Source organism: Dunckerocampus dactyliophorus, chromosome 21 (assembly GCF_027744805.1).
Source record: "Dunckerocampus dactyliophorus isolate RoL2022-P2 chromosome 21, RoL_Ddac_1.1, whole genome shotgun sequence".
NCBI lineage: Eukaryota > Metazoa > Chordata > Actinopteri > Syngnathiformes > Syngnathidae > Dunckerocampus > Dunckerocampus dactyliophorus.
This window is the reverse complement of record NC_072839.1, coordinates 2,711,034-2,783,122: the sequence shown is the minus strand read 5'-3', so window position 1 is coordinate 2,783,122 and position 72,089 is coordinate 2,711,034. Positions and strand designations below refer to the sequence as shown.

Sequence of the window (72,089 nt, the reverse complement as noted above, 5' to 3'; positions counted from 1 at the left end):
TCGCTTTCTTCTAAGTAATATTCATCGTCGGTCGTTGTGCTCGAGCTGCTGTCTGAGGACTCTTCAAAGGTGCTAAGGCTGGAGATGTAACCCCGGGACGGCAAATGACCCCTGGGGGACTGGTTGTCCAGTGGTTCTGCTGGTGGGCTGGGAAAATTTGGCGAGGAAACACTGGGACGTTTGGACATGCGTCTGGTATGTGGCGACAAAGGAGGTGTTGGAGGAGGAGTTGGGGGGCTCACTGTATCCCAGTCAAAGTGACAAATGTTCATGTTGGGGCTCCAAAGATGGGGCGACATTGAACCTGTGGAGGCAGCAGAGGGACAAAAGGGGAGCCCTGAACTCTGTTGAGCCAGACGCCTGGTCAGCGACCGAGGGAGAGACCTTGATCTGACTTTACCTGCTTCACTGGGGAAACAGGACTGCATTTTGTTGTCGGATATTGGTCCATGATCGCATTTCGTTGGAAGCCATTGATTAAAATCCTCATCAGCTGCCCCATAAGTTGGTTCAGGTTCAGATAGGTCACCCACACTCATGAACTTGGGCCCGGTGGAGATTCGTCCAGGCCTTGATGAGCGACTGGAGAGGACTGAGCTCACAGAGAACGACCTCCCGGGCTCAATGCCATACTTCAAGTCAGCATAGCAAGATGACAATTGTTCTTGGCTCTGTATTGGACCTATACTTGGTGGACCTGTGGATGCCCGGCTTCTCCTTGAACTCGCTAGGCTGATTCCCTCCCCAGGCTCACATGGTGAGGAGGACTCCCTCCGGCGCTGCAGCTTTGGACTGTAGAAGACATTATCGTCTGCTAGATCGGAATATGGCGAGAGTGTGGAAAGAGAGGAAAAGGGGGAGAAAGGACTCTTGGAACTAGATGTAGACTTCCGGAACGTTGTCGTGTGGCTCTGACTAGGACTGGTATCTGTGCACAGAAGGTACTGGTTTGTTGGTCTAACATCAAACAGGTCTGACATATGTTTTGGTTTGTCTTGGTTAACTTTAGGACTTGACTGATCTGGCCAAATGAAGAATTCATTTTCTGTTGTGGAATTTTGCACAGATACAGTTGGTATCATGGTGTATCTGTTCTGTTCCCGCTCTTCACCGTCTTTTCTCCTCTCGTTGTCCCTCATCATGACCTCTTGCTGATTCTCCTCTAAAGTTCTGGTACTCTCAATAGTGGCATCACTGGTATCACTCAATTCACTGAATGAGGGCGTTTCTGAAGCTCGTCTCCATTTCCACGGAAACGAGGGATCATCTTCAGAGCGTCTAGTGCTGAATGTTTGCTTCAGTTTGTTAATAACCTGGTCTATTTTCTTGTTATTCTTGTGGACTTTCTCTGATTCTGACATTGACGGATTGGAGTGTGGTGTGCTGATACTTCTCTTCATAACAAAACGACGTCTCTTTGGGCTCTGCTCATTGTTGCTCTCCGATGAAAAAAGTCTGAATTTACTCATCACATTGTCCTTCACTCTTTTGTTACAGACTTCATCACTCACAGACCGGCCCTCTGTTGAGATGCTGCCGCTTGAGCTGTGATTTGAATGACTCACAGTTCCGTGAGGCTGATCACTTGGAGTCTTTGAGAAACGTGGCAATGGTTCTATCCTTGTGTTCTTTGGAGCAGCTGGATCCATTTTGGAGCATTGATGCTTTTCACCCTGCAGAGACTGAGGGATGACGCTAACTCTGCTCTCTTGGCCATTCTGCTGATTACAGCTAATATTCTTGCAGTTGTTATTGTTGATATCATCCGCCTGTGAAACACTACTCAAGGAACTCTCTTGTGATGGAATTTTATTCTGAAGAGGAGAAGGTTTGGGTGGTTTCCTATGTGGTGGTTTTGACATAGGTAAGGTTGCATCTGCAACTGGATGAGAAAGTAAGGCATGATGTGAGCTATAATTTGAACTGGAGTTTTGGAAGAGTGGTGACCTTGGAGTCAACGTCTTAGTTTCACCACGGGTAGAGATGAGAGTAGAGTAAGGTGGGGGGCTGTAACGAATCTTGTACCCGCTTGAAAAGTCAGGAGGTGGGGAGGGGTCACTTGGCAGGAATGAAACAGCCTGCAATGACAGCGTCCTTTGCAGTCTGCGTGGGGCTGGGACAGGTCTGTCTTGATTAATGTTCACTGCATTACCGGTGCTTTGCTTGGATTGATTAGACTGGTTCCCCGCTTTCGATATTTCACCAACAGAGTCAAATGATGAGGACCGATACTTTTCTCCTTTCCCGACCTGTAAGTTGGAAGTCTTGGGTGATGTTGGAGTGTTTTTTGTGTTTGGACTGCTTGATCTTAAAAAGGAGAAGATGGACGGAGATCTAATGAGTCGCTGGGACCTTGAGCGAGGTAGTGGAGAAGGAGCAAGAGTCTCAGTGGGTTCCGAATTCTCAGAGTCCTCCCACATGACATGCTTCACTCTCTTTCCATGTCCTGGGAGGCTCAATCTTTTTCTCTCCTTTTCTGAGTGGTTGGTTAATATGCCTCCTACTTTGGGGCTTTTTGGTTCAGTGTCAATCGTGCTCGGACGGGTCGGGGCGGCAGCGGGTTTAGAAGTATGAAGGGTTGGTCTTGGAGTAGCTGAAGTTGTGATGTATTCTGGACTACAGTTATTTGCTGCAGGAACAAGGCAGGGCACAGACTTTGGCTGGAGAGGCTTTGGGTTGGAGGAATAACTTCTTACAAAACCAAGAGGTGTGGTGGTGGTTGGTGTTTGGGACGTAGAACCATGGAATGATGAAGTATTTCTGGTGATCTGAAAAGCGGAACAAGCATTTTGGTCATTGCGTGGGAGACCGCTGGAGCGCGATGGAGAGTTCTGGCATTGAGAAGTAGTGGGTGTTTTGTTAATGGTGAGGGAGCATAGATTATTTTTGTTCTCAGAGGGCCTTGGTGACAATTCACTCCCATGTGCTTTTAATGGCCCACTACTTGGGAGAGAAGCTTGCCTATCAGAAAAAAATGGAGACTTTTGTGGTTGTACTTTCTTTAAACTGGACTCAAACAGTTGTTTGGCAAGCTTTACTTTGTCAGTTGTATAGTCAGAATGTTTCTCATTGACACTCTGAGTTCCTCCTCTCCGTGGCTTCGTCATAAGGTTACCATTGCAAACAGACACTGCTGTGCTGTTGCTACAATTAGTGGAGATTTTATGGTTAAGACTTTTGTTATTATTAGTTGGGATGAGAACTGCTGGGTCACAATTGTTACAAAGAGGAATTAAGGGTGTGTTAGGCTTGTTCTGGAAGTTGGGTGTGTCCGTGAGAACTGGAGTGGCACTGCCCTGTTGGCCAGTTTGTTGCCACCCAGAGGATGAGGCCACGGGCGTGCTTGAGTCATACTGGGGAGGTTTAGGTGAAGACACGTGACTGTCTGACATCAGGTTTAGTCCTCTGCCTGAACCCCTCCAATTGTGTTCCCTTTCTGATGCTCGTCTACTGAGCAATGAAATATTTGGCTGTGTTCTGTTCGTTGTTTGTGGTGGGTTGGGAAAGGGTGTGTCATCTGTGACTTTGTTTCTGGGTAAAGACGAAAGGAATATTGTTTTGCCTCTTGCACTGTGATTAGACAGTGATGCGGAACCGACTGGTTCAGTTTCAGGTGCCCTAGGAGAAATGGAGGCAGAAGAGGGAAATGATTTAATCAGTTCTTGCCCAGGTTTGGCAAAAGGTTGAGAAAAATGTGTTGAGAAAAGTTTAGCATCTTGATCACTCTTCAGTGGTACCTCAGAAGGAGCAGGGTTTGTACTAGAGCTAGTTTTCTGACTGTTTAATCTTCTTAATGACAGAAGAAGACTGCTCGTTGTTGGTTTGGATCTCATAGACGAGACTCTGACGTGAGGACCAGCTTGCGGAGTTCTGTTTTGTGCATTTGCATCCATGTTAGTACTTGTTTCTGCTTTCTTGATGTCTGTCCCTTTTACATCCAACGATACTCTTTGAACAAGCTTACTCTTCCATTCATAGCCCACATTTGGAGGACCACTGTTAGCGGACCGGCCCGTTGAATTTTGCCTCGTACACTGAAATGGAGCTCTTGACGGGGCTTGCGATATGTTGAACATCCTCTCTACACCTCTTTGAGCCTCTTGAGAGCGGTCCTGTGAACGCGAGTCGGGTCCACCTTGTAGATTTTCCAGGGTTTCCAAACTCCCAGTTGACGCAAACCTTTTGGACTGTCGAAGTCGGCCAGTCCAATTTGGGGCCAGAACTGTCACCATAGCAGACGACAACATGGCTCCAGTGGGGTCAGACTGCTCCTCAACATCAGTTTGGTCCTTGATCGTTCGCTCCAAATCAGTGTATCTGCAGACGGTCAATCTCGGCTGCGATGGACTTCTGGACTCATGGAAAACTGCAAAAATCTCTTGGTCTTGCTTGACCAAAAACGGTATCTTCTCTGGTAATGGAGAATCACTGGTTACATCCAATGACGTGTCCGGCAGTGAAGTTGGTTCAATCACCTGTCAAAACAAGAATTATTCAAAGGTAATCCAAAGGTTTTCTTTGTGTTTTTTTTGTGTTAAATTTGGATTTCAATACAGGAAACACAGAAAACACACACCACAATGTCCCCTCACATTTCAGCAAGCATTTTGTTAGATCTCACTTTGCGCTTCTCTAACTGCTTTCCACTTAACTGCTTCCCCACAGATGTTCAAATGTGTTTAGGTGTGGAGACACAGCAGCAGGTTAGGACTCATTATCATGTTGGAAAAATGCCATGCGGCCCAGTTTCCCGAAAGGGGGTGGTGGGGGTGGATCTTGCTCTGCTTCGGAATGTCACAGGACATGTTGGAATTCATGTTTCCCTCAATGAACTTCCCAGTGCCCGCAGACGCTACGACCACCATCTTGGTATTGATGTGGTGTGTTGTGTTCTTTTCAGTGGACGTTGGTACACAGTGGTCGCCAACCTAACCTAAGATCGCTGGTCTCGTCCGTGACCAGGCAAACACACAAACACACCGGAGCGGTCCGGTCAGAGAGCCAGATGCAATGGAACTGTTGATGGGCTTTATTTTCCTCCAGCTGGCTGATTTGACATTGATATAATGTCTGATGCACTGTCATGTATCTACTGTATTATCACCAATACAGACAGACATAAACATATAGGCGCATTTCAACAGCAGCTGCCCGGATGGCCTGAATGTGCCATTGGTCCTAAAAAGGATCCTTAGCTGCCCCGCAATGTGCCTGGCATAAACAATATGAAGTCTGCCCTGAACAGTGCCTGCATGTATACGTATAATTAGGAGATTTGCAACAACGATCAACCGGTCAATCGCGATCGACGGCTTGGGCACCCCTGCTCTAAAGTATATCCAAGTTGAATGCGCCTTGAGAAGATATACTGTAAGAAAAATGGTTGCAAAAATGTGAGAGGGTGTTCTCACATTTGTGAGAAGTTTTTCATTTCTTACTTCCATCTATTGTGTCCGTCTGTTCCCAAGGTGTACCTCACTAAAATATTCAAACCTTGACAAACTGGTTGCCTCAAGGTGCATACACACCCTGTACTTTCTTTCTTATTCTTAAAACAACAATCCATCTGAGATGGTTTTAAGACTACACAATTCATGTGTTGGCATGTTAGCATCAATACAATCAGACCGCGTCCAATTCTTTTCGAAAATGTCATTATGTGACTGTTATTATTCAGAAATGTGTTTGTTTTACGTACAGTGTACAGTATGTTAGATTCTAGAAATAAAATAACAAATCTAAGCACATTATTCCGATACCTGATACGATGCTTACCTGAGATCTGCTGCCCACAGCTTTACTCCTCTGTGACTCATTTGAACTGGAAGAACAGGAGAAAGCAGACTGTTACATAAAGATATAATAGGAGGTTATAAAAGTAATTCAGTAATAGTAATAAAACCTGTGTAGATTACACAAGCGCAATTTTAGTCCAGAGAGAGTTTGTACAACACGGGACTTCTGTACTGGAATGTGAACGTTTTTGGGTGATTGGATGTCAAACATTTAGCGCTGCAATGCCGAACAACACGATGGCCAGCATTCCTCTCCTTTGGCCTTCTTCCTCGCCACTAAACAGTTTTCGCACACTTAAGTCGCACCTCGTTCCCATTTGAAAAAAAAGCACTTAGAAGGAATGTGTGTGTGTGTGTGTGTGTGTGTGTGTGACATAGTTGCACAAAGATCACACTGTGCTACAGAGGATCTCTCTCTCTCGCTCTCTCTCACACACACACACACACACACACACGCACACGCACGCACACGCACACACACGCAGTGCCAGATGTCTAAATAAGGACATGATCCATGATATAAGAAGAAGTGCGGGTGGCAAACATTCACTTTAAGGGTGTGTCGCTTCTCTTCCATGGGTAATTAATATCCATTGTGATTTCTCTCTCTCTCTCTCTCTCTCTCTCTCTCTCTCTCTCTCTCTCTCTCTCTCTCTCTCTCTCTCTCTCTCTCTCTCTCTCTCTCTCTCTCTCACGCACACAAATGCAATTACCTCAAAGACAAAATGTGCTGCAAGCAACAAATACAAAACGCAACAATGGCAGGCCTTTAGCTACAATTACCTTCCGTCTTCCGAACAATATTTAAAAAACAATTTGCTTATGTTTACGACCCATTAACTATGTTCTCATGAAGGGCGCTGCCGTTTCTTATTATAGTTGACGATCCATACTGCAGGATGCCCGGGAGTGATTAGTAATTAACGTGTGGGAGGTTTGGTTTTATTCTGAATGTTGTTATTGCTAAATGATTCTATACATTTGAAAAACACGGTTTAATTTATTGTTATAATATACATACAGTATGATATAATATGTATAATATATTAATAATATTATATAATATTGTGATATAATATATAATAATGATAAATATAATTATTGAAGTACGACAAATTCAAACTGTAGTACAAACAAGTCTAATAAATAATATTATATCCGTATGATTTGGTTCTCGTCTAAAATTTTCACCAAATTTCGTGGTGGTTTTCGTACAATATCTCATGTAGCAAACAAGTCTGTTTGCCCTGTACTGTTTCCTTCTGCAAAATCGAGTGGCCAAACAAAGCACGCTTCGCGTTGCTGACTCACCATTCGTGCATGTTTTCCTTGTGTGCGAGCGCGAGTGCCCGCAATTTGATTAAGAATGTGAGAATTTGATCTCGCCAGGGCGTATGGGAAGTCTGCATCCAAAATAACTTCCATCTATTCCTCATTTAAAATTATTTTGCATTGTTTTGTGCATGCAAAACTAAAGTTATTCTTTATAAAATGGATTTTTGGTCATATTTTTGGGTGTTTAGAACAGATGAATTGGATTTACATTACTTCCTATGGGAAAAATTGCCTCGGTTTAAACAGGTCTTCCATGCTCTAACTATGAAAATATTCCACTGCTAAGTCAGGAATCCTACTTCATTTACCACGCTCAGGTCTGAAACGGATTAACCGCGATAAAGGAGGGGTTACGGTGCAGTGGCACCAACACTGACAATTTCCTGCCTCAAGATGTTTCTCATATCCTTTAAGTTGTATCGAAAATATCAGCATCCTTGGCATTCTTTGCATACTGTTTTGTGCACTTACAAACCAAAATCAAAGCATTTTACAAAAGCTGACTGCCCTACTGACACACAACCATGCAAAAACGCCGCAAGGTGCAGGAAAGAGAATGCCTTCCGCGTATGACATAACATTCCACGCTCACCTTCGTAGACAGGAGTCTTGCTTCCTCTTGAGTCCCAGCTCGGATTTGTTCAGGTCCAGGTTGTTGGAGAGTTTTAACAGGACAAAGGAGGTGTATCTGGGCCCACGATTGACATCCACCTCTTGTCTTGGTCTGTCTGCTGTAATTATTTGGTCTGTAATAGATTGAGAGGAATTGCTTGGTTAACTATTGAGCGCAAAGGCACTGCCCAAAAAATAAAAAGCAACACAACCATTTGCCTGTCCTCATCCCTCCTGGTTGATCCCTGGCCACCACATTACCTTATTATGCTATATCATGAATACATTTCAGTTGCAGTTCAGCAGTGTCGATCCTTGTTGTGCGGTCTTAAATGTTGGCAGGAAGAATCAGAAGTGTTCATTTCACCTTTGGCTGTTCCCTCCTGCGTGATGGTAAGATGACAAGAGTGCTGCAGAGGCGGAGTTTCAAGCCCATTCTCCTGTCTGCAAAGTCAAATCAATTATAATATTCATTAATCTTTAAAATGATCAGAGCTGTACAAAAACAATGATGGCTTTACCAGATAATAATGCTCACTTTTGACATTGGTATTCATTAGGACCCGAGCACCAAGCGATAGAGGTGCGAAGACCCTCTTGAAACTATGCTTATTATTATATACTGTGACTTTCCTCCCATTTTTGAAGGCCTTAACATGCACAAAAACTCGCCAACATATAAGGCCTGCCAAAAAATGTTAGATTTCAGGGGTTTCGAACACGAGCCCTGAAAGTTCAGTCAGCAGCGCCCCCTTTAATTAGCCCCAGCCACCTTTTTCACAGATCGTATTTTTAAAATGTATTTTTAATTTAGCCTATTAGTATTTAAACTTTTTTTACATGCATTTTTATTTGTTTTTATCTATTGTTTTTAACATTAAATTTATTTATTTGTATTTTTTTTATACATTTTGTAACTTTTACAGTTTTATTATTTTTATTTTATTTTATTTTTTAAATTTCTTAAATTCATGAAAATCAAAAAATTTGGTGAGGAAGTCTATCATGAATGGACGAAGTAAAAACTTTTGTTTTGGCACCCACGTTCCAAAACAAACAGGAAGCCAGCCATCTTTATCTAAAGCGGCCATTTTGGCTGAAAACCAGGGGTCGTACTAAGACGAACTAGTCTTAGGGACCAATGAGCCCAAATGTAAATCACAGATACTAGACAGCTTGGCGATGATATATCGAGAACCAATTTAGCCTATGCCAGAGGATGTAGGCACCACAAGGTCAAATCTTCATCAGTTTGTTCATTGGTTCGATATGATGAAGACGACCCCCTGAAGCTATGTGTAGGGTCACTTCCTGAATTCGTCACAGTGGCAACAGGAAATGACCATTTTAAACAACAAATTTCCTTTGAAGTGGGGAGACTGGCGTGGAATCCCGCGTACCCACCCACTCATGTGAACCCTGAGTTGTGTGGGGATGTAAGGGCCCGTTCAACGCTGCTCTTTGTTCTGCTGTGGTGTAGCGCTGCTAAGAGGTGTTCCTTGGTGATAATATAGCACAAAACACACCCCTTCTCATTCAAAGCTTGTCTTCTTTGAACAATAATTAGTCACATGCCATGAAGAACAAACCCAAAATGCTGGATTCCCTCCATCGCTGATGTTTGTTTACTGTGTCAGGTTCCTGTTCATTGTTCAGCTTATTGGCAGGTTACACTGTCACGTTATGTACATTGCGTTACCGCATTCTGCGGTGTAATTACTCACTCTCCCACGGTGTCAGTCTTTTTGTCATTCCTTGTTGTTGCATCCCTTCTTGCGTTCTCGTTTCCTTCAATCTCAGCGCTGTATCAGCTTCCCGCGTGCAATCAGTTGGACTGATCAGCAGCGATTATGTAATCAAAATGTGCTCACGCCACACTTTCTTTTACACACGGCAAGAGCAGCTCACACGCACACACACACACACACACACACACCCACACTCAGCACACATATGCTGGACCCACACTAACTACACTAAGTGAGCATGACAACACAACAAAGATAAGGTATTAACACAAACGAGAACCGACATGCAACTTGTGGTCCTTAAACACACCGGAGCAGGCTGATACAGCCGTGTTTTTAATAGTTCAATTCAGTCGTTCGTGTGAGGACATAAAACAGGACGGGATTACAGAGATTACAGCTGCTCTTTACCCTCCCTCGTTACAATATATCCATGTCATGCTGTGCAAATGCGACTGGCATGACCTGACACGAGGCATATCATCATGCAGCTCCGGTGCCAAACTCAGGGCACCTTTCATGCAGGTGTTCTGGATCCTGACACTCCTGCAGACCATTTGCAGCAATCAAAACACATTACACAAACCTTCGGGTTTAACAGGCGAGCAATGGGGCCAAGACAGTAGACAAGCTCGGTTTACATAACGTCTGCATGTGTTTCAATTTTCCATTTTTGCTGTTTGTTTTGTTTTTATTCTTTTTAATGTCACAATATTATATATATATATATATATATATATATATATATATATATATATATATATATATATATATATATATATATATATATATATATATATATTTTTTTTTTACAAATGCTAACATTTTTATTTATCTTGTTTTTATTTCTACAATATGCCATGGGCCAATAAAACAAATGAAACATAAAATATAAACATAAAACATGAAAAAAAAGTTTACATTTTTTAAAATTTAATAAAATTTTATTTTATTTTTATTTTTTTATTACTACAATGTGCTGTGGGCCAATAAAATAATGAAATAAGTATATGAATATATAAAATTAAAAATAAAAGATTTTTAAATTGTTTCAAATTTCGTAACATTTTAAAAAATAATTTTTTTTGTTTACATTTCTACAATTTGCCGTGGGCAAATAAAATAATGAGCTGTGGGCTGCTAGTGGCCCCTAGGCCACACTTTGGACCTCCCCTGCAGTACATGGTTATTCCTCAATTGACAACAAAAATGCATTTTCCTCTTCCATGTGCAACTCCTTACAAGCTTACTTGAGATGAAATGTTTCCAATTATACGATTTATCGATAAACGTTTACCGTTTTTAGCAACGTCATACTTACGTCATTTATTTTTCTGCAGCACACCAAGATATTTTTATGCCTATAAAAGAGGACTACGGGTATTTTCATCACGTCTGAGTAAAATAAATCTATTGTGATGTTGATACTTGTAATCATTTCTGTCACAATACCAGTGCACATTTTCTTCTCGGCTTTCATTATTAATTTGTTCCAAAAGGCAAAACCCGACGTCTCCAAGTCACGCAAGAACGCAAATGATACTTGTGATGTGTTGTAAGTTTACTCATGGAAATATTGCACCAGAACCTGGAATCTGGGTCTGATGACATGATTATTCATCAATGTGATGACGGCCTGAGATCACCAAATTGCTATGCACCATTGATTATACTCCTGCAGTATATTCATTCTTCACTTGTTGACCAAAACATAAATAAAGTACAATGTAACACGCGCGTTATCGGGACTGTGTGAACTATGTCACCGTTTGTTTTGATGGCTTCCAGACTGGTGACAAATTGTTTTCTTTCACAGGCTCGTTTGGCTGAAACACTGTGTGTGTGAGGTATGTCGGCTCACGGCTTGAGGTCCACTTGTGGGTGTGTGCCGTTTTCTGGCAAGCAGCACTTACATAACCACAAGGATCCCGCCTGAACTCAGAGTGTGGGTGTGTACTCAACACGGTCAAACACATAACGAGATGTTCCAATGCTTTACACCCTAAATGTCTCTTCTGGATGCATCCAAATAGATTTTAATGGCCTTGAAATGATTTGCAACGTGAAAAAAGGGCGGCAAGAGCAGAACCAGACTTGTTTTTTAAGCAGCCACGCCTTTACTTTGTCACACTTAAAGCAAACTGTAAATCCTTCAGCCTGGAAATACAGCCAGTAGCTATGTGTATCCATGGTGATAGCTCTGTTGCACATCTGAATGTGCATGCAGTGGTACCCACACAACAACAAATTCAACCTCAATCAAATGTACTGTATCCTCCTTGCACCACAAGGTAATAAAAACTGCACAGAATATATGCAGTATGTATCATATGTAATTCATTTCGTAATTCACTGAGACATGCATTTCATTTTGATTTAAAACCAGTCAAATTAAACAAAACACAATAAAAGGCATAAGTTATCATTTCAAATGACATAACACCATATTCCTTTATAATAATGCCCATTTAAAGATCACACGTCAAGCACAATTTCAATGCGTCTATGCTTATAAGTTGGTCAGCAACAAGCTCCAAACCCAAACTGTAATGCCAAATAACTCTGCAGTCTTAACGCCGAATTGCTTGCAATAACGGTCTCGATCGTGTCAAAGAGTGTTTGACGAGATACTGAATATGTCTGAGCGCTGCAGCGTAGTTGAACATTCAACCACGCTGTCTTTAAACGCAATTCAGCGCCGCTAGCAGCCTCGTGGTTCCAGTTCCTCGACAAGAAAATATAACACACAAGAAAAATAACACACAAAATAAATGAGATAAATAAGTGAAATGAGTGTCTGAATGTATTTATATTAGAGTAAAAATAACATAAACAAGTGAAATAAGTATTTTGGACCCACCGTGCCGTCGCTGCTTGTGTTTCTCCTCCAAGTGTCAGCTCCAAGTGTCCTGCGTCACTTGTTGACATTCTACTTGAACCGGTTCAGTTCCTCTCCGCGATCCAGATTGACTAGACAGTGCATCTTCAACATGGAGTGTGGAATTCCTGTCGGCAGTGTGAACACAAAGCGTATCCGTCAATGCCAACCACCCAGCAGGTCAAAGTTTCGCACCTGCTGGTCAAGTGAGGGTGGCCGATACTGCGAATTGTGGCATCGATTCGATAACAAGTAAATACAGGTCCTGTACAATATTGCCAACACCGATATTTTTTTGTATACAGTTGTATGAGCCAAATTAAAATTAAGAGTGCAAAAATAATTAAACACAAAGTAACAACATGAACAACAAAACAAAAAAGTATATGGTATAAATTAGAGGATCTATGGATGACAGGTATATGTCAAATCGAGATGATATTTTCACAAATATCTGTTTTATGTTGTGTTTACATTGTTGTTACATTGCTGATATTGTTACATTTATATATATTGCTATATCGTTTGCAGATAAGTTTGTTGGTTTTTGGTGTTGTTTTATTCTAATTAGAATAAAAATCACAAACTCATTAAATGATCTAAAAATATAGTTAGTTGATATCAGTCTATATCTGAAGCCAATGTCGATTCTGCATTTTTACTCTTTTCAGATTTTACGTGGCAATTCTGATCATAGTGACCATTGTGATTATAGTCACCAACACTGTACAGTATGTGGCTGAACAGCGCCCTCTAATGGACAGATAACAAATTACATTTACAATGCAAACCAAAATAAAAGTCCAGTACTGCGGTGTGAAATAGGGGTGAGCGATACTGCAAATTTTGGTGTCGATCCTGCAGTGCTGTATTACTCGTACAAATACTATAACTAATACTTTTTACTTGAAATTTTTTAAGAATGAATGATTTTTTCTGATATATTTTTTGTCACTGATTTTGACTTTTTAAGGTTAAGATACTTGTTCATTGGCTACAAAATTAATACTTCAAAAATGGATTTGTAATGTGTAGCATTGTAATTAAATTCGCCTAAAATGGAAAAGCTGCAGAAAAACCGACACATTTGTTTCTAACGTCAAAAAAATGTCTAATTGAAAACCACGGAAATGACTTTTTTGATGACACATTACTGTAATCTGAACATAAACGAATGAAATCCTTTACGAGTCCACCAGATGGCATATTTTCCACCATTGAAAACGGGTTTTTACAATGGCGTCTTGCTACTGCACTTCTAACGTTTACTACGTATTTATTTACTTTTTAAAATCCTCCATAATAAATAAAATCAGTCGAGTTGAGTAAAAGGCTGGCCTTTGAAGTTTAAAGTCATACTTAAAATATAATTAACTCTTAATATCTACATATCAGGCAGAATTTGTTTTAAAAGACTGACTATTTTAAAAGGGAATTAAATATTCACAGACAGTGTAGCTAATGTGTCGACAGCAGTTTTTGTTAAGCTAACACATATTGTGTGAGTTTTTGTTTGAAATTTGACACTGTAGAAAAAAATAACCATGTTCAAAATCAATCCATACTCTTTGAATTTTATTTGATGGAAACTATTATTTTACCATTAAAACGGTAAAAATGTCAAAATACTGGCCTTTAAATGGTTAAAAAATAAAATATAATTCGTATTTATTATTTTATATTAACATTATATTTTTTACGGTGGTTTTGGGAAGCTGGCATTTTAAGGAGTGAATTGTAAGGATTAAAGTTAATACAAGAAAAACAATTTGACTCATAATGATCGTGCAGTAGCAAGTAATGGCCACATGATGTCAGTATTGTCACGTTTGTGTTTGAGACAAAGTCACAGCTGTAATAGCAGTACAGTAATACTAAAAACATAATACAACCGGATAACAGAAAGACAAAGTCAATACTGACATATAATACATTCAATTAAACTGCAGTTACTTCATTTCAGTTGCTTCATGTGTTGCACTACTCCTCCTCCTCCTCTTCTTCCGCCTCCTCCTCCTCAGCAGGATGCAGGACTGACTGTGTGGTACTGAGCTCAGACTCCTCACCACAGTCTGGATGACCATCACCAGGACGCAGAGGAATCTTTGTTTTGTGTGTGACTCGCCTCCTTCTAATCCGTCACTCGTGCGTCTTGGTTTTCGTTTTGGCAGCATGACGGAACTTGGACTTGTCTTTTGGGGGTAACAATGGTCCGCTTCAAATGTCCATTTTTACCAAGCCGGAGCTGAGCTTTCATTCCGAGTCCAAGTGGATCCACACAGCGGGATGGATACAAATGAGTGTGCGGTGATGAAACTTTTTGTTGTGGGGTTTTTAGGTGAGTGTTTTCATTTTGAGAAACAAAACACTGTCGTCATTTTATTAAAAGCACGCTCCGTTTTTTTTTTTTTTTTTATTGCATCTCTCTTCATATATAACCATGGTTTATGTCTGTATTCATGAATGGCAAATGCATGACACACATGACATATCAAATATATATCATTTTAAAAACATTTTTTTACATTTTTAAAAATATAATCACCCTGGTGTTCCAGACCATTATAATTTTTATTTTTATTAATACTACTTTCCGGTAATGGATGTCATTAGACTGTGTAGGCCAGTGACTCCCAAACAGTGTGTCGTGGCACATGAGTGTGCCCTGCACCCACTATACCAGAGGTGTCCAAAGTGTGGCACGGGAGCCATTTGAGGCCCGCAGCTTGTTTTTTGTTGGCCCTCGGCACCTTGAAGAAATAAGATTAAACCAAAAAACCCAGCAAAAATGGGAAAAATAGACCAAAAAGGCAAAATGTAATTTTTTTGTGCCTTTTTACAAAATTTAAAAATACACAAATATCAAAGTACCCCCCCGATCCTTTGATAAACAAAATTAAACCAAAAAACCCAGCAAAAATGAGAATAGAGCAAAATGACAATATGTAAAGAGAAGATGAAATGTTGATACTGATAGCTGATAATGAAACAAAGCGTTGTCCTTAAATATTTAATATTTTATTTGTTTTTGCCTTTTTATAAAATTAAAAAATACATAAAAATATCAAAGTGCCCCCGCATCCTATGAGAAACAAAATTAAACCAAAAAACAAGTAAGAAAAATGGAGCAAAAAGACAAAATGCAAAAAGAAGAAGCTGAAATGTTGATAATGTTGAAATGTTTTTTTTTTTTTGCCTTTTTACAAAATTAAAAAAAATAGTATAATTAACCTAAAAAGTCAGTTCTTTTTAAACATTGAATTTATTATTATTTTTATTTTTTTAAAGGACAAAAATATTTATATATAAATATAATATTATTATAAATATTGTAATAATGTACTAATATTTTTTCCTTAAAGCAGCGTGTTATCAGTTATGAGTATCAACATTTTAGCCTTTTCTCTTGATATTGTGTCTTATCCCAATTTTAGCTGTTTTTTGGTTACATTTTATTCTGCCGCATGGTGCCCTCGTGGTTAGCATGTCGGCCTCACTGTCAGGAGTCTGTCAGCGTCTGAATTTCCATCTCGATGTGGAGTTAGCAGTGGGTGGGAGTGCCCCACGCCGCATCAAGGTAGCATCAAACGTATCAAGAACAAGCACACCATGACTACGGCTGAGAGGCGGGGCGGGGACGGGACTATACCGTATCACGCCCCATTGGACAGAGCTGACCTATATCACGGCCAATGGGACTTTCTGGATCTGGCTCATTAGCCGGTGCTGAAGGGATTAAATCATGTATGAAAGTATGTTGCGACTCATGAGTTTATGTACACGCTTTGATTTGGTTGGCGTGCTGGTGTGCGCGTTGTTGGGTGGTCTGCAGCCACCACCGCCATGTGTGGGCACCACCACACTACAGTATTATTATTGTAGAGGCTCGTATTTATGCCATGACAGCTGATTATGTGTTCTATATTTCATACAGACGAGAGGTTCTTCTTCTAGTATTGATGAATTTCCCATTGTGGGACGATTTTGCTAGGATGGCCATACTTTCTTGGCAAAACTGCATCTTCTATCCATGTTTGCCACAGTAGATTCATGTCATATGTAAGTACAGCATGTCGTGTTATCGTAACATGTGATAAATTTTAGTAAGTTGTGACTTCTGAGGATATTTCTAATTTGTCTTGATGGAAATTAGAGGCGGACCGTTCAATCCAAATGTCAACATTATTGATACCAGGGTAGTTTCGGTGTCAAATTGATACTAGTGTGATGATATTGACATTTTTTCCGTTCTCTTCTGAGTTTATTGTCACAAATGAATGTGTTTTTGTTGTGTTGTTCAAGTACCCTGCCGGGCAAAAGTTTGGAGACACATTCTCATGTAACAATATGGTAAAGTGTCTCCAAACTTTTGATTGGTAGTGTGTGTTGTTATATTCATATTTGTTTAGAAACTCCAGGAAATCATTGCACACAGGAGGACTTTGGGGGGAAATTTTTTTTTTAGAATTGAGCATTAATCATTTTGCTTGTGTTGAGTTATTTTGCACTATTGATCTTATTTTGCTCAAACAATTGTGGAATTATTTTCTAGTTTTATCTTTTTAAATTTGATCATACAATTCGAATTTATTATACAAGAATAAAATTATAACGAATATTTTTAATTTTATTGTTATATCATATGAAATTATTAATTTGATTATATTATTTATATGCCCTGCGATTGGCTGGCGACCAGTCCAGGGTGTACCCCGCCTGTCGCCCGAAGTCAGCTGGGATAGGCTCCAGCATGCCCCCGCGACCCTAATGAGGAAGAAGCGGTATAGAAAATGGATGGATGGATGGATGGATATTATTTATATTATAAGACTAGTCATAATATGTTTAAATAATTATGTTATTATTTTGTCAATATTTTTGCATTGTCTTTAATATTGTAAAATTGTTCACAAATATAAAAAATATAATAATATTTATTTTATTATATAATAAGATTTTGGAAATATTTTTTTGCTTTCCTAAGCTGTTTGTCTTGTTTTTTTTTTATTTATTCAGATTGTAAACATGATCAACAAATGAAAGTAAAAAAATTAAAGGGAAAAAAAAAAATCACAAAATTATTCAGTGATCTTGAAAAAATGTCCAAGTAAAAAGTATCGGCAATACTGGCCCTGTAACAACTTGGTATTAGACTGATACCAAAATGTGTAGTCCCGCCCAGGAAACGCTAGGGTACAGTATACTGTATATGTCCAGACAGTTGGATGATTGAGCCTTTTAAATTCTGCCTAGCAACAAGTGGCTGATTTGACCAGGAAAAATAATCCGATCAATCCTGTTGCTGCGTCTGCAATACGGTTAGGAATAAATGGGATTTTTCAACCTCCAAAGTTGACACAGTACATTTTGTGTCACTGGTTGACATTTCCAAACAATACAGAGCGAAGGAATGCCTTCCAGCCTGTAAATATAATCACTGTAGATAAAAAAAAGAGAGTAAAGCTGAAGGCACCGAAGAGACAGGACAACGGGAAAGTGGCATTTTACAGTTATTGCTGCTGTCATTGTAACCATTTCCAGTTCTATGGTTATCATCGCGCTTACGTCGCCACACTGGTGTTTGTAGAGGTTCCGCGGAACGATGATTCATAAATGGTGTGTCACCGGACTGCAAAAGAGCACATGAGTGAGTAAGCGGGGGACGCCGTAGTGGCGCCACCAGGGGAATAGAAGCGGCTGATAGCGATGAAGAGGAGGGGGCAGGCACGTACTGTAACAGCACCAAGTCGCTATCAGGAACTGATTACGTCGTTGTCGAGCTAATATTCTGCCTTGGCGCCGCAACGCCCGACGCTGACTGACACACTTGACATGTGGCACCAGCTTCAGCGTCCCAATTCTCTTTCGATGTTTCCTCCTGGCCAAGTGGACAAAAGTGCGATTAATCTGCAGCCACGAGTTTTTGCATCCATTCAGCAGGGATTTCCCCGCGGTCGCCGCGGTCTAGACGGGAAGACTTTCCCATCAAGCATCCCCGTTGGGAGGAAGAAAGTCGGAGAGCAGTTTTTTTTTTGAAGACGCACAACCCACCAGAATCACACTGAGTCAGTGTGATTTGTTGCTTTCATGCTGTGGCCTCGGTATAACATCTCCATCTGTACCGCAGAACTAGACGGGTTCCCACTGAGTGCAAAGCATCTGCTCGGCCCAATAAACAGCTCTTCATTCACTGTCAGTGACGGAACACGCCTCGGGCCTCTTCTGTTCCACTGCCATGTGAAAGAAAGGTAAAGTTTGGCGTCTTACTTAACACGCTGGGAATTTTGATCTGTTAAAAATGCACGTGGCGCACCTTTGCCGTTTTAAAGCACAGGGTTTGTAGCACGTGTGCTGTGTTTCACTGATTATCTTGACTGTCCTTGTTGGAAATTCCCAAGTATGAAGTCTACAAAGTGCGGCCCATGGCTGTTTTTTTATTGGCCCACTGCACATTTGAAAAACACAGTTAAACAACAAAACAACAGCAAAAATGGAAAAAACAACAGTAAAAAAAAAAACCCAAACCCCCCAAAATATTAGGAGAATAAAGTAATAATATAATAATATTACAATATTACAATATTAATAAAGTAATAATATTCCAAAAAATATTATTAAAATATTATATAAAATTTTCATTTTATAGGGAAAAAAGCACCGCTCGGTGACAGTGGTTTTTAGAAGCATAAAGTTAATATTAGTCAAATAAAGTCATAATATTACCAAAAAAAAAGTTTTTATTTTACGAGAATAAAGTCAAAATATTAGGAGAATAAAATCATAATATGAAGAAAAAATAAATTGTCATTGTAAGGGAAAAAAGTCCTAATTTTACAAGAATAAAGTCATGATATTATGAGGGAAAAATGTGTCATTTTTAGAAGCATAAATTTGAAATATCAAAGAAAACATATATAATTTTCTAATGGGGTAATATTATGAGAAACAAAACAAAAACAAAACAAAGAATGAAGTTGCAGATTTTGGAAATGCATGTTTGGAAAAAGTTACAATATTAGGGAAATAAAATCTTAACATTACGAGAGAAAATGTGTCATCTTACGGGAAAAAAGTTGTCATCGTACCCAATATAGTAAACCTAATAACAGAAAATAAGCTACTTAAGACATAAATCCGACGTCTACTGGCGTGTGTTGCAGACAGGAAGTGATGTCGGCGGTTCAGAGTTGAGTTTTAGCTTGGCTTGTGTCACAGCCGCATCGGTAGCCCGAGTTAGGGATTATTGTGCCTGTTGTGAGAGCATTCAAACCTGCAGTAAAAGCCTGTTGTTCCGGCGATCGAGTTTGGTGCATTACAGTGACATTGCTGACACCTAGTGACCAGTGTAAAATACTACATATCATCACTACGTCTTTGAATGTGTCTTCTGAATGCCTTATATTTGTATTTTAATCCATTTAGCCACTTTAATGCTTAATTTAGGCAAAATGCGTAACATTTGCTTAAATGTGCATATTATTTGACTACTAACAGGCCGTATTCAACCACGAAACAGCATGATTTATTCATATATTTTTGAAAAACTGATTGTGTGGAGAGTGGATCACTGGAGGTGCATTGTTATCCTTTCAAGCTCATGACACAATCTAAATATCACAAATTCTACGATATTGCCAAGTAGCGAAAGTGTTGTAAGAGCATTATTAACCTTTCAGGAGGTCGTTAATGTTTCATCCGACAGGGGAGGCTAAAATGCAGTCTTTTTTTTTTACTCTGCAGACGTCATTACCTGTCCATATCCCCCACAAACACCGACTGTAGCGTTGAAAAAACAAAAAGAGCCAGTCTGCACTACAAAGCAGTGTGGAAGCAGGATGCCAGTCAGGTGTCTATTAATAATGAGAATAAAGAGGCTCTGACAAAGGGATGGGTCGCAGCCAAAAGCCACACATACTGGCTGATACTTTTCTCTACTGTCCTGTCACGGAAGAGAAAAGGCTGCATTGACTGCATTAACGCTGATGGTGAATCTAGCTGGAACTCGCTTAATGAGTTTTTATTCAGAGAAGAGAAACCCTCCCCGACTGAATGATGACAGTTTACCTCAGAGTATGTCAACATTGCAAAGAGGTTCTTAATGTGGAGAGTCCCATTTCCATTTTATTTATGATTTTACATTCAATGTATTTATTATGATGTTGTTAAAAGATGAGCATGTGGATGTTCTTCACAAAAATCATTACGGTCACTTTAACTCAAGTCATCCGTCCGTTTGTGACTGACTTCACTGTCTACATTTCTTCCACTCTGGAAGTATCTGCTCACATAATGGCCTGCTTAATGATAATATACTGCATATCATTTTCCCATCATCATTATCTTGCAGTGCATTGCTCTCATGCAGGGGTGTCCAAACTTTTTCCAGTGAGGGCCGCATACTGAAAAATGAACGGATGCAACTTTGCCACTCTGCTATTTTGTAAAGCAACACGTGTAGAAATGCTAAAAAGTTATTTATATATATTTTAAGAAACAGCTGCATCTCAGCTTTGCTCTTTGTACCCCCAACCCTCATTTTTGCTGTTGCTTTTAAAAAAAAAAATCTGAATATTTCAACACTGTACTTACATAATCTTTGTAAATATTCTTCTTGGAATATTTTGACTTTATTCATTAAAAAAAAATCATATACAATTTTTCTATTTAGTTTTTTAATAATACAAAAAGCATATTTTTTCTTTAATATTTCAACTTGATGCTACTACAATGACTAACTGTCTTCATGTTATGATGCTATACTCGTAAGATTGCAATGTTCTCCTCATTAGATTACATATTGCATTATTATTACTGCAATGTTTTGATATATTTGATATATTTTTACAATATTTGGACTTGATTCTTGTAAAATTACCAATGATTTTTCCATTTTTGCTGTTATTTTTTAATGTCTCACTCGCCAATAAAAAAACAGCTCCAAATGGCATCCGGGCTGCACTTGGGACACGTGATGGAGTCCAAAGTAATGTCGTGGCGGAGGCTTTGTCTGCGATCCAACAGACCGGGAGGTCTTTTTGTCCTGTTTTCTGCCGGATTGCGCAAAAACTGCTGGGCAAAGTCAGAATAATTCCACTTATTAATGCGAAATAACTATTTTTAAACGGGCTTTTGGTAAATGTGATATGTTCATGGAGCCAAAACAGCCAGCAGACGTCAACTTTATCATAAAAAGTGGATTAAATGTCAATGCGTTCTATTTTGTCCAAGCGATGGTCTAACTCACACTCTTCATTGTCATGCAAATACAAAGCAAAGTTAATCATTGTATAATGACACTTAATGAAAGTAAAATAAAGTAAAACTCCTCTGCCAACAGGAAAGTGTTTTTTTTAGAGTGGTACTGTCACCTAGTGGTGCTTTATAGGTATAGCAGGCATGAATAAATCAACTAAACAAAAGTCCTGGCCAGGACGAGATGTGAAAACATTTGTGGCATTGTGCTGTGTGATAAAACTGCACCTTTTGTTGGAATGGCCTTCTACTGTGGCCAGCCTAAAGCACAATAATCATGCGGTCTAGTCAGCATGTGGATACCTGTGAGACGGACGCGTGGATCATCTCGACAAAGACGACGCGCTCACTAGCAATGCGATTTTGTGTACAAGCTGATGAAAGACGGGAGCAAAAACAAAAATGTTGCATTGCGTGTTTATTTAACTTCTGGCGCAGTTTTTAGTGACTCTGTGATTCATGTTAGTGATGAGCTGTTTGAGCGGTAATGCATTCCGCTGCTGTGTTTTGGCATTTATTGCACAGTCCGTGTGTGTCAGCTTGACTTTCTTTATGCACGACAACAGACAAGGTGGGGAGGACAATGTCACTCCCAAAGATGAAGTGATGTTGTGTCTTTAAACAAGTTCCACTGCCGTGACCGTTTGTGTCAAATTGGTGATGTCTTGACATTTATCTTCGGAGCCACGCAACTCTTACGACTGTCTGAGGTGTTAAGTCTGTCATGATGACGTCATATCAAACAAATGTTGGATTAGGAAACGCCTGTGTCTGGCCTTATGTGTTTTTAAAGTGGCACACTTGAGGAAACGGAGTCTGCATAGCGTCGTTACTGATTTTCCAGTAGATTACCCGCGCTGATGATACGCAACTGTGGATTCACAAAGTCCGCTCTTGCCGACAAGTCGCTTTGGCGCCGTTGCATCGCTGTTCCTTATCTGTCGTCAGCAGCTTTGCAGAAGCAAATGCCAAAAGTGGAAGTTGCTGCATTTGAATTTTCCAAGCTGGGATGTTCTTCTTCACATGCGAAATGAACTGCAGTATTTGGGAGTTTGACAACTGGCGGTTTGCACATCTGACGGCTGGCGGTTGTATTGCTTTAAAACAGTTTTGAAGCATGTTGAGCATTTGAACTACACAGGCTTTTTGGGCTAAAGTTGAAATCATCACCGTTTGTTGTACATTTATTTATTCGTTGCAGTCTATGGTTCGTACTTGAAGTGAAGTGAAGTCCACCCACATTCTTTTGCTCCACCAGCTGTGAAATAATGCTAAAAGTCTCAAGTAAAGTTGACAAGAGTAGTACAAGCCATTGCAATGCCAGCACTGGAGAGATCGGTCAGACCACCAGCTAAGGTCTAGCAAGATCCAAGCCGTCTCTAAAGTGAAACTGAGTTCCTCTTTCTCATAAGCTTGGTGTGGAAGTGGTCATAATGATCAGAAAACTTCCTGTTAACAGTTTATTGGTGTATTGGTCTGATCTGGTTTCAACCATACCTTAGCTAGGGGGCTGGGCGACTTGTTAGGGCTGTCCCTTTTGCTTGGCACTGCCCACCCGGATTCTTTTGTTGTAACTGCTGTCGGAATAAGGCTATGAGACTGAAGTCAAGTTTAACAGTTTCATATTAAAAAGGAATAGATCCAAGCAATTGCCATGCCAGCGCTGGAGAGAACGGGCAGTCCACCAAAAGAGGTAATGGGAGTTCCTCTTCTTCATAGGCCTGTTTTGGAGGCAGTCCCAGGAAACTTCCTGTTAACCGTTTGTTGTTCTTGGATAGAGGGCTGAAAGATGACTCCTCATAAATCTATGTGCATGTGTGTGAACTTAATTAAGTCATTCAATCCCAGCCATTTTTCAAAAGACAACCCCTTCAGTACGGGCCGTGTTAGATGATTTTGACTGATCTTTCAAGGCACACCGAATGTTGTGTTCTACCGGACGTGTTCTATTAACATGGAACCTACCGAAGGAAACATTCGTCTCCCGTCTTTCACCAGAAAAAATATCAGTTCCCAACTAGAAAAGGGAGAAAACCAGCTTTTCCTAAAGAAAGACATTTCAAGCATAACTTTCACTTTGACACAAATATGTTTTGCTTTTGTGACAGCTCAAATGTCTAAACTATACCAACATCAACACAAAAAAGGCATTCTTTTACAGCAAAATAACAATTTGCTTACAAATATAACCTCATGAACTATTTACAATTTTCACATTTGGAACTGAAATGGGTGTGCACGCGTGTGCACGTGCGTGTGCGCGTGTGCTTGCGTGAAAATTTCCCTGCAATGCGTAACCTTCTGCACGTGACACTCCTCCATGCTCTCTCACTTCCTCCTTCCTGTCATGTGTGATTTGTCCTGTTATCAAATGCACTTCTGCCACCTTTTTATGGCTTAAAAGTGCTCTGAAGTGTTCATGCATTAGCGGAGAGTTGCATCATCACCTCTTTTTGCTTCTTGTGCAAGAAAAACATAAAAGACGTATAAATACATTGTTGGGATCGGGCGTTCGGGATTCTAAAAACGTGTAAATACGTCTTTGGTATTGAATGCGCTAAAGAAGAAGAGGGTGCTTTGGATCCAGGAGAAACGTCTTGGCGTGTGTTCTCTTTGCTGCAGATAAGGCTTGCTTGCAGCTCTACTCCTACAACACAGTGGAAAGGTCTTGGTGAAGGCGTTATCTCTCTATAGTCGATAAGCACATACATGCTGTAGTACACATCTAGAACAGGGTGGAAAATATTCCATTCCTAACACGACCGCAAATAAAAGTTGGACTGCCACAGATAGATTAATAACCCATAGTACCTCACTCAAACACATTATAAACTTCCAGAAATGTTTCCTTATTCTCCTGATTGCAAATTACCTGATGATATCATCTAGCCCCGCCCCCAAGCACCCACAGCCACAGGTAGATTACAGCCCTGTGGGAAACACTGATCATACCCAGTATCCTAGTTTGCTCCTGTCGCTCAATCTGCCTTTCCTGACATCAACCAGGCACCAGCAGCTATCTGCCTTGCTGACCTCAAACCAATAACCGCTTTGTTTGAGCAGCTGTGATTCCGTTGGAAGCACGAAGAAGGTATGCCAAATTAGGACGGGAGGCATTCTTGTGGAAAAAAAAAAAATCACGTCCGTGACTTATTAGTGTCAGAATTAATGCATTCGTGCCCCAAGTTTCCCAATTGATGTTAAAGAAAGTATCTAATCTCTTCCTGCACCGCTGCGCTAGAAACAAAGCAAAACACTTCCTCCTCATTGATCTCCTCGCCACCGCGGTTCCTCTGCAGATGGTCGACGGGACTTGAAAAGTATCTTCAAAGAGCAGAGAGGGAAGTCAGGAGTCGTATTCATGAATGCTCGCTTGTGTTTGCACTAAATGTATTCATGCATGCTGATCCCCCCCCCCCCCAAGCCCCCCACCGCACCCCACCCCGACTCACCTCACGTGTCCCGCCTCACTGGCGTTGGGATTATGTAAGACGACAACAAAAAAAGGTTCCAAAGACAGACAGATAAACAACAGTGGCAAAGACCATTAAGTAGGGAAAATTATCTTCATATTTGTTTGCATTTTCATTTTTCTCAGTGGTCCTCGCACTTGTTTGCTTGTGTAAAAATTTCAAGTTCAGGGTTTTTGTTATGTCACAAACAAAACCCTTCCTGTCTCATGGGCATGATACCGGCAAAAAAAAAAGAAGGAAAAAAAAGAAGCAGGCTTCACTACGCATCTTAAAATGCAACCAACCAACCATCGCGTGGTAGTAAGTCTTATGGTTTTGTTTTTCTTCTGCAAATAGGCTAACCTAGCACCATGTTGCTGTTAAAACGTGAGTGCAATGTTAGCGCTGTAGCTCACATAGCTACGCCAGTGTCGCTAACGCTCGTGTTCTCGCCCATTCCTTGTTGTTATGCTGTTGTATGTGATATATGGCATCTGTAAAGTGTAGCACTGCAGTGTATGTGTAAAAAGTGCACAATAGTGCTTCTTGGAGACAAACACAGCTTAATAGCATTAAAGCTACAGACTTACCATAGCATTTTTTAGACATAATTTCATGCTGAAACGTCATAGAATAATAATTTGTATGCAAAATGAACGTGTTTTCATGTTCAGTTTATTAAAATACGGAATGAAAAAATTCAGTTTGCTAAAATACTGCGCTTTAAAATTCAGTTACCGTAAAAAAAAAAAAAAAATTCAGTGAAAAATAAATGAAATGTCGCAAAATTCACAACTGATCGGGTTGCAGAGCCAGCCAGCCAGGTACAAAGTGCATAGTCCCGTCACACCGCTCGCACAACAAAACAGAAGTGCATGTGTGAACATGGAAATTATTTGCCCTGATATTAACTGAATTTTTAAAACACACACATTTTGCTTATGAATTTTTAGTCAGCATAATTTTGAGCATAACGTGATGTAAAAAAACAAAATTGAAACGCAAAAAATTCCGTTACATAAATTCCGAGTCTAAATTGTAGATTGGCCAGATTTTGGGCAACACATTTCGAATACACTATTGTGAGACCTCTGAAACGTATGGAAAATAGTTAAAACATCGTAAAACTGGAACAATACAAGGTGACATTACATTTATTTGGCTTGTACCGACCGTCCACGTCATTGGTTTAAATGCATGGAGCCTTGGCATGACGCTAACGGCTGCCTCATGGTCTGTGCAGGCGGTTGGATTCACAGTGGGTGGGTGTCTCGTTTGGGTAGATTCACGTGTTCAGACGTCATTGATCGCCACATTTCGTGTGTTCTGAATATGTCAATTGGGCCAAAAGGTAGCGAAAAATCTGAATGGTTGCGTAAACCCAGCCCCAAGTCACCATTGCAAGAGGTGAACGTATTAGTTTTCTGAATGGTGGAACAAATAAAGCATTCCTGGAAAAAAAAAAGCAATTAAGAAAGAAATTGGCGTGGATGTCACTTTCTAGAAACACAACAGAGTTGGGTCTTTGATTGCTGAAGGCTGTGCACATGGTGAGGCACACCTGTATGCAATCTATCCCTCACACACACACACACACACACACACACACACACATGCACACATTTTGGAAGCATCTTAATTGGGTTTTGTTTACGCGTTGCTTGTTACTGTTGTCTCAGCCTGTAAAATAAAAGATAAAGCCCAAAGCATTATTATCTTTATGTCTGAATATTTGCAGCCTCATCCAATCAGGATTATTTTGGAAGTCCAGTGTGCATCTTCTTCCTCTCCTAATTAACTAAAAACACAGCACATGGCTTTAGGCATAAATACACACGACTTAATATCCTGTTTGGGGGTGTATTGTTTTGCTTTACACGTGTTTGGAGGGATCACATGCTTCTACCGTCTCATATGACACTCCAGGTACCAAATATGGTTCCCTGTTTGATAAAGGGCGATGACAATGGAATGATATCGTCAGATTGTTGACAGTATAAGCTTCCCGTCTCGATGCCTGCGACGGGGCAGACTGATAAAGCAACACCTGCTTGGCTTGGACTTCAATTCTCTTTGTAGACTTCCATCTCATTTCCTCATTTCTTTCACGCGGGGGCTAACAAACGTCGGATGACAGCAGTGTCAGCGCCGTCATCCACCCTTGCGTGGAAGAAGCACCATTCTGGTTATTGATGTTTTTAAAATCCCTGCATTTTTAAAGCATGGTGGTGTGTTAATAATGGACATATGACACGGAGATCGTTTAAAATTGTCACCAATTAGCCTCGCTGTGGTTGTTGTTCTTCCTCCCAAATCCAGCTGGCACATTTGATAATATTTTGTATGATGCAATGTACAGAGAAATGTGCATCACAGCACTCACTGTCTTATAACCGTCAAAATCTGTACTTCCATGCTGCTGAAAATAGCACAAAATCACACTTTTGATGGTAAAGTTGCTATTTAGGATGTCAGATGACAAATGAGTGAGAAGGGAAGCTGAAATAAACGACATCTGAAGATGTTCCAAATAAATTTCACATACGATGTGATATCGCCAGTGGATTGGGTTCTGATGTAGTTTACTTTCCATTGGCACTGTATGCTTTCATTTATTATTGTGATTATTACTGTGTTTGTAGGCCTCAGCGGTGTCAGGAGAGGCATAATAATGTTGATTAGGATTTCTGTTCAAATCATTGTTGAAGCAATTGAGTCACAGCGGTGTGCGCTACTTGACAACCACCAGCAGAGGCGCTGTTGACGCTAGCATGGGGAAAAGTTCAGAGCATTCAGACAGATTTTCCTGTCACGTTATCAATATAAAAAACATCAAGGTTAATTTTTAGCATTGTCCAAGTGGATTTAGTGAAATGGCAATCCTTTTGTTTGTCTTGTTACTGGATAATTGTTCTTGTTTGACTCGCAGTCTTTATGATATGACAAAACTGAACAGGAGCTTCTGTCACCCGTGTGGCTGGCGTCCATGCGCCTCTTTTCCACATGGCCACAAATGTGATTCCAGCTCAGGTCTAAGGTTGTTTCATTTATATTTGCTGTTTCATTGTCCCCAAATGACCAACCTAAAATAATTGACTGCTTTGTGAAATTCTCATCCCTGGCGCTCTCGTGCTGCAATCCAAATGTGGAGTTGGCGGTGTATTCAGCTGTGACTGAGAGACAAACTGCAATCATTCCCAACCTGGCATGATTCACTGCATGAACCAAAGCACTCACACGCGCTTCCTCGCCGCTTTTGGATCATGACGCAGGCAGAGCTGATTTAGACTGGCCTATAAAGCTGTGTCTTGTTTTTTTTTTTTTGTCTACAAAATTTGCATGAGAAAAGCAATAATCAGTAGGAATTCAATTAAAATCCCTTTTTAAATGACGGTACTACTTTCACAAAAACTGTTATTTGAATTCATTTTCAGTTTCGCAGATGTCTGCAATCAGCAATCAGATGGGTTCATTAGCCCAACATCGTCACTGGGACGCTGCTGGTTCGTTGTTGTTTTCACTTCCATGCTGTCTTACCTGCCGCTCATCTTCAAATACTTCCCTGTTTCATGTCGCTTTTTGTTGCCTTTTAACAACACATGCTTGTAAGTACCTGCTCCTGCTCGTGCTTAATGAAATACTTTCTTTCCTGCTTGTTCCCGCTCTCTCTGCATCCCGGGGGTCCAGCGTTTGGTTTTAGATTTTTTAATCTTTGGTTTGTCCAGTGCCATGTGGTTTTTAGGCAATTACGGTAGATCCCCGCTTTATGTTCCACTCCTACCAGTGAAAGGCAAAAATCCGCAAGCAATTATGTATTAATAATGACCATGTGCAGTATTTATAAATGATCTACTTAGGGTGAATTAGATGTGTTTCTTGTTTTTGAGCCACTGTACACCTGTATTTCCTTCTTGAGAAGAGTTCCTCAATGATCTTCAAAGATTTTGTATGTATTAAACCACACCATGCTTTGACAAATTCATTTTTGTGCCGTCTTTAGAAGCTTGTGTTGTTGTGTGTGTGTGTGTTTTTTCTCCAAGTACATGTGGGATATTTGGTTAGACTGAGCTTGTCAACTCAGGATATATTTATATTAAGAGCTTATATACACACACACACACACACACACACACGCACACGCACACACTCCGTATTTTTGGACCGGGCTGCATGACGCTTTCAGTGTGTGCAGAAATGAAAGGCAGGAGGAAACCTGTGGGAACTGGACATCCAAATTAGGAAGCCTTTAGAAGCGCTCAGAAACATTGGGAGTGTGACAGAATCAGATGGTTGTGTCTCTTGTAAGTAGCGATGTTAAAGGAAAACTGCACTTTATTTGGAATTTTGCCCATCGTCCACAATCCTGATGTGAGGCATGAGAAGACGTTTTTCTATGCGTTCTAAAGATACAAAAACAGCTAAAACGAGATAGCTAAGAATGCACGTAAGGGGACACACCTCTTCCGCCTTTAAAGCCCTCTGAAAAAACCTCCAAAAAGCACCAACAACACTCAATTTACAAAATATGACCTGCATATTAACCAAGCTACAGCGACATTGCTATTATTATTATTAACATTGTTACGCCAAACAACTACGTCAGTGGTGTAGTGACACCTTGCCACACCACACCTGCTAGCTACTAGCGACTAGCTTCGCCACACACTCGCTGACAGCGCGTCAGTGCCTCGCTCCCAGTGCCTCAGGCCACCAGCTAAAAGGTAACGCTAGATACTGGAGTTGCCACCACCGCTGCTGTGTTTTTGTTTGCGAGTTGGGAAAAGTTAATGTTGCTATGTGAAATCAATGCGCCCAGGAAGGATGTGACCAAAATACTGCAAGTATTCCATGTTATCATGAATGTACCCGTTACTACATGCTCAGCGTATGGATATAAAACCATACAACCTTGTTTGCTTTGGTTTCATTGTATTTGAACGAGCATGCAGTTACAGTGGAATGCATCACATGATTCCATTCACAATTGTTGGTTTTAATAGCAGATCTGTTCTGATCCCATTACGTGCATTAATTACCTAACTCTTTTTAGCTGTTTTTATATCTTTAGAACACACAGAAAAGAAGAGAAAGATGTGTGTTCATGTCTCACATAAGGATTGTGGATGAATTAAAAAAAAAGTGCATTTTCCTGTAAGGTCTGTAAGGATACAGCTGCAGTCATCTCCTACATTGTTACCTTTTTCAAATGTTCCTGACACTGGAAATGAAATATTAATGAGATGTATGGGCTAGTCCGTGGTGCCAGTGCTGTTCATGAATGACATTTGCATTGTGGCTTGATGGATGGTGACGTGGCGATGGGGGTGCAACTAGATGGATTACAGAGAAAAAGTCTACCAACTGGTAAGGATTTTGTTGGCAAACCCAACTTCCTGAGAAATGTTGCCATGAGGTGTTACAATCACCATCTTCCGCTTATCTGAGGTCGGGTCACGAGGGCAGCAGCCTAAGACAAGAAGTTATCGAGCTCCCCCCTGATAGATTCTGTGGTATTTGAACGTGTCCTGGGTCTTCTCCAAGGCCTCCTACCAGTCGGACGTGCCTAGAACACCTTCCCAGGCATGCATCCGCGAGACAGATGCCCGAGCCAACTCATCTGGCTCCCTATGGCACTTTAGGTTTCTCCCCGATGACGGTGCATCTCACCTTGTCTCAAAAGGAAGAGAGACCAGCCACCCTACGGAGGAAACTAATTTCGGCCGCTTGTACCCGCCGTCTTGTTCTTTAGGTGGCTGCCCAAAGCTCATGATCTTAGGTGAGTGCAGGACTGTAGATCAACCGATACACTGAGAGTCCCCCTTCATCACGACTGACCGATGCAGACGCCGCACCAATAAATGTAACGATTTTTGCATTTAATTAATGGATATTTTATTTACTGGCACAAAAGTACACATTCTATGCTGGTAAAATGAGTATGAAAGGTAAACAACAGAATTCTAAAAACATAAATTTGGGATTTGGGAAATAATAAATGTCATAGGGCCCAGTTAAGTGAAATGGGAGAGTGTTCCACGGCACAGCGGTTGGGAATCTTTGGGTGAGGAAACCTGCATGAGTGTTTCATCACTGAAGCATGTGCAAACGTAACTTTTGGAATTTCTGATCCAGTATGCAGCCTTAGTCATGATGATGGAGGACGTTCCAGTTTTTATGCCTTTTTTTCCACTTCCTGTTTTGTTCCGCTGTGTTTTCAGCTACCTATTACCTGTTTATGAGCACCTGCCGCTAGTTTGAGTTTTTTTTTTTTTTTACACACTTGAAATTACATTTTGTGGGTTGAACAAACAAAACAGTTGCTTTTATGTGCATGTGCAATGCTTGCGACGTCTACTTTATGAGCTACAGACGACGCACCAGGTGAGATGACGTCTACACCTCCTATTAAGTAGACCTTCACATGCCCTTTAAATCCCCCAAAGAGGAAAAGTCTAAATTTAGCAGGCGTAGTTGCGTGAACAGTGTTTACCCCACAGGGTTTCTTTTAAACAGATCGCCTGCTTTGGAAGAAAAAGAAAAGACACATCTTTCCTGTGCTGTGCTGACTTCTCATTCACAAGTCCGCTTGCTTTTACTGCAAGTGCGACTCCAGACCAGCTTTCTTCTCTTTAAATCTCTCAGGATGAGGATGAGACAGTATTTGGGAACTGAACTGATTTCTGTGTGATTCCAGCAGGAAAGAAGGAATGCTTGGCATCTTTGATAGTAAATGCCTCCACGTTTGAAGCACGAGCCTGTTCTCGTGGGAATTTAGCCGAATTTCATACATAATGTAATGTACGGTGCACAAGTGCTATGGTAGATACAGTACGCGGGTTCTGTTCTAGACTTACCAGGAAATGGGAAAAAAAAATAAAATAAAAAGGGCATAAAAATGTCTGCAGACTGTCATTGTTCACTCGCAACACAATCCAGGTTTAAGCCGTGATGCCTCACGTACTTAAACACGTTTAAAAGTAACAAAAGTAACATGTACTGTACTGGTACTCACCACTAATGAATGAACTGATTTTTTAAGCGGCAGTGTCGGAGACAGTTCTATAGGCTCTGAGTTTCACTTTCTCTTTGCCTCACTAGTTGTGGTGCGTTCAAGGACCACTGAACAAAGTGCGACATCTCAATGCATGGCAAAAAAAATTATACAATTAGTCAGTGAGGCATGTGCAGTATGCTGTATAGTTTATATTATATTATATATATATATTTTTAAAATATATTTTATATATACTGTAATTATCACTAACTTAGTGACTGAGATGTGAACATTTTCTATTTTCAGAGAAAAAATAAATAAAATAAAAATAAAATAAAAATATAAAATTAGAAAATATAATACATTAAAATAAAATACAAAAACATAAGAAATACCTAAAAAAAAAGAAGAATACAATTGATTGACCAAATATCCACAAATTTGCAGGGTCACAAATGCGCGTGGGTCCACTGTATGCACTTTGAATACACCGTCACCGTGTTGTATCTTTGTAAAGGTGACCTCAGTCTTGAACAATGATGCAACTACTGTATGATGCATACATTATGATAATAAACCCAGGTACGGATGAGGGGATAAAAACACAGAAGGGTTAAAAGGTCAGGGAGACAGATGTGCGCATCAGCAAATGAACTAAGCCGTTTGTGGCGTCTATCCAATCACATTCACGTGTCTTTTCACTAAAAGCTCCCGTTTGTTTTGTTACAGTCAATGCATGGATGATGGGAGGATTATCAGGTAAGTGCGCGCCCATTCAAAGAAAATACAGCGGCCTCCACTGGAATTGATTTATTCCCCCCCACGCTTTTCAGCTACTGAGAGTTCCAACATAGAGCCCACTTCTGCCCGGCCGAGGAGACCCTGCAATGAATCCCGCTTGGAGTGGGAAGTCGAGGTCTGTGGGGAAGCGTTCAAGCGGGACATGGCCCACATAGACCCGCAGTATTGGTGTAACCTCACACACTTCATCAGGTACCACAGCACATATTGCATAAAATAAAAATGGTTAATATGGCCTCAAATACCTATGTGATACCTAACTATGTATTTGTATGTCTCTGCAGCACAACGCACAGCTCCAAAACTGATGTATTACTGTTAAACCTGCTTAACACACAGTTGGAATACAATTTGCCATTTGACAGTAACACTTATTTTAAGCAGGCATCTTTAATTATGGCTTCAAGCACTGCTCTGTGCCTGTGCGGCTGCTCTGTTTTTTGTAATCTGCAGATAACGCACAACACACAGATCTGCTGCACTATTTTTCAATTAAGTTTGCTTTCCCTAAACCAGAGCTTACACCGAGAAAAACGACGAGCGTGAGATGTCAAATTGACTAAAGGGAGATTCAAATCCATTCTTCAGTGATCCTGTCATGGGCCCATGCAGAAACTGTGGTATAGTTCATGTGACACCCCTGCTTGCCGACTAAAATTAGCCACTTTGACTTGGCCCCGCTGCGTGATCTTCATGAAGACAGATGTTTCACTTGAGGCATGTTGATGGGTCAGAGAAACATCTGGCAGGGGGATGATCGCAAGACAGGATGTAGGGAAGGACAACATAACCTATACTGTCTGGGCAGCTGTGTAAATGAAAAGAATGTCCAATTAAAATACAATTTGACAGCCCATACTGATAAAATAGATGTTCTGAAGGCGAAAATGCTGTAAAAGCGGTTTTGGGCCAAAAGGAATTCATTGACTGTTTGAAAAGAGCTTTTTCTGCTTGCTTTTATGGCAATCAGTCATTTATCTCCTCCATGACTTTTTCATTGATTTGCAGCACAGTGATTGTGGTTTTGAGAGCAGGAAGTCTTGATATTCTGAGCCGTGGTGCCGCCTTATCCCCACTTGAGATAATGTAAAGATGTCTGGCACCCGTGCGGGCCAGATGCTGCGCTCTAAGCCACGAATGCAGCTAATTTCCACTAACGGGGAACTTATTAGGATCTTTTTATTGTTTGCATGGAAACGTGACTGTGTGTTGATAACTCTAAAGTCACACAATTCAGAATTTGACCGAAAGCACCATCATGCACTGCGTCATATGAGACATCAATATATTGTGCAATCAACCTGGCTCGAACTAGCATCTGCAGAATGAGAGTCAAGCGCGCTAGCTGTCGAGCTAAAAGCCCAAACTGTCAAATTCACATCCAGTGCGACTCTTAAGGTGCCTGGGAGTGAGTTTCATTAAAGTACATCTACAGCACAAACAAGCATTTTAACGGTACATGGCACAATCGATCAATTTCACGGCACAAACCAGCACTAACACAGCATAAATCATTGCAACTATTTTGGTGTAATTTGGAGCAAATGGGGGGGCTAGGTGAGCTTGACTTGATTTTTGTAATAAGCTTAATCACAAAAAAAACAACATAGCACAAATGATCATTTTTACAGCCCAAAATGGCACAAACGAAGGAGAAAAGAATGCGACTATTTTGGTTTTATTCAGAGCACGTTGGGAGGTGGGGGGGGGCTGAATATGTATTCACTGGACTCTCATCTTTAATTACTCAAAAATGAAAACAGCACAAGCAACCATTTTAACGGCACAAACATAGCATTTAATAACTCACAAACCAAAAAAGCACAGACCAGCGCAAACAACCATTTTAATGGCAGGCATAATTGCGGCTATTTCACCAGAGTTCCTCCAGGTTAATATAAGTGGTATCCGCAGTTGGACAAATCAGAGTTCATCCTTGAGTTCAGTTTTCGAGGTCCCACTGTGAATGTAGTCAGTGTTTCACATAAGCGGAAGTGCAAACCAAAGGGCAACATGAATAATACACGTTGTAATGGGGTATAGAAAGCTACCAGTGTCTTGTAACACGCTACATGTGTGGTGTTAAAGCTAAACATGAAGCAGGGCAGGTGCTTTGGAGCGCTCCCAGCAGATTAAATACACATGGAAGACCGTTGGGAAGCATATTCATTGTTATGTATTAAATATGACAACGTATGAATAACATTGTTTACCGCTTTAAGTAGCTCATATATCTGAAGGTAATCTCAGTGCAGACAATACATTTTCAATTGCCACACTATCATGCACTAAAAAAAGGGTTTCTCCTTGTTTATTAACCCCCCAATGCTGAGTTCAGAGTGGACAGGAAGCAAAACACTCTTATCGCTGGCATCTGGTGCCTTTGTGTGTGCCCTGTGGAATATGTACATCTATATGCATCACACACACACACACACACACACACACACGCGCGCACACAATTCATCTCCGACAGACAGCAGCGTTTATTTGATTTGCAGCACTTAAGCAAAGCTCCCTCAAAACAATCGTGACAGCTTGACGTCAGAGGCCTACCATCCATGTGGTGCACGGCGGCCAATAGGCTTTGACAGCCCATATGTTAGAGGCCTTGTTGGACTTTAATAGTTGTTTTGGACGCATTTATTGCATAATTTCAAGCTGTTTGTGTGTAAATCACCTCACACCTCTAATCTGCTTGGTATTCTTTAAATGAATATTCTATACTAACCCTTGGTTAGTGTCCTGGGGAAAAATAATTCCCAGTGGAAAACATTTTGTTTCCTTTCAATACATTTTAGCCCAAATTTATTCAGAGCAGTTAAAGGAATAGTTCGGATTTTTTGACATGAAGTCGTATGACATCCCCATCACTAGTGTAGTGCATCAACAGTGACACCCCCGCCCCCCACTTCGTCCCGTGAGCAGAGTTCTGGTCTGGTGATGAGGAACATTGTTCTGGTTAGTTGGTGGGACCACTTAACAATTTGGCTTCTGAAAGCAATATGCATTCAAAAGAAAAATACCTTTGCATCACAAAAATGCCTCCTCGGAAAAAAAAAAAAAAATCAGACCTCAATTGCTTGGTGTTACTTTCTCTCCCGTCGTATCACTGCGCGCTGTCACCTGTGCATTCTTGTGTATGTGTTCCACAGTGTTTACATGCGCGGATGACGACCGCTGCAACGCAAGAGAGAATCTTGTGTCTTCATTCTTAGTATAGGAGTGTAAAGGTGACTATAGGCGTGTTATTTAATTTAGTGAGTTTCTCTTGGAGATCAATAAAGTACCCATCTATGGGGCTGTAATGTTAAAAAACTTATTTTGAAAGTCAAACACATTTTCTATGCTCCAACTACGAAAATATTCCATTTATTAACATTGAATCCTTTATTGCGGAAATTTATTTATCACGGTCAGGTCTAAAAACCAGTTAACTATAAAAGCGAGGGACAACTGTATATCAAGGTAGACGCTCAAAAGAAATATTTCCAAATGCAATTTAAATAAAACTCAGACTGACAATTCAATTCAATATTTTAATGTCATTTTTGGCTTTCTGTCCGCGACCCACCTAGAATGAGTCTGCGGTCCACTTTCGGGTCCTCATCCACCAGTTGAGAGACACTATTGTTAAGGACATAAAAATACCAAGCAAACAGACAGTGAACAATTTAAACTATGATTATTTGATTTGCTGGAAAACTGATCATTGTTATTATTTCGTCATAAACCAGCAACCTTCCCGTAAGTCCACTGCTACAGGGTGTCATCAGAGTGCTGCACAGATCAGCTGATAAATTTAGACACTTCAAGCTAAAATCCCTGGCGGACAAGACCAGACCCCACCTGGAGGGTTGACAATTCTGGCAAGAGGAAGAGGCATTAAGACGGTTTAAATGGATTTATCAAGTTCAATCTAACACTTCATGAAGTGTCGGAATCCCCCCTGAATGCTTGTTGCAACACAGGAGAGCTCTGGGCCAAAGAAAAGGGAGTAAAACGCAATACATTCCATGTCACAGTGATGGATTACTTGCTGAAACTCTAATGCGCTCAATCACGAAAAAGCTCTCAATTACTTTTGTATCGGAAAGCTTCATGTTGAAGAGTCGTCAGCCACGACATACATTTTAATAGCGTCTCTTCTTATATGGAAATTAGTCTGACACTGAGCCAAAAGAAAAAGTTCTAGCCATTTGACCTGGTAAGATTTTCTTCTAATCCCTCCCTTTTTTACCCTCATTTTCTCCACAGTGAGTACCATCTCTTTACGCACTGCACGGAGACCAAATCCCACACTGTTCACTGCTACTGGCCCAATCCGTTGGTAGAGGGCTACATCATCCGCATACACAAGCACTTTTTCTCCAACTGCACCCTGGATCAGGTGGTGTGGGTGGACCCTCCGGACAACACGCTAGCCATCCTCATCCTGATTCCCGTTTTCCTCACTTTGGCCATGATCGCACTGGTGGTGTGGTGCAGCAAGAGGAGCGACAACCTGGCTTAGACGGAGATGGAAAGACCAAACCAAGATGGACGATGCGTGTCTTCACCAAAACTGTACACAGCAAAAGGAGTTTCTTTGGATTGGTCAGTCGATCTGCAGTTCTTGACATCTACACAAAGATCAAGAGGGAACAACAAAAACTCTGGTCGGGTTCGCTTTCCCTCTCAGTGCAGTTCGTTTGTGTGAACACAATAACCGGATCAATTCTATGGTTCACATTGGGTAGAAGTGTTTTGAACCATACCACAAGCTTCAGCATTGGACCAGGGAGGGAATGGATCAAGTTTACCAACACAACCAAAACCATTTACAAAAGCAGGATAGTTGACGCCAACCAGGCCTTTCTAAGGCTTTCTTGTCTCTTATAGAATGCATTAACGTCCTTTAGCATCTTAGAGAAGACACAGGGGGCTTTTGACCAACTCCAAGGTAAACCAAAGTCTATATTATTCTGTCTTTAGAGATGTTACACCAGCGGTGTCAGTTCTATCGTTGGCATTGTCCCACCCACAACACCACAAAACAGTGGTCCTCAACTGGTTTGGCTGCGGAACCCACCATCGCCCCTTCATGATGAGCGGCGACCCAAATTGTGCAAGTTTTCCCAACTCCAATTTCTCAAATATCGTATATTTCATGAAAAAAGACCAAGTTTGAATTTGAATTTTGTGTATCGCAGTTAAGTGGTTCATAACCGACCGTTATAAGTAAATTTCTGCTAAGTAGGATTCCTTGTTTGTAAATAGAATATGTAGTCAGAGCATAGAAAACCTCTTTACGACCTTCCACATGCGTTTTTTATTATTAGAGCCCACTAGACATGAACACCGCTGTAGTCACCTTTACACTCCTATTACCCAGTCGCCTATAAAAGACATAAAAGATTTTTAGACACGATATAGACTCACACATGTTAGCATTGGAAGCGTTACAGAACTTCCTGCGGTAGCTATTGTCTCATCAATTTAACATTACTGACACCTAGTGCCCAGTGTAGAATTGTACATATCATCATGTCGTTGAATAAGTCTTCTGAATGCCTTATTTTGTATTTTTATTTATTTAGCCATTTTGTATGTCTAAAAATGCTACATTTTAGGCAAGAAACCCGTAAGAGTTGCTTAAATATGCATTTTTTTTTTACTAATAATTGGCCGTATTCAACCACAATACACTGATGATTTATTCACTCATATTTTTTTATTTGAAATTTGCAGCGCAAAGTGGCGAGAGATTACTGTAGAGTTCCATTATAGCGCGTACTTATAGGACATAGCATACAATAACGTCTCTGTGACATTCAATATAAAGGAAATACAGTTAAACAAATGCGCTAGCTTGATGCTCATTTACACATGCACATGCCGATTTCGAACTATGACAAATACACAACTTAGATTCCACATCAGCGTTGCATACTTACAGGCAAACACTTTTTAAGGCTCAACAAGAGACGGGCTTGACACATTCAACATCGTACTGGCAGCAGACTACTAACAAACATTGATCTTCTATGACAACAGGTTTCAAATTGCACCACAGAGCGTTATCGCCACCTTAAGGAGCATTAATAAACGAAAGCCCCTTCAGAATAAAAGCACAAGATTATGTTCGTGCAGACCAGTTGAGAATCACTGTTCTAAAGGGTCTCTCAATCGTGATTTGGTCTTTGCTGACATCAATTGACTTTCCAAATGGAAGCCCCTTACAGATGCCAAAGGTGTAACGTGCCAAGAGTTGAGGGAAAGCAATTTAGGATTGAAGTGTACTGTATTCTAGTCCACACTCGAGCAGTTGTTACACAAAAGCAGAAATGGAGATGGGGTTTATTACCTTTCATCATGAGTTTGTTTTTTTTCCTAAACTGTTCATTCAGACACTGGTTGTTGATCCAACTCTGGAAAGAGTCGTGTATATTTGCCAAAACTATTTATTGTACTTGCCTTAGAGGTATCTGTCCGGTGTTAAACAGTATTACCTGTTGCAGACTGAGCATTTGGATGGGTGAACAGACCAGCGACCAGTGACTTTGCAGGTTGTTGTCGGAGCACTGTATCCTAGCTGAAGGCCAAAGCATCCCAGTGACGGAACGCTTTCAACTCATGGAAAATACGATTCCCCGTGGACAACATTTGTTCGGTATTTTTAACATGAAACAGGATGAAAAGGAAGCCAAACTTGGACTTGAAATTGATTTTCCAAGTTTCCACTCCATGCGGAGTTACTGATGGGACAGTCGCCACTGAAAAAGAACACGGACACACAAACCCCAGACAACACTAGGATTCAAGCATTTTGAGTCTCTTGTGGCTGTTTTATAACAGTGTAACTTATCAGATACTGTTGAATAAAATACTGTTCATACACTGAGACCTCATATTGCTGCTGTGATCTCTGTCTGTGCCCCATCAGTGTCAATATAACATCAATACAATGTTGATGTTTTACAAAGTGTGATGATAGAAAATTCTAAATAGTAATCCCTCGTTCATCGCGGTTCAATGGTTCCAGATAAGTGATAAGTGGATTTATCACTAGTGCTTAGCATGCTGGCCACACAGTCAGGAGATCTGGGTTCGTATCTTTGTTTGGCATCTGTGTGGAGTTTGCATGTTCTACAAACTGATTGGCTATCGACCAGTCCAGGGTGAACCCCGCCTCTCGCCCGAATTCATCTGGGATAGGCTCCAGCATACCCCCGCGACCCTAATGAGGACAACAGTACAAAATATGAATAAATGACTTAATTAAATGATTCCTTATTTATAAATTGAATATTGAAAACCTGTTTACAACCTAAATACAGTTTTTAACATGATGAGAGCCCTCTACACATGAAATAACACCCCTACACTTGTGTTACCCAATATAGTTATCACACATTAGCATTGGGAGAGTTTTCTGGACAGCGTACTTCCTGCGCTGGCTGTTGTCTCATAACAGTGTACGTCTTTGAATGCCTTATACAGTATTTGTATTTTCATTCATTTAGCCATTTTTGTGCTCGAAATTTCTTAATTTAGGCCAAAAATATGTAAAATTTGCTTAAAATATGCATTTTTATGCATTTTTTTGCTCATAATAGGCTGTAATCAACCACAAAACAGCATTAATCTTTTTTTTTTTTCCCCTGTCCTGTCCAGCCTTTAAAGCAGATAGAATTGTAGATCTAAATGCCGTCAGGTGCTCAACAGATTTACTCTGCCAGGGAGAAGTGTGATATACAATAAGGGGATAAGAGGGGGACAAGACAAGGACAACAGCAGCAACAACAACAATTGTGACAACAAGAACAGAACAACAGAAACATACAGAACGACATCAGCAAATAAATGTCTGTGACAACTATAAAGACGAACAAGGACATAAGGACAAAGGACAAAACAATATCAACAACCACAATGACAACGCTGTCAATGACAATCACACATAATAGTAGTAATGAAATGATGAACTATGATAGTGATCACAATGACAATACTGCATTGAAACAGTCACACATAATAGTAGTAATGAAATGATTATCTATGATAGTGAACAGAATAATAATTACTGTAATGCACATCATTGAAAAAAAACCCTGTGCAATAATCATGTAATCAGCATCTTGTCATATCAAAGTTTTAGAAGAAAGCGTGGTGAGGGGCGGCATGGGGCGTCATCTCCCAGTCTGAAGGTTGCTGATTCGATCCTCCGTGACCTTTGGGCAAGATGCTGAATCCTGACGCTGTGTCATCAGCAGGTAAATGTGGTAGCAGTATCAAAGCGCTTTCAGCACCTTGAAGGTAGAAAATCACTATACTATGAAAGTCCATTTAGCTTGCATCAGGTACCAGCAGTACACGGGGTTAAGTGGATGGATATGGATCTGTTCATGCTTGGAAGGGCGTCCTTACAGAAAAAAAATCATCTTGCAAATTCATACAAAAAGCATTGTTCTTTTATAAATACCTCTTAGAAGTGGGAGTGGGTGCATTTTTCCATCCTACGGAGCATTTCTTCTGGGAACCACATTGTCTCAGATTTGAACATGAGACTCTTGGGAGTGTTTATTCAGAAATTTGTGCCTGCATTCAAACACAGACATTCTTTGATGACATCAACAATACTGACGTATGCAAACATCCCGAAATCTAAATAGATAGCGGATTAGTATAAACCTACGAAACAATACGAAGAAACCCCAAGCCGGGCGCATTCCAATTTATCACGGTATCATGTAAATAAACTCAGCGGGAAACAATGCAGTCATCATTGGCGGGGGCTGATGCTCAATGATGTTGGTTTTGTTGTCGACACCCACTTTAATCCACCACGGCTGGACCCACGGGACCGAAGCCGGAAACTACAAAGTCGGTGAGCACAATACAATCCCAGTATCATAAGTCACTATCTAAACAAACACATGGTAACGCACGGCCACTATTTATTCCATCAGTCCTCCAGGAAAGAACCAGAGGGGTTTTGTTTCTTCAGAGACGTGTTTTATAGACACAAATTGAAAGAACCCTAGTTTACGAGGGTGGACCGAGCAGGTTCCCTCAAGGAGAGTTTTCCACAAGTCCTCCGTAGCCAGCCACTTGGCGGCAGGAAGGATATTCAAGCTTTTTCCCAGAGTTGACAGAAGAATACAGGGAAGTGGGTTGACCCAGCAGTTTAACCAAAAAGAGGCACAAGGAAGTGCGAGAGTGCCATGCAACTTTCAATCTGCAGCTACCCTGTTGACCAGAGCTTGACGAGATCGCTTGATACAACGATGCGGAACATTTCTATTACAGTATCACTCCATCACGTTTTTTAAAAAACAGACTAATTAATCAATCATGCTGCTTTGTGGACGAATACGGCCTAGTAGGGGAAAAATGCATATTTAAGCAAATTGTACGTGTTTTTGCCTAAATTAAGCATTTTTAAGCATAAAAACGGCTAAATGAACTAAAATACAAATAAGGCATTCAGAAGACACATTCAAAGACATTGTGATGATGTGTAGTATTCTACACCGGTCACTAGGTGTCAATAACGTTACATTGACGAGACAATAGCCACCACAGGAAGTACTGTACAGAAACCGGAAGTAAAAAAAGAACAAGGACAATGTGATTCTACCTTATTTTGTCTTATTTTCTCATTGTTTGGCTTGTCTACTATATTGGGTAATAGGAGCATAAAGGTGACTGGGGTGTTATTTCACGTCTAGAGGGCTCTAATGTTAAAGATCGTAAACGGGTTTTCTAAGTAAATTACCTTTATAAATAAAACCTTTATAAATGAATAAAGTGTCGGTTGACCTATGCTAACAACTCATACAGTAGCATTCAATTACCAAATTACAACCTAATCGTATCTTATGAGTCACGGCTCTTCAAATAAGCACTAATCATTCAAATGAACTGCAGGTCATTCACAACATAATTACCCACTCAGGTTGAAGCTAATTTAGCATACATTAAACATGGACTAACACTAAAGTGCACAAATGCATGCTTGAATTTATGGACAGGCATTTTTTTGTCCATGATATTTCTGCACGTGGAATATATGTTGTATTAGATTCATAACTTTTCACACACGGTGGATACCTGATTACTGTAAATGTCGAAGAGGGATGTAAATACCAAAACTAGGCAGGACATTTATTATGACGGTCAGGATATTTTGACTGCTTTTCCTTCTGCAATTCGAACAATCATATGCAATCTCTGGTAGGCCGTCCTTCCACACACAGTACATTTCTACTAACTTGGTGGTCTGCTTCAACTCCCTACTCAGTGATTTACTGTAAAGTCCCAACTGTCCAAAATGAACTGTGGACCCTTAGAAGAAGTCGCTTCTCACAAGTCACCAAGCCCACACAAACACCCAGTTTCCCACAGCAAAAAAAACACAACAAAAAAAACCACATTCTGAAGCACATGACCCATACAGGACATCCTCCCAATCTTCAAGTTCCCACTCTAGCACGATATTCCACCCTCCTTCCTACTTTTTAACCTCATTTTCTGCTGCGTGAGCACCGGCGGAGGAGGTGGCTGGTTAGTGCAGGGGTGTCCAAACATTCCGTATTGAACTGAATATAAGATGATAGACACTCTTTCCCAAGTAAAAAAGTCTGAAAAAAAGGTGGCCCAAGTGAGTCAGAGCTTTTCTTCCCATCACTCACACACCTTTGACCTACACAGATGCAGCATACATGCTTGCCAAGTGTCTCAAAGGCTGAGAAGGGTGACTAATGAAGCAGAGTTGTCAACTGTTGAGCAGCTAAGAAATACTGTACACAGTAATGCTGTTGTGTGGTCAAATACGGCTCTTATTATTTTTAAAAAAGAGCATATTTAGGCTAATTTTACTCCTTTTTTGCCTAAATGAACATCAAGCATAAACATGGCTAAATGAACTAAAATACAAATACAAGACGACGCATTCAAAGACCTTGTGATAATATGTAGTATTCTACACTGCTCACTAGGTGTCAGTAATGTTACTGTAATGTTGGGTAAGACACACAAGCACCAGACTTGATCTTGCAGGTTGGAATGAGCTCACAACAGGCACAATAATCCCTAACACGGGCTACTGTTAGCTATAGCAAGCTAAAACTCACCTCTGAACCCCTGACGTCACTTCATGTTCGCCCCTGACTCAGCTCCTCGAGCACGAGAACACTTTTACAGCAAACACACCAGCACAGGTTTTAATTTATGTCTTAAATGTCTTATTTTCTCTTATGTCTACTATATTGGGTAATACAAACGTAAAGGGTCTAGAGGGCATATCATAGACGTGAGTAATTGATACGCCCACTTTTGACACTAATAAAGCCTCGATTATGCTGCTGCACTGAAACACCACCGGTGGCGCAACCTCCCCCTCCAAAAACCTCCTGCTAGCTTGATTATTGACATTCTCCTCTGATGTTGTATCAACATTTGCAATAAAAGTAACTGGTATACATAATCATTAGATTTGATTCAGCTTCAGACCCCCCCTCCGTCTCTCTTCAATTGCCATAGTTTGCTCGCGCTGAAGGAAATGCGGGGAAGCACAATCCAGGTGTACGCTCTAAAATATGCCTCACTCACTTATTAAATGCGTTTTAAAGTATAAAAATGTACAGGTACTCACCACTAATGAGTGATACTGAAAGATGATCGATAGAACAGATGGAATCGGAGTCATGTAAGTAGCCTTTAGCCTGGTTGTTAGGTTGTTACAACCACGCTTGTTTGCTGTGGCGCTGCCTCCATCTCCTGTGGCTAGCGGTGGTCCGTGGCTCCCGGAGAGCTATACTGTATTAAACTTGTGTTCAACTCGCTGGAAAGAGTCGACTGTCGAAGCTAATACTTACAAAGCCACACACGCTGTACATTATATGCTTTATTATCATCACGTATTTATCATGTATTACCAACTTAGGGTGATGAGAGAGTTTTTTGCCTATTTTCGAAGAAAAAACGTGTTTGGACAAAAAAAAAATCCACAAATGTAAATCGCGAATGCGCGGGGATCCGCTGTTATGCTGTCCTTGCGTTCGCTATTCTCATATTTGTCTTCCCCTCCTCCGTTCTCCTTTCCCCCAGTGAACCCTGCAACCTCCTCTGTCTGACTCCCCCACTCATCACACAGCTGCACTCAGTCACTTGCGTGAAAAACACACAACACACTCACATGCACACTGATGCCATTCACTTCAGTGTATTTTATCATCACACTAGCTGCAGGTCATACTCGTGTCCCCCCCCCCCCCCCAATTCTGGATTGGTTTGTCAGCAACCAGCTTTTGTATTTTTCACTCTACTGCTGTACTTTTTGAAAATGTCAGCCGCTCTACTGAAAATGTCAACATTTCCCTTGCACAACCCCTTATGTCTTATATATGCTTACAAAAAGATGCTGTCAGAGATGAGATGTCGTACATTTCATTTGGAAAGCGGGTCATTGCCGTAGAGGATTAGAAAGCAGACAAACATGAAGAAACAAGGACAAGTCACTGGTTCATGGAGACTCTGTCAGTTGGAGAGAAAATGTTACTAACTTGCGTCGTGTGCAACCGACTTATGTAGGAGTTATGCACGTTACACAAACTCACTTGCAGGCTTCAGCTTCTCAGTTAGTGGAGAGCTCTGTGGCTCATACGTTCCCTGTGTCTTGTGCCGATTCCTCAACTTTGGTCTTCTCATCCAATCAGCTCCTTCCGTGCTCCTGTGTCCTGCTCAGATGTTCCTACTTGTGGAATGAGGCTGTGTACGTACGTATAGACGGTAGTTCCCTTGTTTCCATTCTTGTTCTTTTATATGCTGTTACTATCAATGTGCTTTTGATAGGTTTGCTTTTTTCAAATTAAAATACAGTTTGTTTCACCTTTATTTGGGTCCATCATGCCAAGATGATGCTTTTACCATGACACTAAAAGGCCCACCATCGACGAGAGAAAGAACATTGATTTCTGACCGCTGACAAAACTTTGATTTTGCTTTGATATTTAAATGAGATCTAATTTATTTTTTGTTTTACACATTTTTGACCTTGACTTAAGTATGTTTGGATGGTTAACATAATAGTAATAATAATAAAAATAATAATAATAATAATAATAATAATAACAATACAGTAATTTATAAATAGACATTAGAATTGTAATTATAATATAAATATTAGAATTGCTTATACACCGTACATGCTTATAATTATTATTCATTATAAATTAAGAATAATATATAGATAAATACAAAATATATTATAAATTCTTATTATTGTTATTGTTATTGTTATTATTATTATCTACTATTACATCCGATCCATTTTGTATGCCGCTTATCCTCACTAGGGTCGTGGGTATGCTGGAGCCTATCCCAACTGACTTCAGGCGAGAGGTGGGGTACACCCTGGACTGGTCTATTTTTTATGTTTATTTTTGCTGTTCGTTGTGTTCTCTTACTGGGAGCTATGACGTTAAAGAACTCGATAAGGTGAATGTCGAGTCTTTTCAACATGAGGTGGAGGATGGACATCGTCAATGTGTCACACTCTGCATCACTTGTTCAATTCGTTTGTGTTGGTTCTCCTTATTTCCTGTTTTATACTCCTACTTTTGCTCGCGTTTCCTGTTTTGTGCTGTTTTCAGTCATCTTCGCCTCTTTCTGAGGAGGCTGCCAGTCACAGCTGGCCCTCGTTTGTAATTAGCTGGCTTCTTCAGGAGAGTGTGGTCTTTGTTGTTTGGTTGTTGGACTCTTGTGATGGTATGCATTCCGCTGTCCCCCCCCGTCCCCAGTTCTTCCTTTTTTGCACTGTTGCTTTTTGTTAGTGTTTTGCATGTTTGCACCTGGTTGTGCAGCAATTAAAAACCCTTTTTACCTGTACAACGCCCCTGTCTCTGCATCCTGGGGTCATGACCATGCCTAAATGGGACACAATAAGAGAAATAAGTATGTTTTTGGTAATTATTTAAAATAATTATGGTCAAAATGACAAAAGAACTCTAGATTTGAAAAGCGCTCGACAAAGGCTTTAATATGACATGTGACTTGAAGCGCACTCATTTTTGACCTTGTTGTATTGTTGCATAAAGTATCACGTAGTACAGGAAGAAGAACTTAGTTACTAATGACTGTTGAATATTTTCTTCTTAAGAGCATCTCCAAAGCCTTTCTTAGCCTCAGAAGTCAGTTTCACTTTTCCGCTGACGTGATGTACCAAGTTATACGGCGGGCGTTGCATCCTGCTGCTGTGACTCAAAAGACAACTTTTGCTAAAAGCAGAGTTCCCTCCACTCGACTCTTCCTGTTTATGCACACTCTCACATTTATACACCCGTGCTCCCTTCACATACATCAACCTGCTTCACAAACAAAAGCATACATGAGCGGCATGCACCCCCACACCACGGGTGACCTCCCACAATGCACCAGTTCAACAGTCTCTATAAACAAGATTTCCTGTGACGTCGCTGGTTCCGATGATATGAAGGCAGGCTGGGAGTGAAGATGTGCTCAGTCAAGGAATGCCAAGTGCTTGATTTATTGGAACGAGCCAGGCGCTGCTTCATATTGCACACTCGTGTCGGGTCCATCATGGCTCCAGGACGGGTCGGATTAGATTGTACGAGCCCGGGCAGGGATTAAGATGCGGCACTGACGCCATGAAAATAAGTCTCAGAAATTGCTCCGAGATTTAGGGAGGTGAAAAAAGTGATGGAGGCGATTTCTTTTACGTAACCAGGAAGGATCGGCTGAGAGTCAAACTGCAAAGTGGAGATGGGGAGGCTCAACCTCTCTGTTAGGCGTCTGTCTTGTCGTTGCAGCGCCAGAAATGGTTGGTTTTGCTTAACCGTTACAATCACATCACATGCATGGTAGCCTTCATTACACGACTCTTTGATTTCAACAAACCTGCAGCTTTTCCTTTAAAGAAGTACAAAATATCGGAGGACCCCTCTGTTTTTTTTTAAATGTATAATTTTTTTTAACAGACAATATGAATATTTCAATAAAAATGTAATGTATACATATAAGTTAATGTAAGTTTAATACAAATTAATTTAAAATATTAATTTACAAAAATCATAACAGGAATATGTACATTAATAATGCATATACATATATATATATGTAAGTTTAATACCAATAATTTCATATCAATATTAAAAATATATTTAGAAAACTAATCTTTACAGAAATATTTAGTTAATGAAATGTAGTTAATAAACATGTATACATATTACAATTTAAAATGTATGTAAGTTTAATATAAATATTAAATATATTTCTAAAAATGTTTACAAACAATATTTTGAATGTATACATATTATAATTTTAAAAAGTCATGTTTAAATGATGCGGATGAATAATTAAATAAAAATATATCCATTTAAAATAATGTAGTCAAATATCAATATTAAAAACAAATAATGTCTACAAATATTTACATACATATTTAAAATGTAATTTAATACAATTTCATGTAATATACTGTATAAATATCGGCAAAATAACTAGTAGTTTGCAATAAAAAGGGTATCATATTTCTTAGCTTTTGAGCCCCTTTTTTCCAACAGGTCCCTGTCACGACATCTCTCCAGGTCACCAGTGTGTGTGTGTGTGTGTGTGTGTGTGAGTGAGTGAAAAGAAGAAAAGCTCTGATTTGCTTGGGGAGACGTCACTTTGGCGCCACCTGTTGGTGTGCACCTACAAAGTTTGTGTTTTCAGGGGTTTTTTTCCCTTCGGGAAATACATTTTTGCATTTGCATGCCCATTGAGAATGTTTCATTGTTACTTTCATTGCCAACACCGTAAATAAACACTGCATGACAGTAACTCATCATTTCCTATGGAGAAAAAATGTTTCCAATGAAATTTCACTAAATTCCTGTCATGCAAACGACATATAAGTCTTATGATGGTCTCCGGTTGGACTGCTTCTACACATCACACTGCCTTAGTCAACATAAGAATGCAGAGACAAAAGCACATCCAGCTGTCACTTCACTTATCATCCCCAATAAAAGCCTCATAAAGCAAGCAAAACAGATGCCAAGCAAAACACCACACAAAATGATGCTTAATGCCACTCGGTAAGCTCTTCAAACAAATCCATCATTGGTAGCATGGGAGAAGAGTGTGTGTGTGTGTGTGTGTGTGCTCTGGTGGCAGCACATGTTTACACGTATCAAGGTCGTTATGTATGATGAGGAATATGCCGCGAGGAGCCTGCAGCTTTTTTTCATACATGATCCCATTAATGAGCTGGTCTGCCTTTGTGTGTGTGCACAGCAAAGGCACCGTGGTGGTTGTGCAATTAGAGGACAGACATGCCCAGCACTGTCTAAAGTGCAATGTTATGTGTGTGCGTCAGTGAACGCATCATTTTGACGACCAAGCTGAAAACCCACCTGTAAACAACAAACTATCACAGTAAAGAGAAAAAAAACATGATTTCATCAGTCAGTGGCGGGATCAGGGGCGTGGTGCATGCAGGCTGGTATTCATTCACACAGAGCATCGACAGACATGGATAATATTGGGCAAAGCATGAATAAATGAGCGTTTCTCTATCCACGCAGCGCTCCGCGTTGGTGTGAAAGTTTGTGTTTTGCCACTGAACAACAGCTGACAGCTAAATGGACTTACAATGTTCACAACAAGCGCTCCGCAGGTCCGTCGAACAGCTCTGTGAATTATTGAACAGCAAATGCAACACGACTACAGATGGAAAAAAAAAAAGTCTTCCTAAAAGCAAAAACTGCTCTTTGCTTGGAATTTTGCCCATCATGCACAAACCTTATGTGAGACATGAACACAAGTCTGTTTTCTGTGCTTTCTAAAGATGTAAAAACAGCCAAAAAGAGGCAGCCAAGAATGGGACGCACCTATTCTGCCTATACAGCCTTCGGAAAAAAACTCCAAAAAGCGCCAACGACGCTCCGTTTACATCATGTGACCTGCATATTAACAAAGCTCGAGCTATTATTAGTCGAAGAACTACATTACAGGCGTAGTGACACCTCGCCACGCCACACCACACCGGCTTGTGCCTAGCTTCACCACACTAGCGAAAGGTAACGCTACATGTTGGAGCTGCCGCCACTGCTGCCGTGTTTTTGAGTTTGGAAAAGTTAACGCTAGGTGTAGCGTTCCATTCCATGTTGCTATGTGACATCAATGCGCCCAGCGAGGAAGTTCCGCTAATGCTTAAAATGACCAAAATACTGCTAGTAGTACATGTTATCATGAACGCGCCTGCTACTACATGCTCACAGCATGGATATAAAACCATACTACCTTGTTGGAGGTGTTTTTATCACGGGCTTTATAGGCCAAATAGGCGTGTCCCACTACTTGGCTTAACTGCCTCTTTTTAGCCGGTTTGAATATCTTTAGAATGTAGAGAAGCGAAAGACGTGTGTTCATGTCTCACACAAGGATTGTGGATGATTCCGTGGAATGCAGTGCCCAAACAAAAGCACTCCATGCATCGCTGACTCGCCGTCCTTGCATTTGTTTCATGTTTTTATTGAGTGTGACTGCTAAGGAACCGCTCTTCGCCACCAGAAGTCTTCAGTGAAGATAAAATGTTCACCTATTTCATTTGTCATTGATCATTTTCTACGTTTTCTGCATGTAAATCATATTACTATAATTATATTCTATTAAATGAATTTAATAAAATATATTTTTGGATGTCAGGAACAGATTAATTTCATTTACATTATTTCTTTGAGATAAATTGCCTTTTGTCTTAATGGACGACAGGAATCCTTCACCACTTTGTGCTTCAAATTTCGCAGCTTCACTCTTGGTTTTCGAAATTACATGTATATTAATTAATAAATCATGCTATTTGATAGTTAAATATGGACTGCTATTAGTAATAAAGCACATTTTATGGATTTTTTTCTCTAAATTAAGCATTTAAGCATAAAAATGACCACATGAACTTAAATACAAATATAAGGCATCCAGAAGACTCATTCAAAGACGTTGTGATGGTTTGTATTATTCTACTCTAGTCACTTGGTGTCAGTGATGTTACGCCAATAGCCACAGCAGAAAGTACTGTCCGGAACAGGAACAACAAGGAGCTCCCCCAATGCTAATGCGTGAGTCTACATTATGCCATGTGTCTTATGTCTACTATATTGGGTAATGGGAGTGTAAAGGTGACTACAGGGGTGTTATTTCCTGTCTAGAGGGCTCTAATATTGTTAAAAATGTATTTATAAGGTCGTAAACAGGTTTTCTATGCTCCAACTACTAAAATATTCCATTTCTAAATAAGGAATCCTACTTCAGACATTCACTTATCACAGTCGGGTCTGGAACCAATTAACCATGATAATGTCATTATAGGAGGTTCCACCGCAAACAGATATTCTTCTCTACCTAAGATACTGTACATCTGACATTTTCATAGGACTTTTGATATCCACTGTCATGTCAGTGGGCAGAAATGTCTAAAAATGAACGTACTCTAGTTTAGTGTGACTGTTCAGCAGACTTTAAATTTTAATGTGAGCTTAATCCAAAATTTACAGACTGAAAGTCAAGCAGTCTGCGCCTGACACACATGCTAATCCTCAAGAGTTTATCGTTCTCACTTTCTCAACTTATGACACACACACACACACACACGCACACACACACACATACCAGAGACCGCAAACTCACCATCAGCCCTCTAATCAAATGTATGGCATTCATAGCGGGAATAGTGGAAAGGTTGATCCTGGGACCACTGAAGAACTACAAGATAAACAAACAAAGACGCTTCTTAGTAGCCTGATGATGCCTTTTCCTCGTGATGTGATGAATTATATCTGAAGCCATGACGCAGATCCTCCCCTCCGCTGGGGCGGGGGGGTGAGGGGATGGGCAGGTCATGGATGCTGTTGACCTCTTGTAGGTGACACAGTTGTGTTTATGTTGGATCCTTCTTCCATTTATCATGACTGGGCTCAAGAAGCTCTTTGTGAATGATTCACTTTTACTGCTGCTTATTCCCTGCATTATATTCCAGTCTGCCTTAAGTCACACTTGTTAGAGTTTCTTTGGTCCTGGAACTTGCATATCTAAATATACACTGTACAGTACAGTATATGATTGGACATATGTTGCCTTTAAGTGGGGTGGCGGTTGTTTTTTTGGCGACACCTAGTGGTGGTTGATACGTTTCTACACACCGCGATGCGCTCAGGCGTCGTATTAAATGTATCTTCTTCAAGAACATTTTGACATTTATTAAAACAGGTAAGGTTTTATTGCAGCCATTTACTTAAAAAATGGACTTGAGCTTCTGTAGCTTTAAGTTTGTGTCCATGTTGGTGTAAACATTCGCCCAAAAGCTCGCTCTGATTATAACTCGCCTGTAAATACGACTTACTTCTATTTTTACTTCTTCATGGCACATTTTTTGACTGATGCGACTTTTACTCCGGAAAATACGGTAAGTAGAGGATTATGTGTCACACTCCAGCTAAACAAACACGTTCTCTTATTCTTCAGCAAAGAAAATTATTTTACTGGAGTCGGATCATTTTGCCAATTCTGGCAAGATCCAGGGAGCATCTGCTTGCTAATGTATCCCAAGGCAGATTTCTGAGCCAACAGTTCAGGATGCATAAGGATTTATTACATTTAATGTGCATAAACTGTGCCGCAGCAACAAAACACCAATATGGACTCTTGTTTTAAAGCCAGCGACAAATCAGAAACTGTTTTTATGAAACTTTGGGGTCTGCAGATTAATCCTGTCCACATTTGGGAGGTCTGAATCCAGTCGTTTTCAAAGTGGACCGGGTCTATTATGGACTAGAGGCTGAAAACACAAAAAGTGTACCTTTGTTGCTTTTTGACAAATGGAATAAAAAGGTTTCACAAATCCCAAACTGTGTTTTTATGAACCTTTGGGACCTGTAGATTTATCCAGTCCAGATTTGAGAGGTCTAAATCCAGTCGTTTTCAAAGTGGACCAGGTCTAATGTGGACGAGTGGCTGAAAACATTTAAAATGTACCTTTATTGCATTGTCACAAGCAGAGTAAAGGTTTCACAAAAACAATAGAGTGTGTCAGGCAAAGGTAGTATCTTACCTAAAATGAGAAGCGTCACAAAAAACAGACAGTGGACAGACAGTCGCACTGCATATTAGGTTAATACCACCTCAAATCGAATCGGAGGCCCGCAAATCTTCGTTTTTTCCAGTTTTGCTGGGCTTCCAATAGATGCTAGAATTTATCTGCACACATCCATACTTCCTTGATGTCGCTCCCTACTGTAATACAGTAGTTGGGAGGATGTTTGGCTGTATCTCGTGTTTGGCTAAAGCTCCAGTGGAGATGTGTGGTGTAAACACACAGATAATGCTGTTTGCTTTGAGCATCCTGCCCGTGGAGGACCAGGCGAGAAGAACACAATGGACCCTTGTGGATACTCCTCAGGGGTCCCACATTGGTTACCACCCCCACCCCCCACCACATGGAGCTGGGCCCGTTTATGTTACGTTATGTTTTAATGAGGCTAATGTCCGTTAATAATATTCTCGGAGGATGGGAAACTTTCTGGAATGGATTCATGACGCTAACCAAGGTGCCACCAAATAAAAAAGGAAGTGGCTCTCCACGAGAACTCCTACTGGGGAAAGTTCATGAGCAGCTGAACAGTTTAAAAGGTTGTCTCTGCCTCCTGGCATACGAGGGCATTTCCTGCTACATAGGAGTTGGTGTTAGTTTGCGCTTTGCACAAAAATGATTTGCAAACGACGTCTGCTTTGTATGCGAACATTGCAAGCATTGACACCGAGGTACGGCAAACTGCGGTACCCAGGTGTTGCACTCATTACGTGCCAAATGTTGAGTATGCAGCGATGGAACCTAACCTCCCTCAGTCATTACCATCTTGGCAACGTAGCAGAAGAGCAGGGACTAACTCGAGTGGTTGCAATGCATAATTAAAAAGCAAAGAAGAAGAAGAGAAAGCGAATAAATACTGCAATCATTTCCGGCAGGTGCGCATTGACAGTAATTGACACGGACACTGTCAAAATAGGCACCCCCTGGGGAATTATTTTATGCATATAAAACTATGAAAACAAGATTTCTGTTAAGATTTTTGAGAGTCAACAGCTGATGACATTATAGACTTGACGTTTTGTTAGAAGCTAAGGATGTTTTGCGATAAAAATACATGAACACAGATGGACACACAATACATTAATACAACGCTCACGCTAATTGTACGCAAACTGAGGCAAAATTTTGGAGTCAATTTTCCAGGTTAACTGGGGTGGACGCTAACCGAGGTTCCGCCATGTAGGCAGCAATACAATACTCTAGAAACATTGTTCTTCCTATATTTAAGAACTTCATGACTCAAAACACGAGGGGCGTCACAAGAACCCGCGAGATTAAAGCAGAGTTCAGGTAAAAAAAAAAAAAAAAAAAAGTGTTGTGGGCACGAGGCCTGGGAAGATAAATTAATAATCACAAACGAAAATGAACTTGTGCACAAATGTGCATGCGTGTCTGTTTTCCTCGTCTCTTGCCTCCAAACAGGCAGTAAGAGGGTTCACTCTGTGCATTGGTTTCAGCACCTTGGCACGTTTGCGCCATAGAACAACGACGTGAACAAAGTCAGCTCCTTTTGTCAATCACACGGCCTCTTTGTCTTGGTGGGTGGAGGCGGGGCCGGTAGCATGCACACAGAGTGCAGAAGAGTGTAACATAGTAGAAATTATATTACTAGATTGCAATATAGTGTCATATTTGATCATTTTCATTGTACTTTTCTTAATGTTAAAATCTGGTCTCGTCTCGTTCTCGCAGACCCAATTTCATGTATCGTCTCGTGAACCGAGTGTCTCGTGACACCCCTACAAAACACAAATATGATGGGAATAATGGAAAAATTGGACTCTTAGAATGCAAGTTTAAGAAGCCAAGGACCTCAATACAACAGAACCAAAGACCAAAAAGGGAAGATGAACATGAACATACAGGATGGTATCCTCATCTCATCTGCGGGCCCAATGCAGTATTGGCATTTTGCAAACAGTCAAAATGTGCAGATATGTTCTTTTTTCCTTCCAAGTTTGGGGAAGATGCATCAGATGCAAGCCGGTTCTCCCTACATGTGCCCTGCGCTTGACTGGCAATCAGGGCAGCTGGAAAAGGCTGCAAAGCACCCGTGATCTTGAACAAGATAAGCACTTGACATTGAATGAAAGAAATTGGAACGAAGGTCAGGTCAGTTGAAAATGTCCTTGGAGTGAAAGCACCCTCACCCTGCCGCTGTGCGCTCAGCAGCACTCGCGGCTTAAAAATAGTCTCACGTTATAATCCTGGTGCTCGCCAGTGTCACCTCTGCCTCACGGCGCTGTCAGGATCCAAAAGGTGAAGTCAGCGATTGTAATCTTCACCTCCAACCGGGAGCCTTGAAACCTGAACTGATGGGAGGTTGTAAGACCCGGATCACTGGGAATTGTGTGAGCTTTTGCCAAGGGCTCTCACTTAGCAGCGAAAATTAAACCCTCACCAAAGAAACGGGGAGTTGTGAGAAGACAGTTTTGTAACCTAGCAACAATGAGCACGCGAGAGACTGAAAATGAGGTCGTGGGCACAAGCACATCTGGTGCCTTCGTGCAAACAGTCCAAAATATGGCATCACCTCAGGAAAAACTCCTCTCGCATCATATTTGTCACTGATGCATCTGTGCCCCGTATCAGTTGTAAAGTCTTTTTTAAACATGACCCTCCCCCACACTTTAGCATCCATATCGCTCTTCACACGCCACAACTAATACTCTTTCATGGATGCACCAAATCCCTGCAACAAAAGCACAACAGGCTGCTCTGTTCTTTTACCGTAATGACATAAGAGAGTGAAACAGGCTCAGATGAAGTGATTATAGAAGATTTAGCCAATTATTGAAAGGCCACATACTATATTATTTTTCAAATAAGTCTGTGTGAGCTACAGTGCTGACAGTCACATTTAGGCTATCATACTAGGTTAGCCTTTTTGCTCAAGAAATACAAAATGATACAACCTACAGCTCCTATGGCTGTAGCTGACTGGCAGCTAGCAGGACTTCAGGCTTTATTTTAAGATGTGTAGTGAAGCCTGCTTTTTAACAATGCAGTAAAACGTATGACATTACTTTTAACTCCGGTTATTAACTTTATTATTTATGTTTCAAATGTGCCGGGACCATTTAAAACAAACAAACAAAAAACTGCGGGCCGCAAATGTTCCCCACGCCGCACTCGCCGGGTTAAGCTGTGAACCCAGGGTGCCACCAGGCCTGACCTCAATTTTTCAGCCCGGAAATACTTCAGGCGTTTTAATGATGGAGCAGTTTGTGTCTGTGGCTGTGTGGGTGCTGCATGAGCGCATGCATAGACCAGTATATGCACTGAAATGTGATTGCTAGATCCGCTTAGTCTCCTGTCCATAAGGTCACGGGTAGTTGGAGTCTATCCCAGCATGCAATAAGGCAAGAGGGATTTACAGCCTGACCTGATCAACACTCGTGTATGTGTGTGTGTGTGTGTGTGTGTGTGTGTGTGTGTGTGTGTCAGAAATAATGATGTCAAGTTGATGGAATTGCAGACTTTAGGTGAAACAGTGTGGAGAAAACATCTCTATCGGTACGGTGTGTCGTATTTGAAGAGTCCCAGTGTTTTAACTAAAGTCGACAAATTACCAGCAACGTAGGTGATCATTTTGCTAAACGTAGCTTCGTGCAAGCTCCACTTTAAACAAATGTTACACTAGCGTCATGTCAATAAAGCTACGCTGATGGTGTGCCGTCTGATGGTGGATGTCATTGCAGAATTCCTTTTGACTAGACCGACGTATTGCCGATTCAAAGTCTGTTGGCGCAATTCCGTAAACGTGACAAACGTTTGAAACTGGTGTCTGAAACCCGATGCTGCAGTTCTACAAGCTTGGCAGGTGTTTTCCTGAGACCTGATGCTTTTTCATCTGCAAACTGAGGACTTCCTAAAATGTACATCGTAAAACGCAGTTTCTAGGTTTCTCTATCGTTACCATTTCCCTAACTGTGGATTATTTCTAGTCTTCTTGCCAGTCGTTTTGATTATTTCTACTGTGCGAGGTCTCCAGCATCAAATTACACAAGGACTCTGCCTCCTCCTAGATTTAAAGTGCGATAATTCCCAACTGGTGGGTCGCGGAGCCGTTTTCAGTGGCTCGCGGGTCTTTGCCTGGGAACAATTTTTTTTTTAAGTAGTAAGTAAGTAGAATAAAATGACCGTTAATTAAAAGCAAAAATCCTTACATTTATTGATGCAATAAATCATTGGCCAATTTTGCCCAGTAATTGAGAAACAGATTTTCTAATAGGGTGTCAACCTCTGCACACATTGCTACAAAATCTTCAACAAACTGCAATGCCCGTGCCTGTGATGAAGGAAGATGTAGTCACCGATGCAATTCAAATCACGTTATTAGTGCAAGACACTTTTTAATGACACCCTTTTACAACATTAGACAGGATGTGGCAAACAGCGCTCTTACTTTGAAGTCCCGAAGTGTGTTGACAATGTCTGTTGACTCACGAGCCGGGTGCAAGAATAAACGTTTTAAATGTCCGCTGTCGCTGTTAAGAGGTAAAACACAACACGGTGTCAACACTCATCCAGCCTGAGTCGTTCACACACACACACACACACACACCCACACACACACAACCCCCAATAGCATGCTCTGCTAAACTAAGCCAACTCTGCTAGCATCCATTCACGCTCCTTAAGAGGAGTTTCGCCAACTTTGGTCTTGACATGTTGGGTTCAGGAGGGGGAGGGTTTGTGTTTGTGATGATAGCGCCACGATTGAGGTCCGCTGGGGATATACTTCCCACATGAACATTCCGTCTCCTCACGCTGACATTTAATTCACATGTCACTTTCCGCGAGATTCCGCATTTAACAGTAACTTCAATTTTTATTGGTGAATTCTGCAATTCCGGCCACGATTCCGTTAACACTGAAATCATAAGGCCCTACTTTGACTATAGTTATTGCTTTGTCGCCCTCTCTTCTCTCTCCCTGTTGATCCTCAGATTGTCCCACTAGGCTCTAAATCCAATCCCGAGGTCCTTCAGTCGGTTCTCAACTACACCCTACTTTTCCTGGACCAGCTGCCTATCTGGCCCATTCAGCGCTACAGAAACAGGCAATGAAGTGGAAGCTCTCACCATCTGTGGCTACATCCTGATCCCTTCTCTTCCCCTAACCCTTCCAATATCCTCTACTCAGACTTTGATCACAATTATTGATGTGGTCTAACGTTGTCTTTCCTTCTTCTTCTTTGTCTGTCGTCCCTCTAACCATGCTCTGTTCGGTGGTCTTAATAAATTTGCAATGCAACTGGGACAGGAGGAGTATACCAGACTCACCTGTTGTACAGCAAAACTGTCCTGGAAAAACAATCATACAGTTGACTCATACTGCATGACTAAGCTGCTGAACAGGACTGGTTTAAAAAAGTAAGGACCCAATGTCTGCGGATGCGCTACACATTCTTTGACACACAGCTGCAGATATCTGCTGGAGAAGAGTGCGCCATAAAGAGACAGCGTGTCAGCGCTGCAGCTCACGTTGAAAATATAATGCGAGAAGTTTGAAAAAACTTGGAAAATTCCTGCAATTTGGGTCACTGCTTATCATTGAGGGGTTCTGGTGGGTCCCGTAGCCAACCCAGTTGAGAACCACTGCTCTAAAACGTAAGCGTGAACTTTGATGTCAGCCAATTAAAATGATGTCTAATTGAATTGCAGGCCTTCGGGTGCCCGGTCAATAAGTGCCTGATTGTTCATCAGTTCCAGAACCATCAGTCATGTCTCCAAAGTGCAAGTCTTTGCATTCATGTTCATTAGGACCATCATCATCATCATCATTTTACTGCTGCGTGTGATCTTTCACTATTAGCATGTGTCATCTATAATACATTTACTGTCCGCCTCTTGTGTGACGATGCGTTGACTTCCGAGACAAATGTGTATCATCTGTCTTATGTAAGCAGATTTTTTTTTTTAATAAATCAGAGCTGGATGAACGCCACGTCTTGACGGCGAGGCATTGTCGTGCTGTTTTGCAATCAACATCCGTCAGGGTGACTAGTATGGATGCATGAGTCTCTCAGCATTACCATGAAAGCGCACTTATAATCAGTGTTGAGAACATTACTGATAGTTACTTTACCAAAAAATTACTCACTCATTCACAATTGCAAAAAACAACCCAAAAATATGTCAAAGAATTGGGATTTTAGCTTTGTCATTAAGAGGTTTTCTATGCTGTGACTACAAAAATATACAGTTTATTAATATTGAATTCAACTGGTCTGGAACCAATTGACAGACTGTAGTCACCGTGTGTGTGTGTGTGTGTGTGGCGGTGGTGGTGGTGGGGGGCGTTGGGACTGTTGTGAGATCATTCAAAGCTGCAGTTCAAAAGATGAATACTTACATATTGTTGCAACATCTTTGAATGTATCTTCAGAATGCCTTATATTTGTATTTTAGTTCCTTTAGCAATTTTTATGCTCGAAAATGCTTCATTTAGGACCAAAAAAAAAAAATTGTAATTTGCTTAAACAGCAATGATTAATATTTTTGAAAAAACGTGAGAGCGAAGCCGTGTAATTCGATGTGCGAAGTGGCGAGGTGGTTACTGCATCTTCTATTCGCACGTCTGCAAACTTCCCATCGTTGCACGAGCAAGCCGGCGAGTGGACAGCAGTTGATCTTTATTTTGACTTTTGTGCCACTCATGAGACAACGTTTGCACATAAGTAACTTGTGAAAGTACAACAGAAAAGTATACGCACATCATTTCATTGCATCAGCTCACTGACCTTGAGCAGACTGAATGTACTGTGTGTCTTCTGGAAAAGAATGGCTTGTCAGTTGAGGCCCCTGTGTGTTGTCACTCGGAGGACGCTACTGTTAAAGGCAAAGCTCGGGAAAGAAAGGATGAGTTGTAAAAGTCACAGTGCCACGAGTAGTTGGTATGCACCGAGGGTCGCCTGCAGAGCCGCTGAAACTACTCTGGTGTGGAATTGAAAAGTCACATAAATCACCAAAAACTTTTCTTTTTAAAGCTGCACAAACTTTCTCTGCTCAAAAGCGGCTCGTTCGTGACGAAGGGGGCGGCAAATACGCGCAAACTGCAACATCAGTGTGGCTTTTTGAAAAATATACAGCACCGTTTGTCGTTCCGTGCATTCACAATAAGACTCGATCTTGTTTGTTCCAGATGATCTTGCAGTGAGCACTGCTGTGGGCAGGGGGCGGGGGGGTGATCAATAACATCCCACAGACTCATTTTGCGCTGCAGTGTTTTGGCAGAGGCAATAGGAGCTAATTATTTTACTCGGCTTTTCCTCAACTCACTCTTGACCTGACTTGCTCTCCGAAGCGAGATCCTTGCCCAGCACAATCACAGCACACAAAGACAGGAACCTAGCAAAGCATAATGCCTTTACTTGCCATGCAGGTTGTTACCGTCAAGCCTGGTACGTTTTCTGGGAAGCGGGACGTTGTTTGGAAGTTGATGTGTTTGCACAGATTGTTAGGCTCGGGTTAATAAAAAGATCTTTTGAGATTAATGCCATTCATTTTGTTAAATAATATTGTCAAACTGAGGATCATTTTTCATTTAGCAGTTTAACAAAGTGTTTAACGTTTGAGCCACAGTTCATATTTTACATTTGGAATCTCACAGCACTAAACAACCATGTCACAAAAAGTAGACACAAGGGGTGTCCACATTTTTTCCCAGCAAGGGCCACATACTGAAAAATGAAAGGACGCAAGGGCCACTTTCACATTAGACATGTAGATGTGCTAAGTAGATATACTGTATATTTCCAGAAAAAACTGCATCTTAGTTTTGTGATAGAGTAGGGATTTTGCTTCGCTCTTCACATTTTTGCTGTTTTTTTCCCTCCAAAACATTTAAAATTTGATCTTAAATAATCTTTGTATTTTTTTGGTAATATTATGACTTAATTCTCATACTATTATAACCTATTTTTCCAAAAAGTACACCTTTATTTTGTTTCTCATAATAATCACTTTAAAACATTTAATATTTAAAATTTTATGCTACTAAAACACAATTTTTTCCTCATAATATTACAAATGTATTCTCATAAAATTGTGGCTTTTTTCCCCATTTCTGCTGTTTTTTCCCCCAAATTTTCCAACTATTTATTATTTTTCCCATAATTTTTTTTTTCCCCCTGTCCTGTCCAGCCTTTAAAGCAGATAGAATTGTAGCTCTAAATGCCGTCAAGTGCTCAACAGATTTACTCTGCCAGGGAGAAGTGTGACATACAATTCCCCTGTTATACAGAATTTATTTGACTTAGATGCTTGTTATTAAGCAAATTTGGAGCGACCGGACCGGAGCAGGAGGGGACAGAGAAGAAGAGAAAAGAAAACAGATATTTTATTCCTGTAATTATTTTATTCCCATAACATATTGACTTTATTCTTGCAACAACTTCTAATATTCCCACAAACTACATCTTAATTCGTTATTTTCTGTAATGAAAATATGGTCAACCTAATAAAGCCGTTTGCAGAAGCTGTTGGGATAAACATCAAGGAATATATCAAGGAACGCGTGAAAGGAAACTAAAAGAATTGAATGGGCAGATGGCTGATGAAGGTTCGCTGATAAGCGACTTGGAGGACTTGGATGGGACTAACTTGGCTGACTGAACCACCAACAGACATCCAAAATGTTTTTTGTTCTTGTCATACTAAGAGAGCGACAAAGAGATCAATCTCGGGCTGCAGTTTAGTGCTGTCAGTGAAGGAACCTCAGGCATGCAAAATGATGCATGGAAGCTGCTTCTGAAGTACTGGAGACATAAAAGTCTAAACATTTCCTGCCTCTGATTTGAGAGTCCGCCCCACCCCCTTGGGACAAATCCTTATATGAAAAGTATCAATCACAACAATGTAGAAGAAAAGTGCCTAAGAGTTATAAATGCAAATTCTTCCACAGTACCATACGTACGCAGGGCTGCTTATTGCCGTATTCCATCATTGGGTAGTCATTTTCACAGATATTTGTGCTTCGTTGCATCCAGTCGGGTCGGCGCAATGCTTTTACAGAGACATATCCGAATGTTACGTAAACACAGAAGCACAGAAATATTCAAGAAACAAAACAAAAAGAAATGTCATTTTCTAAACAAGCTACTCATGTCCAAGTCCTGGATGTGACTAATATGGAAATGAATGTTGAAGATGTCACTGAAGCATTTTTAAAAGACTATGCAGCTATGTGGCATTTCTGGACATGAGTACAGACATGGCTGTTATCACCCTGAGTGGTTTCCTGTGCAAAAAGCCTTGGCAGACATGATGATGTTGACATCTTTCATCATGAAATGGAGCATGTCACTGGTAATCTGTCAAATGTCCATTTCATGTCCATGCATATATAGTACATGTAGGTGCTGCAGGAATGTGTCCCAAGGGTATTCAGTATGGGCCACCATCCCTGGCTTTCATATTACAAAATGACTGTGGAATATTTGTTGTTGATGTTTGTTTTTTGTAATGATCACATATGTAGATTTTGGCTTGTGTTATCAGATTTAAAGTAGTATAAAAGGAGAGATCCGTGTTGGTTGTCACACAGGTTAGTTGTCTCACTCATATCTCACCACTCGGTGGTGTTTCTTGACCATGACAACCCCACAGTGTGTGACAACCATGCCCATGACTGGGGTTGGTTGTCACATAACTCAGATTCATATATATCACATATACAGTATACAGTAGGCTGGGCGTAGATGCGTTTCCTGATCATGACAACCCCATAGTGTGCGACCACGATCCCCGTGACGGGGTTGGTTGTCACAATGTGTCAGGGCGTCTTTAGTAGTTAATTACCTTTTTGTTTTCACAAGTCAGAAAATAACATTTTTAAATCCTGCACCTTAATATTCAATGTAATGAAGGGATGACTATTGAAGGATGTTTTGATGATGACCAATTCAAGCTAGAGTAAAAAGTGACAAGTCGGCCCTTTCTTCCCTACAATTATGTGACGAACCACCTGTGACACCAGCATAACGTTTGTTTCTCTGCAGGTTTGACCACATTTCAGGTCTAATTCTTTCTATACGTACTGATATCCGAATGCCTCGCAGCAAACCATGCCCTTTTGTGACTATTTTGATTAGACTTTTCTTCCAGAAAAGGGGAAATTTAAATGTTACAGCAGCAGAAAGATACTTTTCAAAGCCATCCAAATCTTTCTCTAGCTGTGTGTGTGCGTGTGTGTGTGTGTGTGTGTGTGTGTGTGTGTGTGTGTTTGATTTTCTGTCAATCACAGCTCGTTTTCCTCTCTCTCTCTCTCTCTCACTCCCCGTGAGGGCAGCCACAAGGTGAAATACGGTACCTTTGGAGGACCATAAAGACAAAGCTTTCCTACCATTATCATGCTCTGTCTCTAAATCGATCCTAACCTGATTGCAAGTGACGCCGAGACAAAATAATGCAACTAATCTTTTGAGTAAGAATGGAGCTTGTAAAATATAACAGCACATATTTTTTTCCACATATTTTTTTTATTTATTTAATTAAATTTTATTTGTTATTTATTTATTTCTATTTATTTATTTATTTATTTTTTTATAATTTTCTTTGTTGTGTTTAAAAAAAAAAAAAAAAAAAAAAAAAAAAAGCTTTGTTCTTATTTATTTATTTATTATTTAGTATTGTCATCATATTATCATTATTATGAATGTTCTCTCTTTTTTTGGGGGGACGGTTATCTCACCGTTATCTATTATGTGTTATCCTGACTATCACTGAAAACATGACATGGAATCCAGGAAGTGAACTACATGTACTGTACTAGATGTAGAATGGATGGGGGGTAGGATTAAATAAGCTTTGCTTCTTCCTACTCCTTTTGGACATGTGGAACTGTCAAAAAATGATTCACGAGATGTATTCCATTGTAACCTTCATGTTCAAATAAACTAAACCAAACCAAACCAAACCACATAGTTTTAAGAAAACAGACTGAGAATACTGTTATGATGTATGGGAACATAATCCTTAGCAGACAAGCTTGACTCAAGCATTTTGCCTTTTATACGTCAGCTTGAATTGGAGTAGGAGGATTTAAGAGCGCAGCTTTGGTCTGAATGTAAACCACTGCTCGCTGTTCTGCAGCATCTCAAACCCTCAAACACTCCCCAACACAAACAGTTTTAAAATCCTGGCATGCTTTAATGGCTTCTTTAGCAGTGAACTGCCACAATTCCCATGCACTGTGCACATGCAGGGCACAACCCACTGACCTGTGGATAATAACGACTGGTTCCCTTTTGAGCGAACACCCGTTTTTTTCCATCTCTGCTCAGATGTGTGCTGATGGGAAAGCACAGTAATGAGACTTAGTTCATGCTGACAGAGACTCCTGCCGTTAAGGCATTGCGTCCAAGCGTGTGTGTCAGGATGGGCAGTAATGAGTCAACGTTTACCTGCTGAGTTCAGGAGACCCCTGCTTAGCACCCTACAGTATAGGACTGAAAGAACTGGGTTTTAGACATGGTTTTTCTGTAAGGGAAAGCCAAGAAAATGGTTGAGCAGGCTTCAACGACTAGATAGGACAGCTCTAGCCTGAGGGGATGTGCAAGAGCTGGGTAATTCTCTAAAAGGTAGACATGTTTCACTCTTTTGTGGTGCAAAACGACTTCACCGATCGCCGATTTCACCCAAACCACCACAACAAAGAAACAAACTCAATTGCATGCAGTACAAAATCTTTGATGTGCATTATTTCCAGGCTTTTGCAGGCAATAAAACCTGATGTGGTGGGCCAGAAATGGCCGTCAGGCCTTGCATGTGAGACCAGTGTTATGTACAAAAGATTTAATGATGGCAAGTTTAGCATAAACATCGATTCATGCAGCAAAGACAAACAACTGTCGAGTAGCTAAGAAATATCATTGAAAAATCTAATTTTTTAAAAAGACTGTCCTTTTTATTTTTGTGTTGGAAAAAATATATTTTGTCTTAGGCATGCAGGTCATCTCATTCAGTGTTTTACATTTTTGTCATTTGCCGTTTTGTGGTTGCCTATGGCCTATTATTAAAGCCAATATTGAAAGACAAATCATATGTAGTATTCTGGTCACTAGGCATCAGTAATGTTACATTAATGAGACATTACATTACCTTAACACTGCTTAGAGTCAGCCATGGCATGTTTGACATGATAGAAAAAGTTCTCCCATTTCGTGTGGAAGTGGGACATTTTTGGCTTCTTACTTTGTCCTTCTCCAACCCGTTTGAAACACTAAGTTTAGAACAAATAAATTGGAGGCTGACTTGTTAGCTCGGTAGCCGTCTCTTATGTCCCTGCAGTGATCCTGTAGCCTGCGCGTTAGTGTTGCGCAATGTGGTGTAAACAAGTAGAATAGAGTAATAGAAGTGTAAAGGTGACTATAGGGGTGTTATTTCATGTCTACAGGGCTCTAATAATGGTAAAATCTGTATTTGGAAAGCTATAAACAGGTTTTCTATGCTCTGAAAATATTGTGTTTATTAATATTAAATCCTACTGTAATTCACTTGTTGGGTCTGGAACTGATTAACCACCATAAACGAAAGACAACGATTGAAATGTCCACTGTGTGGTTACATGAAGCATCCCGGCAAGTGATTCCGTCTCTCGATTGGGCGTGGACTTCTCTCCGTCCGTACTCGTACAATTGCTTGTCATCTAGTAACGCTTAACTGCAAGTGCAGGAGACTCCCAGTTGTGCATGGAGTCATGTGACGTGTCGCGTTATGACAAGCCAACAATGGCGCCTGCTGTGCTGAGCCCCTGCGTCAGGCCTGATTCCTCTTCTCTTGGTGTCCTTTTCGGCACAACCATTAATCTACCAGGCTTTTGTTGTCTGATGATGGCTTTCACCCAAATGATGCTGCTAGTGACAAAATCCAAAATAAGGGGACACGCTTTGAAATGATGAATAATTAGCTGTATCATAGTAATCCCTCCTTTACCACGGTTAAATCAGTGTGACAAGTGAAATTCCGCAAAAGTAAGATTCCTTATTTATTAATGGAACTTTGTTTTGTTTTTTTACCTTAGAGTCCTCTAGACAGGAACTAACACCCCTATATTAATCTTTACACTCAATATAGTTAACGCTATAAGAGAAAATAAGACAGACGAATAGATTCACACATGTTGGCATTCCTTGATGTTTTTCATTTTTTTAACTTTCTGTTCTGTACAGTACTTCCTGCGGTGGCTATTGTCTCGATGTGACATTACGCACGACTAGTGACCAGCCTAGAATACTTTGAATGCATCCTCTGAATGCATGTGTTTATATTTGACTTCATTTAGCCATTTCTATGCTTGTCAGAAATATGTAAAATTAGCCTCAATATGCATCCTTTTTACAAATAGGTCGTATTCATCCATGAAACAGCGATGATTTATGAATATATTTTTGAAAACCGTGATAAGTGAAGCTGTGAAGTTTGAAATGCCAAGTGGCGAGGGATTACTGTATAAGTCTCAGCAAGTGTGTTATTTTGCTTTAAAAGATGTAGTAAGAGTGAAGTAATCAAAAATAACTAAAAATACTTGGTAGTTTTTCCTGCATAAACTAATGCAGTGTAAAAAAATCAAAAGCACAAAATAAAGTGACAAAATATTTAAATGAGAATTAAATTGCTTTGTGGCCGAAATTAAAATCATACATTTTCTTTGTTCTCAGTCGATGGGTGTTTTCTAAAGATAATTTCTCTTTATATTGTTAAATATGGCAAAATCTAGCATTTTTCCTATAATGTGGCAACTCAAATACAAATTCAATATAATTATTACAGACTATAGTCAAACCATCAACTAAAAACCAAGCTTTTGTCGGACTTGAATGCATTTTCCACCACACGTTGAATATGTAAGCTTCGCTAAGCATAATTAAGAAACTATCAGGAACGACCCGGAAAAGTAGCATCCGTTATGTTGTGGGCGGATTTTAATCATAAGTTTTGTGACGAAAACCAGCCTCCAACCACCTTCCAGCACTTTTAATTAATGATCAGCCTGACTATCAAACCTCCCAGTGGGACTCATACCTGCTCCATAACAACCTTGGGAGTCGAAATATGAAGTAAAGTGTCATTAAATCTGATTTTGTTTTGAGGAGGAACAATGAATTTAAAAAAAAGGTTTGCCCTGACAGCTTTAAATACAAAGCCAAAAAGTTGAAGTGCTGCTTTCCAGTACATTGTGTCAAGAATGTATGTATGGAAAAGGCATTCCGGTACTCTTTTTCTAATTGACAAGAGGATAAACTAGTCTGTATTTCGCATGCTTTTGAATGATTGCATCAGTTCCTGCACGAATCACAACACTTTCATTACTCTCGTGGGGGCGTTGGAGGAAATATCAGCGAATCATCAATTCAGAGTCAGTTGCCTTTATCAAACTGCAATCATGCACGGAAATCACACCGGTCCATTTTAGCGGCGTGACCAACATTTGTTCTTTGCAGTGACACATTAATACAATGTGTCGGCAGCAATAATGAACGCATGAATGATCCTTCACCTTCAGCCCTCACCAAGCCTCTCGTCATCTTTGACGTATGCTTGGGCTGATTATCGTGTTGGAAAACTGCCATGCGGCCCATTTTCCCAAGCCAGGGATCATGCTCTGCTTCGGAATGTCACAGAACATTTTGGGATTCATTTCTCCTCTCAATGAACCGCAGCTCCCCCAGTGACGGCAGCACTCATGCAGCTCCAGGCCATGATACTGCCACCACCGTGTTCGGCCAGGTATATTCCACCAATACCTGTTAATTATGCGCAGCCTCACAACTTTGTTCAATTCCCGCAAATTCCCGGCCAATCATTAGCATTTTGGCCCATCAAATGTGTCCGCCACATGTCAACTGTCTGACAAATCAAATGTGTCCCCGCCGGGCCCCACTCATTCCTCCCTTCCTTGTTTACTCTGCCGTTCTTAATGATATGGTTAGAAAGCTATGAAACGTCATGTTTTTCCATTGGGCCATTAAATCAGCTAACATTATTTCATACTTTTTTGTTATTTGTCCAGTGAGGCTTGAAAAGACAGAAAATATTTTCTTACAGGCCACTTTTTTCTAATACAGAAAAGCCCAATTCTGTGATTATTTAATTTCAGAGATTTTAAGTTATTTTTGCGCCACTGAAAGTTATAAAATATTTTAGGTATAATATGTTGAGTAACCACTGAGAAGCCTATCGGAAAATGTATCTTTGATTATAGAGAGTAATTTTATTTTTTAATTATTATATTGTTACTGTTAAATGTATTTAGAATTAATGATATCCCGGCATATAGTCTGTGTACAAGTACTGTACATAATATAAATCAAAATTAATTATATTACATATTTAAATATTTGTAGTTTCTATCCATATAGATGAGGCATACATCTGAATGTGTCTGGTTAAATATATATAGAATTTCAAATATATAATAGAATTTTTTTAAATTCTAAATTATAATTACATACATTTGTATTCAGTATCATTTGAGTATATCTTTGCCGGGCCGAGTGTCCTGGCTTTCGGTGCTCAAAATATGGTCACCCTGAAATAATGCAGTTGTAGTTCAACCACAGCCGTCTCCACAAAGAGCATGAAGCAGATAATTGGAGGGTTTATAGCTGTGGAATAATCGCTTTCAATCACAAATCAAATCAGGAAGCATCTTAATGGATTGTTGACAAAGCATAAAAGGGAGGACGAGAGAGAAAATGCCAGGTGAAGCGAAACAAAGCTGATTGTACCTTGCGGAAAGAAAAGAGAAAACAAAGAGCAGATGAAGATAATTACAGGACGTGTTGAATACAGTCATGGAAATGAGACTACTGGTACTTCAATGTGGAGCTAAGTGAGGCCCAGGCTTCAAATTCCATTGACAAGGAATTTATAAAAGTGCTAGGGTTGTTATTGCTCATTGTCAATACATAATATTTATCTCTAAACTCTTTAAGCAGCAACATTTTTTGCACATTTCACTCTTAAAATGTGCAAAAGCATGACAACGGTGTGATATGCCGTCTCTTTTGTACATTTCAGTGAAATGGTAGACGACAGAGGCTCATTTTATGTAAATGATACCAAGAATGCAACATCCTCCTGCTTGCTTTTTGTGGAAAATACATTAGCCGTTTGGAGAAATTGCATTTTGGAGTTATCGCCTGTTTGCATTGTGACATGCTATACAATTCATGCAGATTAGTGGCCCCCCCATCCATTAACCGCAGATATACAGTAATCCTGCTTTGTCCTCCAATACGGTGGCGGTGCATTGTTGTGTGACTGTTGAGAGATTACTATGCAGTATGTCCGATACGGTGTACATATTCTGTGACCATTTTATGTGCACAAAAGGAGACATGGCTACATCAGCAGTTTGGATGCACGCTCACATTGTGCAATGGGAGCCATGCATGCACGCATATATGCATGCATGCATGCCAGCATCATCAAACCCCTGAACAGCAAAATTGCAGAGCTCAGCTTGGCATTGATGTGTTATACAAGTACTACAGTACGGGGATATTTCTACTACACACACACAATTCCCTTCACTTTGGACAAAGGATATCATGTACCAGTCACAGTATTTTGTAATAACATTTACAATTATAAACGGGAGAGTGCCCCTTTTGATTCACAGTATATTCTCATATATGCCACGCTTTTTAATGAACATTTGAGCAGTGGAAAGGGTTTAATCTGTTTCTTTTCTGGGTGAAATGACAGGTTTGCTGACTGTATGCCTTGGGGGGGTGTGGGGGTGTCTCCCTTCACTGACTCTCCCCTTTGCAGTCCAAACTCATTAAGTGCAATAAAACTCTATCGAGTGTCCTATTCAATTCCAGAACCACTTTGACCGCCATTCACACACATACACACACATACACACACACACACACACACACACACACAAGGTCGAGGAGGACCATGGATAGTGTGACTTTGAACTCTCGTAGTTTGTTATTTTTGCTTTATTTCATCCCCCAGACACACGCACAGTATGCTACTGGGATTCGTTATTAATAAGTTGAATATTTTCTTAGGGCATAGAAAACCTGTTTCAATACAGTTTAACATTAGAGCCCTCGAGACATAAAGCACTCCTTTAGTCACCTTTACACTCCTATTACCCAATATAGAAGACATAAGATGAAATAAAACATACTATAGACTCACATGTTAGCAGTGGGAGAGTTCCTTTTTTTTTTTTTTTTTTTACACTTCCAGTTTCTGTACAGTACTTCCTGCAGTGGCTATTGTCTTAATGTGACATTACTGACACCTAGTGACCAATGTAAAATACTACACATCTTTGAATGCGTCTTGTGAATGCCTTATATATTTGTGTTTTAGTTCATTTAGCCATTTTTAATGCTTGAAAATGGTTCATTTACACAAAAAAGATACATACAATTTGCTTGAATATGCATTTTTTGACTAATAAGCTCTATTCATAAGACAGTATAGACTCACGTTATCAAAGAACGCAACGCTTTTTTAAATTTATTTTTTTTACTTCCTGTTCTGAACAGCACTTCCTGTGGTGGCTATTGACATTACTGACATCTAGTGACCAGTGTAGAATACTACACATCACATCTTTGAATGGGTCTTCTGACCGCCTTATATTTGTATTTTACTATGCTTGAAAATGCGTATTTAGGCCAAAAAAAAAAAAAAATTCAAAGATTGGCTTAAAAAAGCATATTTTTTGCTAATAGGTCGCATTCAAGTACGAAATGGCATCATTTTATATATTTTTGGAAATTATAGAGTGAAGCCGTGAAATTTGACGCGTGAAGAAGGGAGGGATTACTGCGCTGCGTAACGGATGCCAGCTGGAGCAGCTGTGCTAAAGCCCGGGCATGCGCAGGGGCGGAGCAGGTGGGTTACAACTGCACAAAAGCGTATAGGTTTTTTCCATTCAACTATCCTTGATAAAATAATTGGAAATGTACTGGTCATTTCCCACCCCTTTCCAACACAATGCATGACACATTGTTGCTGTTCATTTGTCAAATCGTCATATTTTCACTAATCTTACACGCAGCTTCTCACTTGGTCAAAGAGTGTAAGAAAACATTGTTTGTCGCTACTGGATGGTGGAGTGACAGATGGACTATTTCTGCTATTTCAGTCGTTATCAAACCTCTCCAGCTTTGAGCAAGGGTGCCAATCTAGAACAATGGGGGAAACCATGACTCAGGCCGCTAAAAATAACGAGTCTGGCCGCCACAATGTGGATGCATGCTCTGATATGTGTAAATGTGAGGTCATTTTCATGGGGGTAAAGGTCGATGCAGAAAGGCTGCAGAAAAAAGGAGGAAGCACCTGCCGATGCTCTGCAAACACACAACATGCGCAAATGTACCAGACCTCCTTCCAAGTGTTTCCACTCGGCTGCACTTTATACAGTATGGTCACACTGATGCATGAGTGGAATCCTTGCAAAAAGGTTAATTATTTTATGTTTTACTATAGACTGATGCACAATGTGACATGAATTTAAATTTACAAAGCCTGTTTACGGCATTCTAAATATGTTTAACATTAGAGCCCTCTAGACATGGAATAACACCCCTATAGTCACTTTCACACTCATCTTCTAGTGACCAATGTAGAATGCTACATATCATCATGGATTTAATATGAACATAACCATCAACCCTCCTTCCATCAATGGTGTAACATCCTGTAGCCAATTCAGTCAGGCCTTGAAAACAAAAGCAGCATGTACACAAGTAAAATGTACAGTCGTCCCTCGCCACTTTGTGCTCCGTCACGTTTTTTCAAAATAGTAAGTCATCGCTACTTCGTGGTTAACGGCCTATTGTTTTATTAATTCATATTTAACCAAATATAACATTAAATATGATTAATAAATGAATTCCACGGCTTTTTAAATTAAACATTTAGCACTATTTTATTATTATTTTTATTAAAACATTTTTTAAAAAGATTGAAAAGGGGGCTTTATATTTAGCGTCATCTATATTTGGTCAATACAATATTGAACCATTTTAAAATCATACAGAAAAAATTCTATCGTTTTTACATGTATTAAAAACAGGAACACTACATATTTTATTTAGATTT

At 40.4% G+C, this 72,089-nt stretch overlaps 2 protein-coding genes across 5 annotated transcripts in view; one reads left to right on the top strand and one right to left on the bottom strand.

The window, feature by feature from the left end:
• Positions 1–12,554, bottom strand: part of zmp:0000000991 (mucin-2) — a 22,530-nt gene extending 9,976 nt beyond the window's left edge. For 2 of the 3 annotated variants that reach the window (XR_008567333.1, XM_054765387.1), the window contains exons 1-5: positions 12,351–12,552; positions 8,110–8,186; positions 7,723–7,876; positions 5,776–5,821; positions 1–4,475 (exon numbers count right to left, since the gene is read on the bottom strand). The exon at positions 1–4,475 is cut by the window's left edge. Coding sequence is in view for 2 of the 3 variants with exons in the window: in XM_054765387.1 (XP_054621362.1) it covers positions 1–4,475; positions 5,776–5,821; positions 7,723–7,876; positions 8,110–8,186; positions 12,351–12,418 (4,820 nt within the window). In the remaining variant the exon portion in view is untranslated. Of the gene's footprint in view, positions 4,476–5,775; positions 5,822–7,722; positions 7,877–8,109; positions 8,187–12,350 lie in introns of all 3 variants that reach the window. The other variant, XM_054765388.1, reaches the window with a different exon arrangement.
• A 1,817-nt stretch (positions 12,555–14,371) lies between these two features.
• LOC129174034 (receptor activity-modifying protein 3-like) lies at positions 14,372–46,731 on the top strand. Of its 2 annotated transcripts, none has more exons than XM_054765578.1 (4): positions 14,372–14,706; positions 32,796–32,825; positions 32,900–33,059; positions 33,152–37,222. In XM_054765578.1, exons 1-4 carry the CDS (start codon positions 14,655–14,657, stop codon positions 33,411–33,413), a joined length of 504 nt encoding a protein of 167 aa, XP_054621553.1. In that variant the 5' UTR covers positions 14,372–14,654; the 3' UTR covers positions 33,414–37,222. The 2 variants fall into 2 exon arrangements, with proteins under 2 accessions (XP_054621553.1, XP_054621554.1); XM_054765579.1 differs by having other exon boundaries at positions 14,379–14,706; positions 37,125–46,731.
• The last annotated feature ends 25,358 nt before the right edge of the window (positions 46,732–72,089 follow it).

What these genes read in the sequence shown, in the direction of transcription:
- LOC129174034 (XM_054765578.1), top strand. Translation starts at nt 14,655, where the DNA reads ATGGATACAAATGAGTGTGCGGTGATGAAACTTTTTGTTGTGGGGTTT. An exon ending in TTTTGTTGTGGGGTTTTTAG is followed by an intron (nt 14,707 to 32,795) that starts GTGAGTGTTTTC and finishes GTTTTGTTACAG; the next exon opens with TCAATGCATGGATGATGGGA. An exon ending in AACCTCACACACTTCATCAG is followed by an intron (nt 33,060 to 33,151) that starts GTACCACAGCAC and finishes ATGTCTCTGCAG; the next exon opens with CACAACGCACAGCTCCAAAA.